The following is a 51,539-nucleotide window of genomic DNA, read 5'->3' on the forward strand; positions in this document are numbered from 1 at the left end:
ACGACTATCGATAGATATCGATACGAGATACTTTCGATATCGATATTTTCTGTTTCACTAAAATTGAATCAATATTTTTGTCTCTTTTTTTTAACCGATTTAATTTGATTGACTAATTGTTATTAATTGTCAATATTAACGAAGCTTTTTCTCTACAATCTATTGTTTAATTAACTTGTAGCTTTTTTTGTTTAGTTTTTCTTGTTCCTGTTGTAAATTAAATAGCAAATTATGGATGATTCAGATGGAGATTCTCATGGGAAGAAAATGTTTACTTCCAAAAGTGGTCCTGGTGGTGGCGGTGGTCATGTTAATAAGATTCAAAAAGTGATGGTACAACCAATTAATCTGATTTTCCGTTACCTACAGAATCGTGCTCGTATTCAAGTTTGGTTAAATGAGAATGTTAATCTACGAATTGAAGGACATATCATTGGTTTCGATGAATATATGAACCTTGTCTTGGATGATGCCGAAGAAGTTTATACAAAGACACAGACAAAGAAATCGATTGGTCGAATATTGTTAAAGGGTGAAAATATTACCCTAATCATGAAAACTCAAGAATGATTATAATTTAAACCAAAAGAAAGAGAGACAACAAACAACCAAATCGCCAGATTAAAACGAAATTTTCATTTTTTATATCATGAGAATTTTTTTTAAAAAAAACAAAGTTAAGATCCAATTGTGTGTGTGTGTATGTGAATGTGTATTGAAAAAAGGGATAAGAGTGAGGCTCGAATTTGCTTCAATAAATAATCGTTTGCATTGAACAATTTAAATTCTTGAAAGAATTTCTTTTCTTGTAAGCAAATTGATTCTTTTCTTTTTTTTAAAAAAAGGTGAATTTTTTAAGAAAGTGAGAGAGAAACAGAAATTAAAGGTGGTGATTAAGGTGAGATGATGATTGTGGTAGTGAAAGTAGTAGAAGTAGTAATTGGGGGGTGATTATGTTCTTGATTGTTGGTTGATGATTAGACTCGTTTCTTGAACAAAGATGTTGATGTTATCTTCCATCGAGATGATTTTGATTTCCATCTAATCCATGAAGTTAACCCGGTCTTTAGATTAATGTAAAGTGTTGAGATCTCATTGATTAAATAAAAGGTAAGACCAAAGGAAAAGGTAATTAAAGATGAAGCCAGACTCTTGGAATCAGGAACAAGTTCACCATGAATCATTTTATCCCAAAGTAAATTGAAACCATTGATAATGTAAGTTAATATTACACAAGATGAGATGAATGAGAAAACAATTAGAGCTCCGGTTATGCTGACAAGGTCCGAGTGACTTGGAACAGTCATGATTAATCTGGTTCCAGAATGTGATAGAATTGGATCACTTGGAGGTATTGATGATGGAGTAGAAATCAAGTAATTGTGACTCTCATCGACAACACTGAGACCAAAATCAAACAACATAATGATGATTGTTGTTGATTAGAAAATTGTCTTTGTTTTGTTTTGTGTTGAGAAACAAAATTCCAATTGAATTTGGGCGATTTTTAACTGATTCAGCGATGATTTAAAAAAAAGGGATAGTCAAACAATCAATGGATAAGTTGTGAGTTGATGATTGAGGTTAAAAGAATTGGTTAAGATTAGGATTAAATTAATTAGATCCAATTAAGCTCACATACACAGCGAGTAAAATTTTGGTTCTCTTTTCATGTAATATAGATTCTCTCTGGTTGTTTACACTCATCTAATCACTTATAGAGTGAAAGATAATTCAAAATATTTGATGTTGATGAATGAGATGATTGTGAGAATGATGGAAACGTTGATGATCCAGTTTAAAGATTGGAAATCACTTTCACCAAAATTGTAAAGACCATGAAGAAAACAATTAAACGTAAGTAATTAAATGAGCAATTGCGATTATGTGAAATTGCAAATGTTTTTCATTTCCTTTGTTTTGATACAATTTTCATAAACAAAATTAGTGTAGGAGTAAAAGTTGAATCTCTTGTTGACTGTTAATTGTTGCCAATGTCAATGGTCTGGTTGACAGTGATTCCGATTGATTGTAATCAAGAGTAACAAGAAAACTCAATCAATCAATGGATGAAACCAAGAGACAACAATTAACCAGAGAGAAAGAAAAACAAAACAAGTCGGTAGACAAAAGGATGAAACTTGTTATGTGATGAAACCAAAATGATTTAAACGTTTTCACAATTTAAGAGACAATTTAACAAAACTGATGATCACAAACACCCAACAGGTAAACCAATAGACACTCAAGGGATAAGACAAAAGGTTAATCTCTATGTACACTAATCCATGACTATTGAAGACTAATGAAGTTAATTGTTGTTTTCTCAACAACAACCACAACAAGAGTTAACAATGAATAGTTAACAGGATCAACCAGAAATTAGAAATGACTTTTTTTCTTACTTTCTCTTTTCTTTCTTTCTTTTTGTTTCTCTCTCTCTCAACGAACCAAACCTCGAATCGTTGTTCAGAATCAGGAGAAGATGATGAAGATGATGATGATGAAAAGAAAGAGAAAAGAAAGAGCTAATGATGATAAGAAAGAGAGAAAAGAAAGACTCAATGTCATCACTTTCTCTTTCATCCCAATCCGGTTTCTGTTGTGAGTTAATTGTAAATCCATGGTCACTTTTGATTCACATTTCCAGATTATATTCAATACTTTACATTCACTATTAACTAATCCAGTTGTGTAAATTATTCCAATTTCATCAAATTAACTCTAATCTCTTAATTATTTTTATATAATTTCAGGATAGTAAATAAAATTATCAATGAATCTTTGAGATTGTCAATCCTTTTGCTTTTGATTCTTGATCATCATCGATAGTTAATCAACAACAATTAACCTTGGTAGCCCTTCACTTGACTTTTTGTTTCTTTTTTTTCAATTGTGATTAACTTAATTTAGATCCTGCTGTGTGTATTCAACAATTTAAGGTCAAATATTTAAGTGTTAATCATATCTTGTTATGTTTTTTACTTCTTGATTGTTGTTGTCTCTCATTTAGATTATTATATATTTAAGTTAATAGTGATATATTCAGTTGATTGTGACCATCAAACAATTTGATTAAAGGTCATTTTAATGATAAAGTAGAAACAAATTATGATCAACAATCAATTGTTATGATTGTAATACTGTTTAATATTGAGTTGATTTAGTTGTTGATCAACTTTTGCAAGAATAGAAAGTGAAATTAATTGTTTCCGAACATTTCAATTTCTTTCTGATTGTTAAAACTTTTTTTTCTTCCAACAATCAAATCAATTGATTCTCATTCAACAATTATTTTAATTGTATAAATTTTAAGGTAAGGCTATTAGGCGATGTCCACTTATTAATCAATCCTCCCAATGGTCAACAATTAACACAATTGTTACAACCTAAGAAACGGAAAATCAATGAGTTAATTGTTGTTAAAGTGTATCAGTGACAATCAAGTTAATTGAAATGAAAAAGAAACAATTTCTATTATTTAAAATTGAATTAGTGGTTAACCCTCAATCATCAATGAGAATTAATTAACTAATCAAGTACATTACGAAGTTTATTGTGATTAAAAAAAGCATCAACAATTTAATTTCCTTAATTTAATCTCTTCCTACAATAATAAACATACAGGTAACAATTAAGAAAATTAAGAGTATCATTAACGTTAATCATTAACAATTTGTCTCTCATTCCTTAAGGTCACAATTTATTTTCGAAAAGGTCAAATCATGATCATGATTTAATCACAATCAGTTTGTCCAAACAGTTGATTAGCTAGGAAGAGATTAAGATTTAATTGTTGATTTCTCATAATAGTGTTGACCTTGGTCAGTGTAAAATAGTGGATGAGAGGAGGAAACAATTTAGTTAATTGGGCGTTGATTTAGTTGAATGTTTAGTTAATCAAAAATTGGGAGAATTAAAATTAACCTTGATGATTAAGAAACTGTCGTTCATTTGGATCATTGAAATGCCCTCAAGGCATAAAACTAAACCAGAAGAAGATGTTAAATATTCAAGGTTAGAATTTAATTAAATTAAATTGTTATGATTAAATTTAATTTCCTTAATCTGATAAATAAATTGTCGTTCGATTGAAATTTGTCAGAAAAAAACAAACAAATATAGAGTAACAATCAATTTAATTATGTTATAATTTTGTTTAAATTAAGGTCAAAGATGATCAGTAAAGTAACAATTTATTTATTTCTCTTTAATTGTCATTTAATTGTCGTTCATTATTTTATTGATTGTCTCAAATTGGTAAACTGATTTGATGAGATGTTTAATCATGTTGATTATGTTCAAATCACGAAATAAAAAAGTTTATTTAACTAATTGTTTAAACTTTTACATTGATTTTATTATTTCCTTGTTAACCTTAATTCACCTCTAATCTTTTAGACAACAATTAAAATTAATTGTTAATCGTTTGACTTTAACATTTTTCATTACTCTTCAATATCTTCCTCTTAATTTGGTTGTAAGATTTAATTTACTTGATTGTTGTGGACACAATTTAAATCAAAGGTCACATTGAATCTAATTATAATTGATCAGGTCAACTCGTTTTTAGATTTTAACAATTATCACAAATCAACAATTAACAAAGAAACACAATTTCATTATCATAATTAGAAATGATTAACCATCTATCAGATTTACAATTAATTTGATTGTAACAATCAAGCTAAGAAACCTACACAATTAAATGAATACAAATGGATAAACCCATAGATAGTAATTTAAATAATTCATGATGATTGTAACAATTAAAAACCTACAACAAAAATGTTAACATGAGTAATATAATGCTAATTACTAATATACAGATTATAACCAGACAATTAGTTAATTGTGAGCTGTCTATTAAATTTATCTGTAATTAGCCAAACACCTACTTTCTTAATTGTTAGTTAATTTGATTTCATGATGATTACTGGAAAAGGATTAGAAAGCCAAACCTTTTTTTTCAATTGGTTTGTTAATTGTTGTGAAATTGAACAACTTAATTTGATTTACTTGTGATAACATTGAACAATCAAGTCAACAATTAAAGTCTAAAAGTTAAATTGCTCTTGATAATTTGAAGATTTAAATTTCTCAAGGTAAATATCATTCAAAAACTAACCACTGATTATGTTGACTACTATTTAAAGCAAACAATTAGTTGATTAGTTAACTAAATCAGTGAAACATGAAAATAAAAATCTCGTTTAATTTTATTTTTTCAAAGTCAATTGACCTTAACTAACCTTGGATTTAATTGTTGAAATTTGTTGGTGAAGTTTCATCAAAGTTTTTACAAGATTAACCTTGAATTGGAATGGCAATCAAGTTAATTGTAAACGGAATTTTGATCACAATTAACATGGTAATAGATTAATCCAAGTGTATTTATAATATAAAAAAAATAACAAGCCAAATGATCAACAGGTTTATGATTGTGATTAGGGAAACGAGTTAACAACAATTAAGTTGATTGTAAACGATTTGTTCAAAGGAAAAACATTCAAGTTTATATTTCTAAGTGAAAGTTAATTAACTTAATTGTTAACTCACAGTCAATGATCATTATGTTCATATTATTTACAATGATTTGTATTGTTATCACGATTAATTGTTAACTTACCTGAGGATAGTAACAATTAATGAGTCATACTGATTGTGTTTTTCTCAAACAACAATTAGCAGATTTTCATTGAATTTCAGTTGTAAAGTATTTTCCTAAACCATTTCTTTGATTATCACAATTAACATTAAACAATTAACTCATCAATCTACAATTAATTGTTAAATCATTCTACTTGATTGAATATTGATTGTTAACTGATTAAATCATCAATTGACATAATGATGATTTAAAGCTCAATAATTTACAATTTGACGACGACGATAATTATTGTAAATTGTTAACAATTAATCACATGGATTTACAATACTAATTAATGTTGAATATCCTTCGTCTACAATGATTAACATGATCTTGATAAAAAAAAATTGATTGTTGGAAGGTTAAAAAAGTAACTAATTCTTAATTGTAGTTAAATTGATTAAGAGAAAAGTAAAAAAATAATAATAATAAATAAATAATTAAATTGAACATAATTTTAATCATAATTATATAAGGATAAGGAAATGTTAATCATAAATCGTTGTTAAATGATTAATATTAATCAATCCTTGGTGCATTGAACGACTTTCAAAGTTAATTGTTCAAGACACTTAATCACTTAGCATTTTGATTGAAATAAATGATTAAGTGAAATCAGATTTTACCTTTAAAATGATTTAATCAACATTTAAACCCCTTAATTACTCAACTTATATATTACATACTCGTTTTACTCAACATTGTAAACAAAATGATTAGTTAATCATCATCAGAACCAGATTTAGGTTTGTGATTAAGTTAATTCAGTAAGATCAAGATCCAAGGTCTATGAAACCAGAATTTGTTCAATCGAGGATGAAAATGAAATCGTTTTTTTTTCTCGACAATTTAATTCTTAAGGCCAATCGTAACCTTGTAGATTTCAATGATCACCATGATCATGAGGATTATTTCATGATAATTTCTCAGGAACAATTGAAAACATGAATTACAAGAGATGAGAAGAAGCAAAAAAAAAAGTTAGATTGTAATTGGACAGAAACGGTTAGACAATCAATCGATTATTTAATTTCTGTTTGCAAGTTAAATTGTTGTTGAGAAACAAAAAACAATTTAATTTGATTGAAAAGCAAATGATCAATTGTGATCTCACCAATGAAAGACAATCAAATTAAGATAAACAAAAGATTACCATTCAAATTGAACTTCCATTAGGTTTGATTGTTGTACGAATAATCAACAATTAAGATGCAAAAAAAAAGGTAAAGATGAGTAAATATAATAGTTGATTAACTTTGATTTGTTTCTTCATTGATTCAGTTGATTACTAATTAACGAGATCCTTAATTGCGGCCAGTGTTTAAATTGTTACCAATTTATTTACACAACTTTTTTATTCATCTATTTGATAGTTTTTTTTGTTAATCAACATGATGATTATCATTATAAACCTTTAATGAATTGATTTGATTATCCATCTTTTGACATGTTAAATTGTAATCAGACAATTGAATCTAATTGTTAAAAGGTTGTTACTCTTGGACAATTTAAAAGTTAATGTTGAAACAAAAACTGTGATTAGTTGATTATGATTAAAATTGAAAAGGTTTGATTGGTTGGAAGGTTAAATTGTTATAATAGAAAGTGAAAGTCAATCAAGAGCAGCAAATTAACTCGTCTATTCAACTATAATCAAATCAACTCACAATTTAAGGTCAATTGAAGATGATTTATCTTCCTTATCATCATCATCTCTTTCTTTTTTTGTCTATTTCTCTCTCTTTTTTACTTTCATTTGAATTTTCATTCTTCATGATGATCTCATAATAATCTACATCCGTTTCCTTTTACATGTGAGTTAATTTTTCTTTCTTCAATTGTAACAATTAATTGACCACAATAAAGTTTCAATCAATTGACAACTTTAAACTCCAGCAATTTGATCCCAATTAACTAATCACCGTTATGGTCAATTGATTGACCTTAACACTTATTACCTGTTAATTGTTGATAATTTTATCATACAAAGTCTGAGATTTAATTTAATCGCAACTGCAAACACAATTAAAATACTAAAAGACACATTAACCATAAATTGTAATTAGCTACCTTTCATAATTATTTAAGTTAATAAGTGATAATTAAAAACAATTAAATGACAGAAACAAATGACATCAATCAAAGTGAATTAAATCAACCACGAATGAGAAAGACAGACAATTAATTAACATTGAAGATTGCATGTTAACCTATTGTATTGTAAATTGTTGGTCAGATTAAGGATAAATTAGAATGACCAAACAATTGTAACAATTAAAATCTCTCTCTCTCTCCAAATCAATTATCAAACTCGACTAATCAGTGGACTTGATCATTACTTGATTGTTGTTTCTCTCGTCGATCAGATCTCCAGGTCAGTTTTTCGTCTCTTTTTTTTCGCATTTCAATTTGATTTCACTTTCTATCACTGATTATCATGATTATCGCTAAATGTTGATTATAAATATAATCTATATTCTTTAATTCAGTTGACCTATCCAAAAGAAGAAAAGAAAAAAAAAGTTCGTTAAAAAAAGTCAAATAGCCGATCTAAAGTGTTCGTTAAAAAAAAGAGTCCAATTAACTGTAAATATTATAATCTGATTGATCAACTGGTAACATGTAACACAATCAACAACCTCTAAAGTCAACACCATCAGACACACATTTACAATCATCTCAAACTGAGTTAATAATCATAATAATAATAAAGTTAATTCAGTTGATTCATTCATGATGATGACCTGCCTTTGACCCAGAATCATGGTTCATGGTTCATGTGAATATGTTTCTCAATCAACTTTGATTGTTTGGTGAGTTGCTTGTATTTAAAATGACCTTTCAAATAAATTCAATAAAGAGAAGAAGAAGAAAAAATTTCCAAACTAAATGAATCAGTGATCGAAAACTTTAAACAATCAACTAATCACAATTCTGAAGCGATTGAACAATAAAAACGATTTACCTTTTCATCAATTCTCCAATGGTGATAAAGTGCAACACTTGAATATTATGTAATATTATGTATTTAGTAAGAAGGTTGAATTTTTGTACAATTGTGAAAGAAACAATTAACAAAAGTTTTCTTTGTTTTAATTGTCACAATTAAAAATTTTCAATTTTCTAAAATTCGTGCGAATTTCAGCTACGCCATCTAGTGTTCGTTTTAGAAACTATTCGAGTGAATAGAAAGAAAGAGAAAAAGAAACAGAAATATTTTCTATTTGAAGAAAAACTTGCGACCTAGTGACATCTATGAACGAATAGATTATTCATTGTTTTACTTTTTTTAAGTTGAAAATTTTAACTTTCACCTTTTAAATTGATTGTTGATTTCTTTAATTGATTGAAAACTTTAATTACAATCAATATTTTCGGATTGATTTACATGATTAACGGTTTATTAACTCGTTCATTAGCTGTAGTTGTTACTGGTCGCTCAATTACCCAAGGTAAGCGCTTGTATTTTTTTATTTTAATTCATATTCTCACTAATGTTATTCCTGTTCTGTTTCAATTAGTAACAATTTACATTAGTAGAATGTGATTAAATTGAGATTAATTGACGTTGAAAAGCAGATTTATCTGATCTCATTTAGCTGACGTCTTGAGAATAAGAGAATTCGAAGACATTTCAAATGAAAAGGATATTATCCATTTGATTAGCTTTATGGTTTATTACTCCATTTGCTCATCTTACTTGGTTTCCATTCTCATTTTTCAATAGACCCGCTCAGAGAATCGATTTTATTATTCTTTTTCTCATATTTCGGCTTATCTGTAGATCGATTTTATTCTAATCGGTATCATACCTTTTAGCAACAAAATTTGTTGACTGTGCAGTTTCATCAATTATCTCGTAACATTTTCTAATTACTCCTTCTTTTTCTATAGTTTACTCATCATTTAGACTAATCACCACATCTTCTCTTGGAAAAAAGTGTTTGTTGGAAAAGCTAAAACCTTCAGTGTCACTCTGTTTTGATCGCCAAATCACCATGTCAACTTTTCTCAAAGCCAAAAAACATTATGAACGATTACCCAGAACTGTAATTCCAACTCTTTACAAACTGGAACTACAACCAGATCTGGAGAAATTCGTCTTTTCCGGTAAAGTGGACATCGATGTATCTGTTAAGGAAAGTACTAATTCGATTACCCTTAATGTTTCTGAAATTGAGATTCAAAAGGCGACCTTTAAATCTGGATCACAAGGTAAGTGTGTAGTTGTAATTAAACAGAACAAATTAATCTGATTATCTAGTATTAATTAATTTCTCTACTATTAGATTCATCAATGGGCCAGGTAACTCTCGATCCGGTGAACGAAAAAGCCTTGATTAAGTTTGGTGACAACCTTAAGACTGGAGATGGTGTTTTATCACTTTTATTTACTGGTATTTTGAACGATAAAATGAAAGGTTTTTACCGAACCAAATACACGGCTCCTAATGGCGAAGAAAGATATGCAGCAACTACTCAATTTGAGGCTCCTGATGCCCGACGTGCCTTCCCTTGTTGGGATGAGCCTTCATTTAAGGCGAAATTTGAAGTTACCATTATTGCTCCGAAAGACCGAACAGTTTTATCCAATACTGATCCAGTTAGTGATATTCCACACCCAGAGAATCCAAATCTACGAATTGTTAAATTCTCTCCATCACCAATTATGTCAACTTATCTTCTTGCTTTTATTGTGGGTGAATATGATTACTTGGAGACAATAACCAAGCGTAATACAAGAATCCGAGTTTACACCCAGTTGGGTAAAAAGGACCAAGGGACATTCGCACTCGAAGTAGCTTCAAAGTCATTGACTCTATTTGAAGATTATTTTGATATTCCTTTCCCGTTGAACAAGCTAGACCATATAGCTATACCTGATTTCGCATCCGGTGCAATGGAAAATTGGGGATTAATAACATATAGAGAAGTAGCCGTTTTAACAGATCCATTGAACTCATCATCTGCTACCAGAGAAAGAATTGCTATAACAGTTGCTCATGAAACTGCTCACCAATGGTTCGGTAATTTAGTGACAATGGAATGGTGGACTGACCTTTGGCTTAACGAGGGTTTTGCAAGTTTTACTGAATATCTTGCAGTTGATAAAATTTTCCCTCATTTTGACATTTGGTCTCAATTTGTTGCCTTTGCATCACTTCCCGCACTTGATTTGGACTCACTCCGAAGTAGTCACCCTATCGAAGTACCAGTTGACCATCCGGATGATATTGACTCAATTTTCGACTTAATTTCATACGAAAAGGGTGCATCAATCATTCGAATGTGTCATGATTGGATTGGAGATGATGTGAGTTTTCATTCGTATTCTTAATCAAAGTTTTACCAAAACTTCATTTAAAAAATAATTTTGATTTTCAGGCTTTTCGTAAAGGATTACATGAGTATCTTAGTAAACATGCTTATGGAAATGCTGTTACTCAAGATTTATGGGACTCATTGGAAGCTGCAAGTAATCAACCTGTTGGAAAGACGATGCCCACATGGACTAAACAACTCGGTTATCCGGTGATTAAAGTAGAATCAAGACAAGATGGAAACAATCGTGTTCTTAAATTAGAACAACAAAAATTCTCTATTGATGGAGTATTAACTGACGAAGAGAAACAAATGATGTGGATGATTCCAATCTCCATAATCACTTCTAAAGATCCAAACAAAGTCGCCTTATCAACTCTTATGACTGAAAGAACAACCGAATTGATTATACCAAATGTGTCTCCGAATGATTGGATTAAACTCAATCCAAAAGTTATTGGCTTTTATAGAGTAAATTATTCGACTGAAATGTTGAACCAATTTAAATCAGCAATTTCATCGAAACAATTAGTAGCTGTTGATCGATTACAGATACTTAATGATTCATGGGCTCTTGCTCTTTCCGGTAACATCTCTACTCGAGTTGTCCTTTCGCTCCTTGAGTCTTATTCTGATGAAGACAATTATTCAACTTGGGTCGCTATCGATAATTGTTTCGGTAAACTGGGCTCGCTCCTTTCTTATACTGATTTAACTGATAAATTCAACGCACTAGGAGTAAAACTTTATTCAAAAATATTCGATAAACTTGGATTCGAATCGAAAGACCCTAACGCTCATACAGAGAATCTCCTAAGAGCTTTGGTTCTTAATCGATTGGCCAAATTTAAATATGATCCAGTAATCAAACAATCACATGTTCTATTTAAAAGTCATTTGGAAAGCAAACCAATCAATCCGGACTTGAGAAATTGTGTGTATCGATCAGTGGCTTCGTCTTGTGATGATCAAACTTTCGACTCTTTCTTTAAGGTATTTACACCATTTTATTGCTGATTTATTCACAATTCTTATCGATTTAAATCTCTTTTTTCAGTTGTACCGACAAGCAGAACTCAACGAGGAAAAAGTCAGGCTATTACAAGCGACCGGTGCCACTTCCGATGTTGAAAGACTTCGAAAGGTCCTCCAATTCTCCCTTTCGGTAAATTACTTTATTACTTTTCATTTGTCTTATAAAATTCTAATTTAACGTTTCGTCAAAATTAAAATCAGAGTGAAGTTAAATACCAAGATGGATGGATCGGTGTTATATCGACCGTGGGCTCAAAAAATGGTCGTGAAGAAGCTTGGAAATTTTTCAAAGAAAATGCTGCTGAATTCAAAGAACGTTATGGATCTCACCATTCGAATGCCCGTTTAATTGCGGTGATTATTATGATTTTAATTCTTTTTTTTTCGTACAATTCTAATTGTTTATTATATTTTTTAGTGCATCATTTCCGATTTCGCCTCCGATGAAAAAGCCAAAGAAGTGGAAGAATTTTTCTCGCAAAACTCATTCTCTGGCCACGAACAAGTTATTCTTCGAGGTTTGGAAAAGATCAAATCAAACTCCGAATGGTTGAAACGAGAACTCAATGATATTAAAGATTATCTTGATTCTAAATCAAATTAATCTCCCATAAGTTTTATACTTTATTATAACCATAAAGAATTCAATGTTTTCTCAACAGATGAAAGTAATTTACTACACTTAATTAATTAAGATTAAACTGGATTTAGAATAAGAAATTTCTTCTAAATTTACTTAATTACCGTCATTTTTTCCCTTCAATTCTAAACAATTAATCCAACGAGGATAATAAATGTACACAAAAATACTTGAGACACAATCCTAATCAATCTAGTTTAATGTTTACAAGTCATCAAAATAAAACAATTAACCAGTTAATTTGATCATTTGAAATTCAAATTATCTAATCACAAGAGTAACAAACTGTCATCATGACACATGAATGAATTGACTGATAACCAAGAAGTTTTTCCTGATCTTTACTCCAGACAATTAGTAAATAATGTGATCCGTTGATTTTATTGTTACAAAAAGAAAACAATTAACAATAAATCAAGGCGAATCACATCTTAATCATTTGATCACCTTTTTGTCGACAATGTGATTAATTTGTTAATAGAAAAACGTCTCACCAATTGGGTTCGGTTCCTTTTTTTTTGTTTCTATTCTTGTGAAGGTAAACCAAGTATTGGATTCTGATACTCTTGGTACTTGATTATTTGAAAGAGAGTTGATTATGTTTTCAACTGTTGTTCGAAGTGAAATTTAATAACCAACATTTCCTTGGAAGAGTCTAAATATAAAGGCTTCACTGTGGACAATTAGCTGAGAATCAAATTACAAAGATCAAAGCAACTATTCAGTCTGTTGTTTTCTAATTTGTGGTAACAATATTTTGTTGTTTCTTGTTTTCCCTTTTCTGTTTCGGATTAACCATATTGGTCAAGTTTTCATTGTTTTTTCAACTTAAATTGATTCAATTGTGATTAGATTTTGTTTCAAAGTGAAAGTGTCTCCGATCTGAAGGAAATGTCACCGCCGATTTCATCAGTTAAACCCAAACATTACAAGAGGTTACCAAAAAATGTGATTCCCTCATTGTACAAATTGGAGGTGACACCGGATTTAGAGAAATTTGTCTTTTCCGGTAAAGTGGACATCGAGGTATTTGTACACGAAAGCACTGATTTGATTGTCGTCAATGTCGCTGAAATTGAGATTCAAAGGGCAACCTTTAAATCTGAATCAGGGGGTAAGTGTATTTCTATTTCCTCAGATCAAAACAAGCGTTCTGGTTTCTACCGGTGTTGACACATGAGGCGATTGTTGTGTTACCATTATTGACAATTTTCTCTTTTTTTATTTTCTCTTTAGTGACTCATCAAGGACAAGTGACCATTGACACGGTTGAGAAAAAGGCCAATATCAAATTTGCCCAGAAACTTAAAACTGGAAATGGTGTCTTATCGTTTATATATTCTGGGATTCTCAATGATCAAATGGTTGGTTTCTATCGTAGCAAATACAAGGGACCAAATGGAGAGGATCGATATGGTGCTCTTACCCAATTTGCGGCCACTGAGACTCGTCGGGCTTTTCCATGTTGGGATGAGCCTTCATTCAAGGCGAGATTCGAGGTGACCATTATTGCTCCGAAAGACCGAACAGTTTTATCCAACACTGATCCAGTTAATGATATTCCACACCCAGAGAATCCAAATCTTAAGATTGTTAAATTCGCTCCATCACCAGTTATGTCATCTTATCTCGTTGCTTTCGTAATTGGTGACTATGAGTATGTGGAAACGACTACTAAACGTAACACACGAATACGAGTATACACACCGTGGGGAAAAAAGATCAAGGGACATTCGCACTGAAAGTGGCCTCTGAATCTCTCACTCTTTATGAAGATTTTTTCGATATCCCGTTTCCCTTGGGTAAATTGGATCATATCGGAGTTGCTGATTTCGCTTATCAGGCCATGGAAAATTGGGGTGCGATTATGTATCGAGAGATGAGAATCATTACTGATCCTTTAAATACTTCATCTTCTACCAAAGAAGGTATCGCATTAACAGTTTCTCATGAAACTGCTCACCAATGGTTCGGTAATTTAGTAACAATGGAATGGTGGACTGACCTTTGGCTCAATGAAGGATTCGCCCGTTTCACTGAATATCTTGCAGTGGATAAAATTTTCCCTCATTTTGACATTTGGTCTCAATTTGTTGCTTGCGTATCACTTCCTACTCTTGAGACCGATTCTCTTCGTAACAGTCATCCCATCGAGGTACCAGTTTATCATCCAGATGATATTGACTCGATTTTCGATCAAATTTCCTATGGAAAGGGAGCATCAGTAATTCGCATGTGTTACAATTGGATTGGAGATAAGGTAAATTTTCACCAGTTTCTTAATTCAAAATTCCACGTAGATCAAGTTACATAAATACTCAAATAACTCATTTTAATTGTTAGGCTTTTCGTAAAGGATTACATGAGTATCTTGATAAACATGCTTATGGAAATGCTGTTACTCAAGATCTATGGGACTCATTGGAAGCTGCAAGTAATCAACCTGTTGGAAAGACGATGCCCACATGGACTAAACAACTCGGTTATCCGGTGATTAAAGTAGAATCAAGACAAGATGGAAACAATCGTGTTCTTAAATTAGAACAACAAAAATTCTCTATTGATGGAGTATTAACTGACGAAGAGAAACAAATGATGTGGATGATTCCAATCTCCATAATCACTTCTAAAGATCCAAACAAAGTCGCCTTATCAACTCTTATGACTGAAAGAACAACCGAATTGATTATACCAAATGTGTCTCCAAATGATTGGATTAAACTCAATCCAAAAGTGATGGATTTCTATCGAGTAAATTATTCAACTGAAATGTTGAACCAATTTAAATCAGCAATTTCAGCGAAACAATTAGTAGCTGTTGATCGATTACAGATACTTAATGATTCATTGGCTCTTGCACTTTCCGGTAATATCTCTACTCGAGTTGTCCTTTCACTCCTTGAGTCTTATTCTGATGAAGACAATTATTCAACTTGGGTCGCTATCGATAATTGTTTCGGTAAACTGGGCTCGCTCCTTTCTTATACTGATTTAACTGATAAATTCAACGCACTAGGAGTAAAACTTTATTCAAAAATATTCGATAAACTTGGATTCGAATCGAAAGACCCTAACGCTCATACAGAGAATCTCCTAAGAGCTTTGGTTTTAATCGTTTGGTCTCTTTCAGATACGAACCAGTAATTAAAGAATCTTGGTCACGATTCAAGAATCATCTCGAAGGAAAACCAATAAATCCCGATATTCGAAGTTGTGTTTATCGAGCAGTCGCTTCTTCTTGTGATGATCAAACTTTCGATTCTTTCTATAAGGTAAAACCTCTTCTTCCAGTTTATCACTACAACACTCCAATCACATATTCTAATTGATTAATTTCTATTTCTTCTAATTAACAAACTCTTCTTCGAGTTAATCATTACATTATTCAATCACATATTCTAATAAGTTAATTTCTATTTCTTCTTATTAACTAAAAAAGTTACATCGTGATTCAGATCTTATCGAAGAGAAACTCAGATTAGTTCAATGTATGGGGAGCACCAATGATCCAGCTCGAATGCGACGACTTCTCAAATTTACACTATCGGTAAACATCAATTGTATTAATTAAATGACCTTTGAAATAGATTTAGATTAACTCTAATTCTACTCTTTCAGGATCAAGTGAGATCTCAAGATGCTTGGTTAGCCATCATTGGTATCGCTTCCTCGAAGCTGGGACGAGATGAATCTTGGAAATTTTTCAAGGAAAATTCAGTTGAATTTAAAAGACGCTACGGATCTCATTATGCTATTGTCCGGTTAATTGAGGTCAGTTGGATTGTCAATTCTCTTTTTCGTCCTCAAATTATATCTTCTTTTTCATTTCTATCAACAGAATATTCTTAAAGGTTTTGCCTCCGAAGCAGAAGCCAAAGACATTGAAGATTTCTTCAACAAGAATCATTTCTCTGGTCAAGAAACAACAGTAGCCAAAGGGTTAGATTGGATAAGGACCAATACAAATTGGATGAAACGAGAAGTCGATGATCTTAAAAAGTTTTTCAAATGATAAACTGACCACAATAATCAAATTAAGCGGAAACAAAACTCAATCAAGTTTTTGGTTTGCATTTTTTCATACATTTAGTACTTTTGGTACTTTTTATTGCTTATTACATATGATACTTTCATTGTAGAGCCTGTCAAGGCAATTTTATAATCTCTCCTTTTTCTAGTTACCAATTGGTCCTTAAAATTTGATATCGATCATTTTTTTAATCAATTGGTATTTACATAATTGAGTAAAAAAGGTAGAGAAAAAAGAGAGAGAAAGAGATCGACAATTATGATTACCTAGAAAGAATCGTTTGTAGACTTTGTCACAAGGAAAGTGAATTGAATAGAAACAATTTAAGCGATTTGGTTTAAGATTGTCAATACCAGTTAAACATTAAATGTGAAATGATATTGAAATTTTGTCACAATTGATATAAATATTGGCACATTTGATTAGATTTGATGATTTTATCATAATGTTTGGTGAAAGGAACAGGAAATGTTGACTTGAAGTAAATATAAATATTGATTGGACTAATTATCGTTTAAAAAATGATTATTAGATTTACGATCAATCATTACGCTTTAATCCACAAGGTCTTCTCAGTTCCTGTCCTCTTTCATGGAACCATTTATTTGATACCCATTTCGATCCAACCAGAACAGGACAAGCGGCATGTCGAGTTAAAAGATCACCATCGCCGCTTGGATGAAGATTATACCAGAAAGCGGCTGATCCTTTTTTAGGCCAAAGAGTCAATTCCAATGTTGGGAAAACGGTTGCACCACCCGCTTCAACATTGGACATGTAATTTAACCAAGTTGCAATGCGATTTCCAGTTCCAAGGCCTGCAAATGGATCAGCCTTATGATAATCCATTTCTTTTTGTGTGGCAAAATCATAATGAGGCTCATAATGACCACCGATACCATAATTGACCACTTGTAGCTCCTCAGCTGTATCAACAGTTAATCCAGAAATATCTTCGATTCTTTGATTAACCCGATCAACAACTTGATCATCAGTTCCCTTTAACCAGGCACTTTTACTAATCCGATAATGAGCAGCTTCCAATTTACCTGTTTTATGATTTTGAACAGTTGCTCGTTTAAGTCGAGGTAAAGCTAATTGTTTGATTGTTTCCATCTCATTATCTGACATGATGTCATGATAAATTAAAATTAATGGCTTCTTATAAGCTTCTTCAACCTTGATTCGAGTGTAACGTAAATAAGGATGTTTGTTGGTTGTATTTAAATAGAAACAATTTAAAGTTTTGGTTATTCGCTGAGGTAAAATGGTTTCTCCTCGACAAAGAGCCTCATATGATTGTCTTTCTTGGGTTACAGGTGAATCAACAGTAGAAATGTTTTCATCAATTGGAACCTCATCATCGTCACCAACATCACCACGTAACTTTGCTTTACCAGAATGACCCAACACCTCCTCATAGTAAACCTTGTTACCAACTGCTCGAGGATGATTCGGAGCCAAACGAAGTAGTTCATTGGTCAATTTAAGGGCATGACGAACGTTCCCTCGGCGGAAAGTTGAAAAGGCCAGATATTCGAGAATTTCGGCTTTGTCAGCTGTTTTTAAACTCTCCTCTTCCCATCGGTCTAAAGCTTCTTGCATCCAAAGGATTGTATGATAATGATCACCATTTACATATGAATATTTACCAAGATCAAAACAATCACCAGCACTGAGTTCAACTCTTTTAGGTGATACCAAGGTAAAAGGTGAATCGTCAGGGTTACTAGAGTCATAGAGAGGATGATGTTGAGGTTGTTGAGCAATCCGAATCTCTCCCCTGGCTAAACTTGAAGTGTCCAGTTTATAAGTATCCTGGAGTCGTAAAAGTGCATCAGCTGCTCCATTAAAATCTTCAGCTGAAGGGAAAGTCTCACCACTAGAATTTTGAACTCGATAGATTAATTGTTGACCAGTTTCATAAGATTTTTCAACCATCAAGGCTTCAGCTATTAGAGAAAAAGAAAACAATTAGATTAATGAGAATGGGAAAACAATTTAATGGACATTAAATGGACTTAGTAAAATGTATCAATTTTTTTTCATCAACAATTATAATTAGACTGTTTCTCCATCTTCTTTGACGGTTAATTGTTCAACTTTCATCTTTATAGTTCATTTCAATAACTCAATTCAAAAGTTTTCATGATGAAAAAATGGTCGAAACGATAAGTTGACTTAAATATAGAAATAAATTAAAATTAACGTCAACGTGACATCCTCATCCTGATGAGTGTAGATCAAGGTTAGATCTTCAGATCATCTTGTCCAGTAAACACTTAAAACATAATTAGTGCTCATTTTGTGCTGACTTGAAACCAAATTACGATAACAATCAACGTAAAGGATGAATTAGAAATGAATTTCCTTCAATCTTATCTTAATAATGAATGAATTTCTATCCATGTTGAATACGAGGATATGTTTTCTGAAAGCTTAGCAATAATTATGATGATCTATGTTGATGATAATCAAAAGGAAATCGATTGATTGTAACAATTTGATTACTTTACCATTTCTCCAATCAGAGGTGAGTGTTTTTACCAAAAGAAAAGCATTAACGGGGTTGGCCAAATAAGATTGAACATCTTGACTAGCGATCGATTCAATTGAAGCAAATTTTTCTCGAATGCTCTTCAATTGTCTTAATCGTCTCTCTTCACCAATTAAATATGAATCCAATGATGAAACAATTGTCCTTTCGATTTCCAAAAGCTTTTCCAGGTCAACAAGAGCAGTAAAAACTTCACCATTCACATTGGAACCACAAATCAAGATGAGTAAACAAAAATTGACCAGTCGGTAAAACCCAAAATCTTTCACAGAAAATATCATCATTGAATCGCCTTATTGCTGTTGGATAAACAAAGAAAGTGGATAATCACAACACCAGTTAAATTAACTACAAATGATATGACACAATATAAAATGCCGGTTAAGATGATAATTAGAATAAAAGATGATCCATAATTAGCTTTGGAAATCAATCAATTCTATAGAAAATAGAAAAAACAATAAATTAGAAAACCAAACAAGGCTAAAAAAGGCATTTAAAAATGAAAGAAGATGAAAAAACTCACCGATATTTGTTTCTCTTGGTGTTCAAATTGATCAAATTAATGAGAATTTCTGATTGTTCATTGATCAGGTATCATCACAATTAGAAAAAGACAAACTAAGATTGATTGTATCAAAAAAGAAAATAAAAACAAACCAGAAATAAAAGGTAAGAGTTGTCAAGATGATTCTAAAAACTGAGATTCACAGATGGATTTCAAGAGAAAACTAGAAATTTTCTCGACGCAGAAGTAAGAAGATGATGATGAAAGAGGAAAAGATGAGGAGAATAAGACAGAGAAGATAAGTGTTTGTAGAAAGAGGAATTAATAGAAACTTGAGTTAATCTGAACTCGCTTAGAGATTCATAAGAGTTGAATAATATTCAAGGATAAATGACCAAGAACATGGAACTGTCTTCAATTTTGATTGAGTCTTTTTTCCTCTTGGAACTTCAATTGTTGAGGGTAACCAGAAATTACACAATCAATGAAAAGTGTCTACATTTTTGATGGAAGAAAATAACGAGAACGTAATTCTAACAATTTAATCTGGTTAACCAACGATGAATATGAAAATAAAGGGTTTCCTTTTTTTCCAGAACAGAGATTATCTGTTCATCCCTTCATTTCAATTTCTTTTCTTTTTCTTTTTCTTTTTTGTTATTGTTTCCTTTTCCTCTTTGGTTGTTTCTGGTCATCATTGTTTATCTTCCATCACCCATTAGAATCTCTTAGGAGTGGCCATGTTTTTTTCCCATTTGGAGTCCAAAAGTTTCCGGAATTAGATGAACATGAATGGAGAGCTAGAGAGGGAGAGAGAAAGAAATGAGAAAAAGATAAAAGAGTCAATTTAGCATGTTAATTAACGTTGAATTTCAATGATAATTAACTAACAGAGTCAACAACCTGTTAGCATTAAGCCAAAGATTAAGTACTTAGTAACGATTCATTGTCCCAGTGACGGTCAACTCAAGTTACTGACCGAGGTCACCTAGAGATTTCTCACCGTCTCACAATTAATTACTTTCACAGAAAAGGAGAAAAAACAATTAAATCATATAGTTAATCAACACCATGGGTCTGGACGCCAGCGAAAACAGTGAAAGTATTGACCACCAAGAGAAAACTTCATCGATGGAAATGAAACCCTTTTCGAAAGAAAATCTAAATTCAAAGTCACTGATTACCATCTTTCTATAATTAGGCAACTAAATTGAAAAAGAATGAAAAAAAATCAATCACAATTAAGGAAACAATCAAGTAAATTAAGGCAACACAATGTAAACATTGGAATAAAAGCTTAACTTGTTTACCAGACAAAAGAAAAATAAAATGTCGGACCAACTCTTATTGTCTTCTTACCTGAATCAATAATCCTTCCTGATCATTTAAATGAATCGAATGAGAATTTACCAGAAAAAAAAGCAATTCACCGAAATTCAAATGAACAATCAATTGAAATTCAAACAATTAATCAATTAGAAGTGAAATCATTGAATAAATTGGTCTATAAAATGATCGTTGCTTATTAAAAATTGTATCAAAATGATCAACATTTAGTGAGAAAACAATTTCCATACAATTAGAAAGAAAGAAAGAAAGAGAGAAAGAGATGATGATGATGATGATGAGGAAGATGAAAAATGGGAGATGAAGAAAAAGAGAGGGAAAGGGAGAGAGAGAAAAAGAAAAAGATAAACAACAAAAAGTGAGTCGAATGAACTATCGCTCTCTCTCTCCTTCTCTCTCTTTGTCCGTTAAGAAATTTTCTTTTATTCTTAAAGATCATTCGATGATTAAACTTCCATGATTTTCATTTAGTTCCAATTCTTAATCATGATTAATATTCCCTGTGAGTGTCATTCACTTCTCGGTGACAATTAACGTTAATCACAATCACTGTTAACAATTAAACTTTTTCTATTAACTGGTTAATAATATTAATCAGTTTTCTCATATTGACAAATGAACTTTGTCATCATCGTTTCTCTACCACTGGAAACCATTTTGGATTTTAGATTCTTTTTTTGTTCTATTCTCTTTTCCATTTGTCAATTATGGTGACCGATTTTCTCTGTGTTATTAATTGTTTCTCATCTCTAATTAGTGATCTTTTTCTCCATAATTTATGATTAATCAGTTTGATGGTGACAATTAACTGTTTCACTTTTCTCCATTGCCGATTGCCTTAAAATCTGTTTGGTTAATTTTATTGTTGTTTCATTTTTTTTTTAATTTCTCTATGTTGGATTAATTAAGTGTTCGGTTAAATGAGTGACTCTAAATTGTGCCTGATTTTTTTAACCCTTTTTAATCAATTATGCTACAAATTTTCTACCCAACAACAATTTGTGTTCAAAATAAATCATCAATTTATTTCCTTCTACTAATCACCTCAATCAGTTGGCCTTTCACCTCAGGAAATATTCAATCAAAGGTAAGAAAGAATCACTTATCCTATTTGTTTATCCTTTCAAATTACTCGTTAATTGTTGTGAAAAGTAAATTGTATTCTTGGTGATCATTAGCATCACAATTGTCATTGACTAACAATCAACAAGTGGTAATCTTAATTTGATTTGTTTCACTTTTGTTTCATTAATCCATAATTAACTTAACCAATTCCCTCTTTCCGATTTAAAACAAATAAATCAACTAATAAACAAACAAACAAAATGCAATCAGGTTAATGTGTTAATAAACAAACAACAACAATCAAATAGTTAACAACCAAATTAGGAGCCCTTAATTGTTTCAATTTGATTCTCGAAAGTATCATTCAAATCGCGAAAGTAATCAAAAGCAAAGTAAATTAGTCTAACTAAATGAGACAGAAAAAAAATTAAATCATCAAAGTGCTAAAGAAAAAAAAAGAGCAACAATTAACTAACCAAAGTAACAATTTGTTGATTTGATTAAATAAGATCCTTGACAATTTTTTTCGATCACGTTTGATCTACAATCAACTAATGATGATGATCAATTCCTGTTGATCTCTTTTCAGCTAAATGAATATGAATTAACTGGATCAGATCATAAAATAATATAAAGAAATCGATTTAAATTAATAGATTCTTACCTTAATCATGACCAGATAACCTTGCGAATTAAGATAATCTTCTTAATCAACTAATCTACTCCTACGAATCGATTTAATCACAATAATAACAATATTGTTCCTACGAGATGATTAACAAGTGATTGATTTTTTGTTCCTTTTTCCAGCTAATTTTTCCTCTTAATTCTTATCCAATTTAATTAATTGTTGATCTCATCCTCAAAATCTGATAATAATAATAATTATCATAATAATGATCAACAATTAAATGATAACAATCCCAACAATCAATTGATTATCATTTTGTAATCATCTGTCTTGTATCAAAACACATACATTCAACTGATTAATTCAATGATTGATTTGATTACCAATTACCTATTGCTATTTTTAATTCAATTGGTAAATTGTTATCTGTTAACAATTTATTATTATTGTTACCATTTACAATCTACAATTTCCTTAACAATTTATTCAAAAATATAAAATGATTAGAAAAAAAAAGTTCTAACATTGTCCAGTTATCAAAATTGTTTATTAATAAACAATTTAGATTCTAAATCAATCAATTGAAGCTTAATATTGAATCGTAATTATTGATTACTGTCCAGCTCTGGTCAATTTCAAGTGATTGGAAGAATCAATCGATTTATTTTTGTTTCGAACAAAATTAAAAGTAAAGTTCGAAAAAAGTTTCGTTCTAAAATCTCAGTTCAAGTTATCGAACTTGTACCTTTGTTATTAATTTCAATCTTTTTATCACTTTAATTCAGTCGATTGAAGTTTCAGTCTCAGAACTTATCAATCTTCTGAATTCAACTTTTTGATTGTTCAACTAATTTATTATTAATTAACCAGCATATTAATCAGTTAATCAGTTAAGTTAAACCATTAGGCCTTGACATTAAACTTTAAATCCACTTAAATTGTATGGTGGTTGATTGTAGTAATCAGTTGATAATTTATTCAATTATGTTTACATCATCATTTTTATTAATCATGATCCTTTTATAAATCGTTACAATCAATGTAACAACAATTAATAAAATTTAATTAACTAATATCAAATTGATCCCACTTATATTATACCAAACATTGTTGATCCTTTTTTTATTGTTTCAAATTAGTTTCTAAACAACAATCAGCATCCAAAATGAAAGACCAATGTATTATCAGCAATCAACTTAGAGTGTGTTACAATTAATTAATTATTAACTACAATTACTTTCAACAGTTTTTGTTTAATTGAAAAAATGTATTCAAAAAAACAGTACAAGGTTAATATTTTAATTGTGATCACTTTACATAATCAAGGGTTGGATTAGTAAATTGTTTACAAAATCGATACAATTAACTGTTAAGTTGATTAATTTGATTAGGTGTGAAGCATTAATTCTGCTATAATTTAAAGTGAAAGGAAAATAATTAACTGTTAATTGTTGCTGATGTTTCACTATTTAATTGTGACTATTAAGCTGATAGTTTTTCACAAGTTGATTAGATTGTTAAAGAAAGAAAAAGTTGATTAGTTTAATTCAGAATTTTATCAACAGTATTAACAATGAAGATACTCGACAAGAGGAATACAAATAATAAATCTTATCCACAATCACAGTTAATTAACCTAATCAGTGATTTCTTGACCAAATCAATGTCAACAATTAAAATGTTAACAGTGACAATCAATATTAATACAATTTGATTGTTTTCAAGGGAAAAATTAAATCATACCTACTTTTTTGTTAATCAATTTGAAACTAAGAATTAAATTGTTAATTGAAAGTTTGGATTAACTTAATTTCGTGATAGATTAACTAATCACTTTCTACTTAAATTTATTGCTGATGATTACTCCCAACAAATTAACAATCAAACGAAACAACAAAATGAGAAACACAATTACAATCAAATTTAATTTTTAATATTAAAATACACATAACGTATTACTATTAACAATTTAACAACCTTTTAACCTTAAATTGTTTATGCTTTTACAATCATTAATTGTTTTTGATTAAAATCAACCACCATTATCACTTTAATATACCTGGATTATGGTAACCTTGATTACCTAATTGTTGATGATTTACATTGATACGAAATTTGTAGCTTTTAGAAGCAATTAAAACTATTATTCTAATGGTTAATTTTTTGATTGTCATTTATGATTTGCTTTCTTTTGTGTATCATTGATTGTGATCAAGTTCATTGTCAATTACCTGTCATATTACCCTTTGTTTGACAGTTAATTATCTGGTCTAAAGATAATGATAAGGGATATGTAATCAAAATGTATATTTTACCTTTTAATTGTTTGATTAATTAAATGGTTAACAAAAAATGAGAAAAACTTTGACAATTAGAAATCTCCATTCCTTGGGAAGATATGACAATATTGATGAATTCAAGAGATACAATGACTTTCTTTTCATTATTCATTTTCTAATTAATTGTTAATTTATTTTTCTTATGTGTTTACCTAAATTCACAATTAATATACAATAATAATACAAACAATTAGAACAACAATTTAGTAAATTAATTTCTTTCTTATCCATTACCAAGGTAACTTTTTCTTCACATTTTGTATTAATCTGTATCTCCACCCAAAAGTGTTATTATATTAGGGTCATGTCGACAACTATTAAACACTTAATTATGTAATTTAATAGTTGATTGTAATCGACAACATTGATTTAATTTAATTTCTTTTGTTAATTTTTTTTTCTCTTACTGTCCAATTGTTTGTAAACTCATTGTATAATTTTTTACCTTTAATCAAATGTCCAGTCAAGTCTCTCAATATTGACCAGTCTCTTTCACTTTCAAATAATCAAATCTAATTTGATTATTAATTATTGATCATTTATTGATAATAATAATGATGATACTTTCTCACCTCTACTTGTTGGGTGATTGACCAGTAAGTTGATGATGAAAGTGTTTTCATTTTAATTGTTTTATTTACTTTTTTCTGATTTCAACCTGATTTTCAACTATCGGCGTTTTCCTCGTGATCAACATCTCATAGTGAAAGTGGTCAGTTCCATGATTATTATACAAGTTATTCAAGTATTGGAACAAGTTTTCTTGGTGGTGATGGTGATTGTATATTCATGAAAGGATTATTACTGTTGGCGGTGAAAAGATTTGGTCATGTTATAGTAGCCATGATGATGATGCTCATTAGAGATTCAATAAGACGTTAGACGTTTAGTGGTTAAACTAATTAGACTTGAACTAACTCAAATCAAATCAATTTTTGAAATTTTCTAGAAATCTAGTCTTCAAAATTAGCTCTGAAGCTAAAGTCTAATGACCATTAGATTTAAGTTTAGACTTGGACTCTGATTTTTTTAATTGTTTTTAAGAGATCACATTACAGTCTTTTGGTATCTTAGCTAACTTTCAATCAGTAAATTTTAGTTGATATCTTCATCTTGTAATGAACATAATTTTCAAGTCAAAATTTGCGATTCAATAGTTTGGTTATTTCATATTAGTTCAACTTTTTTTTCGTGTTCAAATTTTACTGTTGCCTCATTTAGTTTTTTAATTGTACAAATGGAGCTAAACTCACAAGACATTTTATTTGATTGTGATGACAATTGTGATTCTCAACCTAAAAAGCGTAAATCGTGGAAATGGAATAACTTTGATGAGATTGATGGAAATCGGTTGAAGTGCAAAAAGTGTGATAAAACATTTAGTGGTAAATCTGGTTCAGATTCTCTAAAATATCATATAAAAACTCATCAGAAATTGTTGAATAATCAAACATTGGACTCTCATTTTAAAACTACCAAAGTGATTAAAACTTTCGATGATTATTTGATTAAATTTATTATGGAAGGACATTTACCTTTCACTCTTGTTGATGACAACAATTTCCGCCTTTTGTTGCTCTCTCTAAGTCCATCTTTAGTGATCCCACACAAAGATAATTTCAAATCCAAAGTAATAACTCAATTTCTGAGATGCAAAGAAAGATAAAACTTAGACTAGTAGCTCACGAAAAAACTAACTTTGGATTCACAACTGATATCTGGACAGCATTGAATGGTCAACTCATGAGGTCATAATCACTGTTGATGAAAATTGAATCAACTCATTAATCACTTTGTTGATTAATTCCAGGTGAAGAAATTGCCAGAAAATTCGAAGATTGTTTATCTTTTTTCGGTATAAAGGAAAGGTTTACCGGTTTCACTTCTGATAATGCAACTAACAATTTGAAAGCAGTTAAAGAGATCAAAGATCGATTTGGGTTCACTTTCTTTAATGATATTCACCAACGGTGCTATTGTCATATACTTAATCTAGTTGTACAATCAGGACTGAATATGTGTAAAGGTAACTTTAAATCTTTACGTAAACTCATGTCCACACTTCATGATTCGCCAAAAAAGTTACAAAAACTGAAAGAAACATGCGAAAAGTTATCAATTCAATACACCCAAACTGGATATTGTTACTCGTTGGAACTCAACTTTATACATGATTGAAAGCGCTTTGTATCTCAAGCCTGTGTTGAATTGGTTAACAATTAATGATTCTGACTTCATATCTCTCACTTTATCAGATAATGATTGGGTTGTTGCTGATAATATAATTAAGCTCTTGCGACCATTCGAGGAAACAACAACTGAAATGAGCTCATCAAGTTATCCAACTCTTAACTTGATTTGGCCAAATCATCTTACCCTCATCAAATTTCTTGATGAATATGAAAAAACAACAATATTGGATGAATGCATCGCAGCTATGAAAACAAAACTAAATGACTACGAAGAGAAAATGAAAACCAATCTTTCAGTTTTAGCAACCATATTAGATCCAAGGGTCAATTGTTTTAAAAACAGCCCAATGGAGAGTAAAGCAAAAAGTGTGATTGAAAGGTATTATTAAGAAAATTCTGGTTCATCTTCAGGGGCTCATCAATCTCAAGTTACTGATCAATCTTTTTCCGCTACAAAATTTAAACAATTCGCTGAATATTCTAATCGGAACGAGCTAGACGATTATATATACTCTGTTGTTGGAAATCACTCAATCAAACCTCTTCAGTGGTGGAAAGTGAACGCAGATCGATTTCCTGTCTTGACCAAATGCCGTGAATCTACTTTGTTTGCCATCTTCGAGTGTCAAATCAGTGAAACATTTTCCTCTGCTGTTAATATTCTGACCAGAAAGAGAATGAGCTTGAAAAGTGAAACAGTTAAACCATTGGTTCTCTTTAAATCTTACGCAAAATTTTTAGACAATTAAATTACTCTAATCTCTCTCTCTCTGTCTCTCTCTGTCTCTCTCTCTCTTCTCTCATTTACCTTCACTCTCTCTCTCTCTACCATTTCACCTCACTCTCTGTCATTTACCTTCTCTCTTCTCTCATTTACCACTCTATTCTCATTTAATTTCTTTCCTTCTTTCTCTCTCTCATTTACCTTCAACTCTTCCTTACTCATTTCACTCCCTCTCTCACGATCTCTCCCAAAGAAGAGAGAAAGACATCTCTCCTCCAATTAATCAAATGAGATTGAGAAGTGAGATCAAGAAAGATTGATAATAATAATGAGATAGATCTCAGATACAGTGAAGGTAATTGAGAGAGAGAGATGATGAAAGAGAGAGAATTGAGAAATAGTTATTCTCTAGCTTTGAAGTGACGTTTTAAAGAAAATGTTCTCAAAAACATCACATCAATTAGACTTTTAGGCCCAAGTCTAAAAATCTAAAGTCTAAAAATTTTCTCAAATGTATAAGTCCAAGCTAAAGTCTAAATAAAACGCTCGAATCCAAGTCTAAAGGCTAATTTAAATAGAAAACTAGACTTTAGAAGCTTGATGATGCTCATCCATGATGGTGATTATGGTAAGATGAATCAACGTGTTAATTGTAATCGTGAGAGGCGTCAAAGTGGTTAAATACTTGAATACCTTGAGACTTGAAACTAACTGTCATTAATCAAGATCATTTTGGCCAATTGATTTGATTATACGATTCTGGTCCATGATGATGATGATTGTGATTAAGAAAAAGTAAAATGAACCATTGAGTTAATTCGTGAGGTTTACTTTTTTACCTTTCACTTATTGGGAATGATGATAAAATTATCTTCATTAACATCTTGATCTTTTGATTATTTTTCCTCTAATTAACTCTTATTGTTATAATTACATAAGCCACACACACACACGATAATCACTACATGTAATCATCATCACAATTAAGGATCACCTCTTATTGTATAAATTGACAAAAGGATTTTAAGATTGAAACTACTATGTGTATTAGTTACTTGATAACTAATCCAGTTTTTGAAAGATTATCTCACTAATCATATTGATCTTCTTCCGGTCATCAATTTCATCAAACTCCATTAACTTGTATATTATCATCAATTCACAAACAATTTGTATAACAATTAACAGAATTGATCTTCTCTCGCAATCCAGTTTACAACAATTATTTCCTTTCAACAATTCACCCTAATTGCAACAATTAAGCAGAATAACAAACAAGTCCCAAGATGATTTGTTTTTAATGAGAAAAGATGACAATCAGATTCATCAACAATCGCCATCAACTGTTAATAAGTTATAATTACCACAATAGTTTTGTTTAATTTGATTGAGGTAAAATTATGATTCGTGATGATGATGATTAGTTAATTATCTAAATTGTGATAACATATTCAAATCATCAATATGCAAAAAAAATCTACTTACCTTTTTTACATTTGACTTTCTCTTCCATTCATTTAAATCACTAATCAACTTACTCACTTAAATGATTCAAATCCATTGATTTAACTTTCTATTTACAATCAACCTGATTTTTTTTACTCTACCTGTAAAATGATCAATGAAAGTTGATCAAACATTAATTGCAAATCATTTTCTCACAAGGTGTAATTGTAATTAAGGGTAAAGTGGGAGGATATAAGGTAGAAAGTGATTGGAATGATGATTAACCAAGGAAGGTACAATTAAGGAATTGAAATTGTGAATGAATTAACGTTTTTACTGTTAATCTATCACTCAAAAAATGAAATTGATTCTAAAATCATAAAGTTGATTAACAATTTATATAAATTTAAACAACTTCCGAGTTTAAACTGAATCAATAATTATAACGATAAAAATATTTAATCAAAGATGAATAACAATCAATTGTTGTCATTAAGTTTTTTGTTAATTTTTTGATTGTTTAATTAACTTTCAAGGTTGTGACAATTTATCAATTGTTTCTGTACTGGGTTAACCTTGATTTTCAGTGATTCCTTTTAACAAATTGTTGTTGATTGCTGATCGTCTCTCAAGACAATCAATTTGATTACTGTTGAGATTTATCCTCAATTTTAATTGCGAAAATATTTTTTTCTCATTGAAATTGTAACTCATTGATTTCTTTTCATATACCAAACCTAAAGATACTGGAATTGGTTTAATTTTATGAATCAAAAATATTGATCATTTAAACTTCAATGTGACACAATTAACAAACTCACTTTGACAAGAACAAAAAAGTTGTAAACAATTAAAAAGACACAACAATTTAATCAACAATAATTTACAGATTGTTGACACCCTTTTATTATGGTGTAAATAAGGAAGATTATAGCAATTCTCACCCTCTAATCCATCACCTGAAACACAATTTAAATTAATCAATGTTTTTAATTGTTGTTGTGTTGATACACAATCTCAATCATCTTCTTCATGGTTTTACTGTTATTCACAATTCACAGGAAACTCAATTTAAACTCAATTTATTAATCACTATCATCACCACTCACCAACATTGACATTTAATTGGGTGTGTGTATCTGTATTTGATTATCTTTTTGGTTAACCAACATTAACAATTTACTTCAATTGTGAACAATTAACATCTTATCCCATTCCTGGTTCATATTAAGGTGCTTCCGTTAAATTGTTGTAGGTTGATTCGATCAAATCAAAAATGATAATTTAAATTATCTTGGTTAACTATCATTTCCTATTAATATTATCTCATCAAATGATGATAGCAACTATACTATTATTATTACAATTAACCCTAACAATTAAACTCTGTTTCTTTTTTATCAATCATGTTAATGATTAGTTAGTTGATTGTTAATCAATTTACATCCCGCTAATCTGCTATTGATACTTTTAATTTAATTTGCTACAACAATTTAATGATAAATTACCTGTAATATGATATGATTATTGATTGATAATTGATAAACAAAAAATATAAGAAAAATTGAATCACAATTAACTAATCATAATCATTTCATGAACTACAATCAACTGTTGTTGATATTGTCAATCTCACCTAGATGATTATAATTACAATTTAAACTTTACCTCCAATTAAATGAGAAAAAAATTGATCAATTGTAAAATTATTATTCTTAATTGTTAACAGTTAAAAGATGGAATCAACTGGGTTCATCAAGCTATGTCAGAATCGGAAAGATTACTCTTTCTTAATGGAAACAATCAAGGTACGTTTTTAAATTAACTAATCATCATGTTAATTTGTAAACAACAATCAACCCAACCCACTAACATAGGAATTGATTTTTAAAAAAGATCAATCAATTAAATTAAGTTTCCTAAAACAATCAACGATCAACTATATTAATCAAAAGTTGATGATTGGACAATAACACTTCCGACTTGCAATTTAAATTGTCAACAATTTAAATTTCCATTCCGTTAATATTAACCTATTGTAACACCTTATTAAATTTTTAATAACAATCAACTAATCAACTACCTACCTTGTTTTTTTTAATCATCTACTTGATTTAGATAATGATTTTCAAATTGTTGAATCTTCAAAGATATTTACTGGATCTGAACCATTATTATTACCATCAAATAGGAAATTGGTTAAACGTGATACTTCAAGATTATCATCTAAATATAATCAATTTAAATCATCTTCATCTTCATCATCAATACCAAAGTCATTTAATGAAACAATTAATTCCTATTCAAAGTTGCCCGATAAACTTGATATACAGTTTAACGTTTTCAATGAAACATTTAATCTACTATTGGAACGTAATAATCACCTAATTTCACCTCATTTCACAATTAAGGAACAATTTGTTGATTCCAATAATAATTATATTAATTTTAATCAATTCAATGATCTCACCATACAAGAAGCTGATTGTTTCTATCAAGGAGTTTGCCTCAACCATTTAAATAGTAGTGTTGCCTTATCATTATGTGATGGATTGGTAAGTAAATTGTTACAATTAAAAGTTAATCACTTTTTCATTTTTTTTTGTTTCTTCAATTGCTAATTAGTTTTTTCCTTAAATTGTAATAAGTTAATCAACCATCAAAAACAATTACAACAGTTTCTGATTGTTGTTTGATTGTAGATTTACAAATGATCAATTGATTATCAAGGTTGATTATCATTTTAATTTTCCTTTTTACTATTTTTTCATTTTCTTTCCTTATTCTGATTATTTCTTGCTAATTACTGGATTATCTCAATTTGCTAATTGATTTACAGAGAGGATTAATTGAGACAAATTCTGGTATTTATGTGATAAATCCGATTCCACCGGGATTAGCTTCTCATCCACGATTTAATAATTTATTTGATTCTCAAGCTCATATAGTCGTTAAAAAAGGAGCACTGGATGATTATCATTGTCCACATTCAGGTAATTAACTAATCTACCTTATCCATTTAATTATTAATACTACCTGAGAATGACAATAAATTAACTGCAAATCAGCATCATGAGGAACAATTAAATTTCAAGTTTACTGACCAGATTTAAAAATATAAAACTTTCAACCAGTTGGACAAAACAAACGTTACGTTGATTAACATTATTATAATCACTTATATTCAACGTAATTGACCAAGCAATTAAATTTAACTAACATGCACTTGAACTTATAATACTCTTATGGTCAGTTTCATTTTTAATCATTTCAAAGCCTGTTAAACATGAGAGTTGAATAGTACAACAACAACAACATCAACAACAATCACAATCACGCAACAAACAGTAGTCATTATTAAAAAAACGGAACAATCAGAAAACAATAACAAAGATAGACATTCAATTTAATGAATTAACAATCAATTTATCAACAAGAAACTTTCATATGTTGGTCAGTTCAAAAGTAACTGGACATTGAAACATAGTGTTGACAAAATTGAAAAAATGCTATACATTTTTTCAGGTTAAATTGTGTTCGTTTTCCTAAAACAATTCAACGAATGATAATCAATTTTTTTTCTCTTTCTCTATTAATCAGGAAAACGAGTTCCAATTACTTTAAATTCATTTACAAATTACAGCCCACCTTTAACCCCACCCTTACCATCTCAATTGCCACCATTATCATCAGCTGATAATCATAATCGTACTCGTCGATCAACAAAAGACAAAATCACCGGAATCACAGTGGAAACTGCAGTTTTCATTGATGAAACTTTATACTCGATGATGCAAAAAACTTTTCCCGGTGACACTGAACATCAAGTGGTCACTTATGTCTTGACCATCATGAATGCAGTTCAATTATTATTTAGACAACCATCACTTGGAATCTCTGTTAATATTTCAATCGTCCTTCTCGATATCCTAAAAACTCAGCCCAAGGTAATTAATACAATTCGTTGATTTAACTGTAACCATTTTATCGGCAACTTTTTTCTTCTTTGTCTCTTTGGTCATTGATCCTTTTTTTCCTGATTCTTTTCAATTTCATTCATTTTTTTTTATTTCTCTGAATTATCATGTTGATGATCACCATAATCAACTGATTCTCTTTCATATTCTCCTTTCATTTTGATTGTTAACAACAAAGTTTTTCATCAATTGACTGACTCTTTTTTTATCCTCTGATGTTTTTTTATTTCTTGATTGTTTGATAAAACCATTCATGAATTAACCAATGGTTTATTCACCTTCCCTTTATGGTGATCAATTAGGTTGATACTAATCCTCACAATCAACAACAATTAATTGACAATTACCGGTTTTTTTCAGCTTGATGAATTGCTATCACCTTGAAATCGTTGCGTAGTGATTGCAACTGTACATTTAATTCAAAATGTTTTTGTATCTAAAAGCAAATAATTTTAATTGTTATTAACTTAATTTTTCACAGGATTTAATTTCATCGGATAATATTGACACTTATTTAACTAATTTCTGTGTGTGGCAACACAATAAGCGGACAATCAACAACCAAAATGGTGAATCAAAGTCTCGTTGGGATCATGCGTTACTATTATCTGGGTAATTAGTTAATTATTATTTTGATAGATTGATATCTAATCAAATGTTCACTTTAATCAACAGAATCAACATGTACGTTATTGACAATCAGGGAAGGAAAAAGCGTCATGTTGTTGGACTTGCACCGGTCAGTGGGATGTGTAATTCACTTAATAGCTGCACAATTAGTGAAGGGACCAGTTTCCAAACTGTTCTGGTCGCTGGACATGAAATGGGACACAGGTAACTAATCATTATCAGGCCACCAAGAAAGTTAACAATTAACTAAATGTGAGAGTGATGAGCAAAACTTTAATCAACTCATAATAATTTTCAATTAAACCAAAAAAAATTAGAACAAAAGTTTTGCTCAAGTTAATCACCTAATTAATTTACTTTTACTTTGTAATTAACTCTTAACTTTGGTCACTATTTATTCATCAATCTTTCATTTAGCCTAATTAATTGTGTAATTAGAGAGTGAAAAGATTTCAGATTTTCTTTAACAATTAAATGTTTTCTTTAATTTCCATTCACATCAATAACTAGTATTTACATTTTTTTTTTATTTTCATTAACCTTCTCAATGTATATTTAGCTTAGGAATGGAGCATGATGGAAATCAGGATGGTAATTTATGTGATCATGATAATTTCATCATGTCACCTACTTTGGGTGCTGGTAAAACGTCGTGGTCATCATGCAGTCGAGAATATCTAGAAAAGTTTATCGAACAGCCTCAAGCCTCGTGTGTTCTAACACCGACTTCGAGTGTTAACATTTTAAGTTCCTTTTCCTCGCAACCCGAATCAACCAAATTACCTGGACAATTGTTCGATGCTAATCAACAATGTGTCCTACGTTTTGGTTCTGATAGTCGTCGATCTCTTGTTCAACCCGAATCAGATGTTTGTCGATCACTTCGATGTGACACCGGAACCGCTCGAAATGTTGTCGCCCTTTATGCTCACCCAGCACTGGAAGGTACAAATTGTGGTGAAGATAAGGTTTGTATTATTTTACTACAGAATCAAAGTTAATTATACTGAATTAAATATCATTTTCTCATTGATTTATTTCACCAGTGGTGCCGTGAGGGTAAATGTATCACTCGAGTAAATTCAATCGAAACAGCTGAAAGTAAAATAATCTACAGCAATTCAAATATGATCACCACCATTCCCGCCCCAGAAACTTTTCTCAAAGATGAACCTAAAGTCCAACTTTGGTCCGACTGGTCAAGTTATACTCAATGTTCATCCGATTGTGTTGTAAAAGGTCACTTAAAACCGTTCGGTGTTATGGTCTCCATCAGAACTTGTAATGTTCCTTCATCAGAACCACCTCCGCCATTACCAACACCAACATCATCAATTACAGAATCATCATTAAATTTGACAACAATTGAATCAAAATCACCGTCAATTGAATCAACATCATCTCAGAAAATCAATGAAACAATTTCATGTACAGGAATTGATAGAAGACTCAAAATTTGTGATGCATCTCATGTACGGTCAATTTATCATCAACTATTTAGCTTCTCATTGTTTATAATCAGATTAATTGCTAATTGTTTCACTTTTTTATCTCTTTAATCAACAGCAATGTCGTTCACAACCTCATAAAATAATGGAAATTGAAAATTACGTTCAACAAATTTGCACATCAGCTTCACAACGAGACCCGATGATTAAACCGCTTGGGACTCAATTCCCAGGATATGGGTGTAAGTTAATTTAGTTAACAGTTGATCAACAATTAACTAATACATGAATTGAAGGTTAAGAAACGTAAAATCAAAACAATTTGTTTACTTCAAAGGGAAACAATTAGTTTATAATATCCGTATCATATTATCCGTATTAAGTTTATTAGTAAATAAACAAATATATTATTACATAAACGTTAAGAATTAAAATATTGATACAATCAATTACAATTGATTTTGTTAAATTAACAACAATCTGATTGTTTGAGTGTGATAACTTATTGCTAAGTCAAGTTATCACATAATTAAATATCATTTATCACATTTAATAATGATAATTTAGTGAGAGTTGATATATTTTTTGTTTCTGTTGTCGTTAACAATTAGGTTAAATGGTTGGTGAATTAATTTAACCATTTTAAATTGTTTGATATTTAAATTGCCATTAAAACTTGGCCTGGTCACTACTCAATGATCATCATATGTTTTCAACACAAACAAATTGTTAATATTACAATAATAGGATGACAATTTAACAAAAATTGCGTTCAATTGTTCAACACGATCATTACTAATCTTAATCGTTAACAATTAATTGCTCATTTGCATAGGTATTAATTGATTTCTATTTTTCATTGTTATTACTACGATTTAAAAAAAACTTAATCTTCAAGGTGTTTCCTTTGATTTAATTCAAATCCAATATGATAATCACCCTTAAGGCTAATTGTTGTTAACCATGTCAAGGTTAATTTACTCACGATCACTAATCTAAGCTAGATTATCAATTGATTTATTATAAATTAGTTATATGATTGAATGGATAAGGAACAATTAACTTTTTTTCTAATAGATAAACAAATCAAAAATGAATTGCAAATTAACTGTAATCAATTGACTTAATTGTGATATAAATAAGATTAAATCATTGATCGTTTCCCTTAACTATTACAACTACTACTGGTCATGATTAGTTTTTATTGCTGATTAGTTAATCTAAGAATTATAATTAATTTTCTCGATTTTGTTTTTAAACAACAATTAACTTAATCACAGATACTCATTCCTGCTATGTTTGGTGTCACAAACGAGGTGGAGGATTAATCACTCACGGATGGAAAGTACCTGATGGGTCACCTTGTGGATCAAGTGAATCACAATTAACTAATCAATTTTGTTTCAATGGTGAATGTAAATCTTTTGATTGCTCAGGTAAATCATTAGATTCATCTGACATTGAACCTTGTTCAAAAATATCAGGTAAATATGAAAATAATAAATTACAAAGAGTTGATTTCAAACAGATTAATACATGTATTGATTATTAAACTTTAATTGTCGATTTATTGTAAAAGTTGATAAGACAAATCAAGAGGAATCAACCGATTTCTGGAACATATATTCAGGCCCATGGATTGGTACCAGTAGTTGTCGTTATCCTTGTTTATCGGGAAGTCGAGGATTAAGATTAGTAACCAAAGAGTGTAACCCATTGTAAGTTAATTGCAAAGAGTTAAGAAAAATGAAAATTAATTAATAACAATTTATCTCTTTCAGTGGATTTTGCCATAGGAAAAAAGATTCATTCCAATTATGTTCTAGTTCTGATGTCGCTTGTCCAAAGAGATCAATTAAACCGGTGGACAAATATGCCGATGATTTATGTACCAAGTATAAGATCAAATATCCAACACTATTGAGCGGTAATGGAAGACAATTACCTCCAAGACCTGGTGAGTTAGATTTCCGATGGTCAATTTTAGTTATGGTAAAAAGTAAGATTCTGAAGGTCAGTTTTCCGCTTTGAATTTCAGATAATCCACATTCGAGTTGTGTGATCGCCTGTCAGGACAGAGTTTGGAAAGATATGCATTACCAAATGGACGCTTTCGATGATGGCAAATTCCCTCTGGGCACAAAGTGCTCATTGGGATTTAATTTGGGAAAAAAGGCTTATTGTGTTAATGGTCAGTGTGTCCTGTTTGATGAAAATGATTTACCTTTAATTGAAGGTAAGAGTAAATCTGGGAAAGTTTTTCTACTCGTTGGATTAGTGAAAATAAATGTTAATCTTTGTCTTTTCTTTCCTTCAGGCGAATCTAATAAAGTGGAAAATATTAAAATCCTCTTTGGACGAAAGCACCAATTTCTTAATCGCCATCGACGATCATCAAACAGTTTACAGATCACTAATTCCACTTTTCCAGTTAATTTAAATTCTTCTGGTCAACCAGGCAATAGTAAAATCTTTGATGACAATAATCAAATTGAGAATAATAAATTGTCCAACCAAAGTGGATTCGTTAACAGAGAAATGAAAATGTATTCATGGGGCATTTCAGTTTCCTCGTGCTCTCATCCCTGTGGTGGGGGTAACCGGACATTCAGTGTCCATTGTAATAATGGACATACAATAGTAGCCGATCATTTCTGTGATTTGATTAAAAAACCGCCAAGACTAATTAATACAGTTGAATCGTGTAACAATCAACCTTGTGATGGAGAGTAAGTGATCATTATACAAGTTTCATCTTAATTGTGGTACTAATTATTTTGCTTCTCTGTGTGTTAATTTAGATGGAGATTTGAAGATTGGAGTCAATGTTCAGCTTCATGTGGTCATGGATACCAAACTCGGACTGTTGTTTGTTTACGTAAATTAGTTGAAGGTGTGGACACAATTTACTCAATTATTTCACCTAATTATTGTTCACCATTGACAAGACCTAAATCATTGCGACTTTGTAATTTACCTTCATGTTAATTTTAACCGATGATCATTGTTTTACTTGATAACAATTCAATTATTCATCATCATAACTATCAAGTTGTTTAAACTCACACATTGATTGAATTTATGATAATTGTTATAACAATTAATTTTTTTTTTCTAACTGGACTCATATGAATATACGTTGTAATTGAAATCAATGGTTGTGTCAAAATATTTTATATATTTAGCAATAATTAATTGTAACCCTTTTTTCAATGTTTCTTAATTAAATCGATTTCTTTCAAAATGCGAAGAAACAAATTGTTTACAATTAATCAAGTTAACAACTCGATGGAAAATATTTCAACTGAATATTAGTTTAGAAAGAGAGAGAGAGAGAGAGAGAGAGAGAGATAGAAAGAATGAGAGAGAGAGAGCGAGAGAGCGAGGAATTGAATCGAGATACCATTTGATTTGGTTTACAATTTGAACTTAAATGTGTAATCAAATAATTGTTGATTGTTGGTAAACTACATGAGGATGATGATTATGATGATGATTAAATGTAATTTAATGTAATCAAAGTTTATGTTTTAAGTTAAACATTTTTTTTATAATACGTTGATTAGTGGGAATTGTAATCAAATTAATTCTCAAGTGGATTCAATTATTTGTCTCATTTTTGTTAATTGGTTATTATTTTTGTTGATGGTGTTGTTGTTGTTGTTGCTGTTGTTGTTGTTGTTGGTGTTGGTGTTGATGTTGGTGTTGATTGATTTTTCAGTTAGGATAAGGCTGCATAGGGTAATGAGTACCGATCATAGCAGCTGTCTGTTGTTGGATACCTTGACCTAGGGGATTTTGATGATGCGATGCGGCAGCAATGTGATGCGGTTGTCCACCGGCGGCAGAAGCAGCTGATCCAGCACCTCCAGGCATTCCTGCTGCAGCTCCTTGCCAAGCCATTTGCATTCCAACAGCGGCAGCCGCTGCAGCAGCAGCATTAAAACCTGCCGCTGAGGTACCAGTTGGAGCATTATAGTATTGACCACAGGGGTATGTTTGAATGGGCTGTAGATTTGAGGCTGCAGCAGCGGCACCGGCTGGATTGAAAGATCCTTGCATTTGTGGATAGCCTTGAGCGTACCAGTAGCCCATCTGATGAAAAGGATAAGTATATTGTGCTGCAACTGCATTAGCTGTTGGTACCTGATTTGATGGATCTCCTGTCTCTTTGCCCCAAGAACATTTAACTGCTTGTCCAGCTATTTCGGTATTATGGGTTGCCACGATTGCAGAAGCGGCTGCCTCTTTAGTAGCAAATTTAATAAAAGCATAACCTTTCTCCTTGAAGGTGCGAATCTCTTGAATCATTCCAAAATGTGAGAAAGTCTTTTGAATTAGCTCATCACTGAGACCTTGTAAAATACCACCACAGTACACGGTACAATTTGATGGACTTGATTGTTGGTAAACTTCGTCGAATGATAAATGTTTACTGCTGGAAGTTGGCTGTATATCGGTACTACCTCTGGTAGGTGGTTTCCTAGTTGCCCAATTGGTTCGAATGGCTCGTGATCCTAACCATTGTCCATTCATGGTGGCAATGGCTGTCTCGGCATCGGTTTTTTTAACAAATGAAACAAATCCATATCCCTTACTTTTAAGAGATTGAGGATCTCGGACGACTCGACAATCTGAAATCTCACCAAAAGGAGCAAAAGCCTCCCTCAATTGTTGTGTCTCTATTTCCGGACTTAAGTCACCAACAAAAATGTGATAATGTTTACTGGTATCTTGTTTAGGTCCTGAGGCTCCTGGAGAAGTTGCCCAATTGACTTTCAATTCTTTACCAAGACACAATCTTTTGTTCATTGTTAATAGGGCATTGGATGCAGCTGAATGTTCCGCAAATTCAACAAAACAATATGGATCATTGCCCGGCTCATGGATTATCTTAACATTGGTCACTTTACCCAGCGAACCAAATAAAGCTGCTATCAATTCATCACTAACCTGTGGATCCAGGTTACCAACATAAAGTGTTCGAGGCAAATCATTTAGATGATGATTATTACCAAGGGTTATTAAAGATGCTGTCGACATCTCATTTAAGTTTGTGTGGTTGTTGGTGTTTGAGCCCTCCATTTTGCTTGAGAACTTAAAACCCACGTATAGTGGGGTTAGACACTTTGTTGATGTTTAAATGTTTCAATCTAAACAATTCTTTATATTGGCAGAATAACGTGCACAGTAAACAAATATCATGTGAAAGACTGGGTAGGAGATGAGAATGGAACAAAAAATTAAATAAATAATGACTGATAAAAAATAAATCACAAACAATTTTGTCAATTAAACCAATTGTTAATTTTTTCTTAACCTTCTCCAGCAAGAAAACCAAGCCAAAAGCGCAGGCATTGAGACAATTGAAAAGAGAGAATCGAAAAAGTTGTTCCTTCGACTACGAGATGGCAGCACTTTTTTTCTATCGATTTTTTCATTTTTTTTGTGTTTCAAATTCAAAGTGGTTTTTGTTGATTAATTGTTTAATTAATTATGACGGTTAATTGCTCTCGCTATTTTATACATTTGTGTTTACATTGATTGACATTTCGATTCTCACTTACATTCTATTCTTATCTTTTTGTCTCACCGGCACTTTGACGTTTGTTCTTTTTCTCTGTCTTTGCCACTTGTTTGATGAGAATTTTTCATCAATCTCTTTCTTTTGCTGGTCAATTATTTTTTTGAATTTTTTTTTCTTTTCTCTCTTTCTCTCTGTTGATATCTCTTTCTTGGTGGAAATTTAACTTTTCCATGATTAGTGGACCTGTTTTACCTCCAATGGATATTGGTGGAAATTTTGTCTCTACTTCCAAAACCAGTAACATTAAATCCCTTCTCTTGGAAGCTTGGAGACAACGATGGAGCCCAATTGATTGGGCTGTCAACATTAAACGAGTTCTGCCTCGTGGGGTTAGCGGTGATGTTTATGACCTTTCCAATTGTATCCTGATTCAAGCACTCATTGGACCAGCTCCTAATCCATTGTTTATCTCATATCTCAATCATTGTATCAGTTCACATGTTGTTTCTTATGGAGCTGTTCTTTCATCTATTTCCAAGTATCAAGAATTCAGTAAATCACAATGCATCATATGTTTATTAGGTGAGATTTATCCTTCTATTTAACATGCTTACTATTTATCATCCACTCGAAAACATATCTCTCCCTCTCTGATAGTGGTTGTCAAGCGATTCCAATCTCGAGATTTGTATCCTTTTGGAGGAAAAGATAGTTAATCATATGTTTGCTGTTCAATTTTACCGGCATTTTAATCTAATATTAATTGTTTGTTATTTTTTATCTTCTCTTTTTTATTTAAACAACAGATTTATGCAATGATTTAAAGAAAAGGATAAATTGCTATGGGAATGAAGAGGAATGCATATCACTTTGTAAAGCTATTGTAGCCTTGGCCCATTGGCTGTTTTCGGGTCTACATCATGCACTAATTAAAATAACCGAGCTCAAATCAAGTGCCTCTAATCAAAACACTAATCAATTTGGTAACCTTGGTCATCATGGTTCATATGTCGCTTTAAGTGGTTCCCTAGGTGCATCTGGAGCTGCTTCAATTGCAGGAACAAACTCACAACTCAACGAATTCATTTCTATCGTGGAAAAATCCTGTGATGTCTTATCATTCATCTCAACTTCATCATTTATTAAATCCCTTTTTCACGTTGGAAAGATGGAAGATCAATCAATTTATTCTCAGCTCGTCACCAAAGCAAATAAGGTTGAATTACTTTTAAATCAATCTTCCGGTCCATCATCATGTCTCCCATCAACTTTAACCAATGCTAAAGAGTTATCAGATATTATGGTTAAATTTTTAAATACTGCTGAATGGAATAATCTTGATCCAGCCATTGTTGCGACTGAAATTCTCGCTGCCCGTGAATTGGCCAAAGGTCCAATGATCCATTGTTCATCACCTTCAAGTCTTTTCGCTCAAAGTTGCAATGCAATCATCGCTATAAACGCTATTCTATATCCGACAAATGAAATTAAAGCTTTCGCCAGACAGATCTCACTTGTTGCTAAATTCAATGATATTCCATACGCTGAAGTCTGTCTTGAGATCGTTCGTTCATGTTTCATTGGTTTAGTTGATTCAGCATCTTCCGACCTTAAATTAGATGAAGATCTCAAGTGGGGAGCTTTCACATTTCTCAAAGTTCCTCTCATATTTGTGGAACTTGATTCACCCAAAATGGACAAAAAGACTCTCAGTATTGAACTTGAAAAGGGCTTGGATAAACTTCTTATGTTCACACCTTTACTTGACTTGACAGATTCTAAATCTAATTGTGATTGTCTTGATTTATTTACTAAAGAACTTTGTGCAGCCGAAGACACAATCGAAACATCATCATCACAGAAGCACAGAATTTTAACTGCTGAGCAGAAAAATCGTATCATGACCCGGCGACATAAAGATTCTCATAAATTAAAAGACAAAATGATTGGTCAAAATTCAAATTCTGTTGGTCAAGGTGCCAGTCTCATCTTAAAAGCCGAACCGACGGTAAAATCGATATTTAAAACATTAGATCATGATTATTCAAAGAATCAGGATGGACTTTTGGGTGTTCTCAATCACATGGTCGGTAAAAGTAAAATGCTTCAACTTATTCTTAATGCTGCTGCTGCTAATGGAAATTTAAAAAGTTTCACCATTAAATTGATTGAATTCAACGAAGCAAACAAACAGATCAATGGGGAAGGTGGTAAACAATCGCAGACTCGAGCACTTCTATTCGATATCACCTTTCTGATGCTTTGTCATATTGTCCAAAATTATGGAAGTGATTTTATTACTCAAAATTCTGAAACAAATGATTCTTTCTTTGCAACTTGGTGCGCTCAATTCTTACCAGAAGGAGGTAAATATCGCTCTCCGGATGTCCTTCTTTCTAATTGTGATCCAATCAAGGTAGACAATCTACTCTCACAATTTGCTTCACCCGATTTCGAATTGAAAACTAGTCTCGTTAAATGGCATGAAGTTTGCATCAATGCTCCCGCCGCGATCAAAGAAGTACTTTTAGCCTGGGAACATGGGATCATCACAACAGAAAATGTGAAAACGATATTAGACAATGTAAAAAGTAAAATGTGTTGTCTTCCTGTGGTCATTTCTGCCTGGTTATCATCCTACATAAATACCCTACCTCATGATGAAAGGATAAAACCAATGACTATGATACAACAATTTATGAGTCCGTCATCTTTTCGAGAAACAACTGGATCAGGATCATCGAGTAACAATCTATCTAATAGCGGGAATACTGTTAACAACAATAATAATAATAACAATAACAATGCAACAGGAGGAGGAGCAAGTGGTAGCGGAAGTGGAAACAGTTCAACCGGTTCGGTTGAAGGCAATGCTTCATCTAATGAACCCACCAACACTTACTATACAGAAAGGTCAATGTTAATGTCTAACATAATCAAGAAAATGTTCTGGAATTTGCATCTAACTAATCAAACAAAAGGTAAAGGCGCTTTATCGGCGATTCCTCATGGATTAACATCGGATAAAGCTCTTTGGGAATTATTGGAAGATATTTTTCTCTCGGCTCACAGTCGATCCTGGCTTGACCAGCGAGATGTTTATAATGTTGACACTGTTTTTTGTGTTGGTGGACCAAACTGGTTTGTCGAGTCGTTGCTCCGTTTATTGCTCAAGTTTGACCATTCCACCGAATTGAATAAAGCCGTTGGATTAATTTATGGCCTTTTCCATCTGGACATTGAACAATGTGCACTCGCTTTACTCGCCAATGGTTTAGTTGGTTATATTTTAAATGAAAACAAACAAGAAGCTCTAACCGAACCCAAAGCATCAGCTTTGGCAAAGTTAACTGTCATGACGATTCTTGCTGCTCTCTCAGAATCTGAAGAAAGACGTTCCACCGATTCAATAATCAGTCTTAAGAGACATGGTTATCAGCGAGATGTTTTCATGGAGTTTGTCCCCATGGAAATTGATCCCAATAAGATGAACAACATTAATCACAATAATGAGCGACCCAATAAGATGAGACGTTTTGAAACCTCAGGATCTTTAAATATCCAAATTGAAGACACACCATTTTTGTATGCCATGAATCAACAATCTGTTGATCCTCGAATTTTAAACGAACCTTTGACTAAAGCAATAGCAGATCTACTTCGATTATTCAGTACCATCATTTCCGATTCCATCGTCTCTCAGCGAACATTATTCCCTCTCATTTTTTTGGAACAACTAATTCTTTGTGGTAAACAGGATTCACACAAAATACTACAATTTTTGCCTTTTCAAGCAATCATGAGACTAATTAAAATGATGCCTGGATCATTATCATATGAATTTTTACTCTCTATCAGTAATCTACAAACACCTAAGGCTCGAAAAATTGTCGCTCGAGCTCTATGCCAATTGAAAACGGCGAAAGTAGATATGCCAAGATGTTCCTCTTAAACCAAGCAAAAGTATTTAAATTGTCTCTCTCTCTCTCTCTCTCTCTCTCTCTCTCTCTCTCTCTCTCTCTCTCTCTCTCTCTCTTCATTCATTTTTAAAATAGTTAATACTTATAACCGATGTGAGATAAAACAAATAAAACATTTTCGATTTAAATGACAATTTTTTAATAAAATTCAAGTCCACTTTTTAAATTCACAGCCATTTGGTGGTTTGACACTTGTTTGTCCTCGGCCCACTTCATTCCAATTGGTACTCAGTACGGTTCCACCGCTTTCGGTAAAGCTCTTGACCATCGCTCTTCTCACTTCATCCGTTCCCTGAGAATAAATTTCTTTAAAAAGATCATCTGCTGATTTTTCCTCTTCATCCTCCGCAAGAAGCTCTTTAACTATATTATCCCAATCTTTTTGCGCATTTTTCTTAGCCGTTCCTGAGGCCACTGTCGAAGTTGACTGTTTACTACTGGAAGTGGGTTGTATATCGGTGCTACCGCTGGCAGGTTGTTTGCTATTGTTTAAGTTTGTGTGATTGTCGGTGTTTGAGCCCTCCATTTTGCTTGAGAACTTAAAACCCACGTATAGTGGGGTTAGACACTTTGTTGATGTTTAAATGTTTCAATCTAAACAATTCTTTATATTGGCAGAATAACGTGCACAGTAAACAAATATCATGTGAAAGACTGGGTAGGAGATGAGAATGGAACAAAAAATTAAATAAATAATGACTGATAAAAAATAAATCACAAACAATTTTGTCAATTAAACCAATTGTTGATTTTTTGAGAGAGAAATCTTAACCTTATCCAAAAGCGCAGGCATTGAGACAATTGAAAAGAGAGAATCGAAAAAGTTGTTCCTTCGACTACGAGATGGCAGCACTTTTTTCTCTCGATTTTCTGTTTCAAATTCAAATTCAAAGTGATTTTTCTTAATTAATTGTTCCCATTTAATTAATTATGACGGTTAATTTCTCACGCTATTTTATAAATTTGTGTTTGCATTGATTCCCGTTTCTATTCTCACTCACATTCTATTCTTATCTTTTTGTCACCGGCACTTTGACGTTTGTTCTTTTTCTCTGTCTTTGCCACTTGTTTGATGAGAATTTTCATCAATCTCTTTCTTTTGCTGGTCAATTCTTTTGATATTCAATTTACATGGATAACTCTCCTTCATCATCTATTCAAGCAAATGTAACTGTCAAAATAGCAAATTCTACTTCTTCTTCACCATCATCTCTTCAAGCCAGTGCATCTTTGAATCTCGCCTCATCACCTCCATCACCTTCGCAAGATGCAGTTGACGATCGCTTGACATGTTATCATTGCCGAGATCATCCATTCGCCATTGGTTATTCGGAAATAGTGAAAAAATATCTTAAAAATCCAGAATTGATCACCGCCACAAATAAAAAAGAAAGAGATGAAATAATTGATAAATTAATTGAAAAGTACGGGCTTCCTGTTTGTTGTTGTTGTGCTCAATACGATGTTTAAAATGAGCGCGCTCAATAAAAAAGCTATTCTGCTATCAAAATAATTCCGTTTTTTAAATTCAAAAATTCCAATCAAAATGAGTGATTTATTTATTTTATCTTTTAATCTTTATAAAAAACGTCTTTTTTACTCTTCACTTGAATATGTTTACCAAAACTTTCACCAAAGTAACCTTTGTATCAACTTTTTTCAGGAATTGTCTCCAAGTGATTGTTCTGCAATAAATCAAACATTTGGACAACAGGACAATATGCAAGAGGATATAATTAATTACAGGACCTTTGTAACATCCCATTCTTCCCCTTCACTTTACTCATCGCTAATTGTATTTCCAAAGAATTAAAAACGGGCCCTGTTCAAACTTTTAATTGTGGTCGTGGTGATATCCTGGTTAATATCCACACAACTATACGAGGAGCACAGTTTCACAGGATTGGAGTAATTAACCTCCACAAAACCGAAAAATTTGAAGGCGGCCAGTTTTGGTTTCTGGCTACACTTTGGGCAACAATTGAAAGATTGAAATCTGGTGGAATTGATTCTGTGGGAACTTTTTTCGGCGCGGTGGATAGTGTAATCATCGGTGGAGATTTTAATGTATATTATAAACCGGAGGCGGAAGAGCGGTCAGCCTTGTTATATTATTTAATGGTACAAAGTCAAATGGTGTCACTAATGACTGATCCAACTTATGGGTCCAAATTTTATGACCAAATTTGGTTCAGCAACAATTTAAGACCAAAATCAAGTAACGTTTTCCGTCCTCCCCCCGATCAATCTGACCATGAGCCAGTCAGTTGTAATTAATAACTCTAGCGAACAATTTTAATTTATCTCTTACTGAATAATCAATCAAGAATAATAAACATGATGATGGCGTAGAAGAAAAACACTAGATACTTGATTAAAATGTCTTTATAATTACAAGAATCCCGATGATCATTGGAAAGTAAATTTTGTCACGAATATGAAAACATTAACCATTGATGATTACGAACATCAAATAAAAAGTTAATCATGATAATAAAAAAGAGGATAAAAATAAATAATTGTAAACATGTAACAATCAACGGACTTTATTACATTTGGTTGTTTATTTGGAATACAATTTGTTGGTAAACATTAGATTAGAACATAATTAAACTAAATTAAAGTTGATTAGTTGTTGTTGTTTTCTTTTCCCTCTTTCGATCAGTCCAATTAAATTGATTATTTTTTACTTTTACCTTCATGATTATGATGATCGTCGTCACAATTATCATCATGTTTATCATCAATATCTTCATGTTCACCCGATTCCTCTGAACTTGATGATGGATTCACATCATCAGTCTCATTTTCAAATGCTGGACTCCCACCAGTTAATTGTAATTCACTTTCAATTGTTGACCATGGGGATAAACTGTAACAATTTGATTCTCTCACTTGATTAACAATTAAGATCATCACAATCAAACTAATCGACAATAACTTTGATTTCACCATAATAATAATTTTCCTTTACAATTAACTAATTATTTAGACTTTGAATATTCACTTACAATTAACTAATGATTGTGATGATCAATTTGCTTTTTTTTTATATATTAAGTTAAATTTCATTTGTAAATATTTAATTTAATTTGATTTTTTTTCTCCTTTCATTGTGAATTATCAAATTCTCATTTCTAATTACTTATTAATGGAACAACGAAAAATTTAATCCCAACCAATTGTTTATTCAGCTTTATTGTTAATAAAAACATTGACAATCAATTACTGTTAATTTGATAATTTGTTTTCTAAATTCAATTAAACAAAAAAAGTTAATTAAAGAAAAAAGTGATTAGTTTTTATAGTTAGCAATTAAATAATTTTCACTTTCAACTCAACAATTACAATCAAGAAAAAAAATCCAGAGAGGAAGAGAAAGAGACAATTAATCAACTAATTAATTGATTTACATCACAAACTAAATCAAAAAACTTCAATCAAACACAATAGATGGCGCTGTTCATGTAAATTAATTCAATCAAATGTTTGAAAATTTAAATTGTTCATTAATTAAAATTAAACCTTTCAAAGTAATCATTTGATTGATAATTTTCAATCATTTCAACAATGAAATTTAGGTAAATCATACAATCGAGCAACAATTCATCAGTGTGTACATAAAGCTGATTAGTATAATTTTTAAATCTAAAATGTGATGAAAACATAAAAAACGGATAGAAAGCTAATTAATTTATATGACAATTATAAAGATATTATCATGATAATGTTGATCGTTAGTTAACTAATCACATTCACTAATAATAGTAATGGAGGTTATAAGTTAATGTTTTCTTACCTGAGTCACATTTTGTTTATTTATATTTGTTGTATTTGGTTGCGAGTTGTTAGTAAGTAATAAGCATAATTTACCTCTATATTTATCATCATTATCATCATAAGCATCATCTTATTAATACCATAGATTATTACCTTGTGAAAGAGCATGATAATGCTCAGATTCATTGTGTAAGGTGTTCGAGAGTTGGAAAAAAACATTAGAACTTTTTTTTTTGCTGTTCGAGATCCACAGAGAAAAAAATCAAAGTGAGAATATGTTTTTCATGTTTGACTGGATGATAAGACATTATCATCATTAATAATATCAATATGATCAGTTAATCATTATTCAATCATGTCGATTATTAATCGGATTTGATTAACATGAAAACATTAATTATTGTGTTTACGGAACAAGTTGCAAACTATTTGATAAGATTGTTGTTGTGATACTTATGATGATGACGATGATTAACTTGACTGATATTTTCATGTTGGAATTAATTTTTTAATTTTTAAATTGATTTTCCGATGATTGTAAGGGAAAAAGACGCGAAATTTATGTTACAATTGGTGGGAGAAATTAGTGATTAAGAAACGTGATTATGATGATTTGAATTCTGACAAAATATCAATCAGAATTGTTTTATTTTTCACTTGACAATTAGTGTTGACAGTTGTACTTTTGTTGATTTTCTAATTGATTTTATCCAAAAAGAAATGAAACAAAAAGTTATGAGTTTGAAATTTGACATTGAGTTGACATTTCAAAGAGTAAAGGTTTGTTGTTGATGGACAATCGATTGACCATCAGATGAAAAGGTTTGATGATCAAGAAAAAGAGAGAGAGAGAAAAAGGTGACAAGATGATGAAGATGATGAATGATGGAAATGTCGATATTAGCAATATCCATGTTTCTACACATAATTAATTAGAATGAGTTAGGAAAAAAAATACACATTCAGAGAGAGAGAGAGAGAGATGAAAAGAAAGAAGCAATTAAATGACAATTAGATGAACAATTATCATTAAATGAAGATAATAAATTAACAAATGATTATATATTCAAATGAATCATGATCATGATGATATTCAACAAATAAAACAAAAAGGATCAAAGATGATAAACAGAGAGAGAGAGAGAGAGAGAGAGAGAAGAGATAAAAGATTCATGATGATATAAAGATGATAATAATGACGATGAAGGGGATAATTGCCATGATTAGTTAAATGATGAAGATGAATATGGATCATGATTTGTTAGTCTTGTAGTTTTTTACATTATCATCACCGAGAATCATCAAGATTAAGATGAAAAGAAAGGTAAGATTGCATTGATTTATTTGTCTTCTTCACATTTATATGACTAATAACCAAACTCAATAATCATAATGATAATAGTAAATAGTAATAATATAATAGCAATAATCATTCATATTCATTTACGTTTGCTTAGCCCTTAATTTTACTATCTCTTTGTATCATCATCATTAATAATCTGTTATTATTATTGTTATGATTAACATTTTCTGTATTGTCTCAATCAAGACAGTTTCATTTTCAAGATTATTACAATTCTAATGTTAATCATAATCACAATAATAATCATGATAATGATCATGTTAATGATGAAAGGTGAGAGAGACAATCTGATTTCTGTACAATTTATATTCGGGGACAAGAAAAAAGGATGAACAAATTGTATTTATATTATATATTGAGTGTCTTTGTTAATTGTGGTTAAATTTTAGCATTTAATTGCTTCTCGATTCATATGATATTAATTAAATATATATTAATGTACATATCAAGATTTGATTGCTTCATTATTTTTCATGGTTTAAAACTCAATTAGTATTATATAAGTTGCAGTTTTCTCAATCAATTTTTATCATCATTATTGTGTAATTATTAGTATTTGGTATTCAATTAACTTTATTATTGTTGCCAGTAGATTGCAGCAATTTATGTTAATATTATTTACTATATATTATATACTATTAATATTATCATCATTCTTTATGCTTGTTTTTTTATAGTTTATCCTTTTATACCAAATATCATATCTGGTATATAAATGATGAGCTTGATTTTGATCTAGTTTTTCATTCAATTGAATAAAAAATTAGGAGGAGGAGGAAAAGGATGAAGGAGATGAGGATGGGGATGAGGATGAAGGAGTTAACAACTCTTTGGTTGTTAGGTTTGAATTTTATACAGAAAAAGGGAGGGATCAGGCAGGGGTGGAGTGAATTTCAAGTTTACAATTTAAATTGTGAATGGGGAGTGATGATGATGTTTGATGATGATAATAGGAAAAGATAGGAAACTATGAATGAGTGTGTGTGGTTAAGTGTATTATCATTTAACATTAACAGTGAGATAGGAAAAAAAAAGTCAACTGAAATTACAACAACTAATTAATTAGGGTAATTAAGTTGATGATAATTTTTACCACCAAAAGGGAAATCGTATGGGAAAACTGTTGATTAGTTAGTCTAATTATCTAATTGATTAATTTTTTGTACGTTCATGGTTAGTTTGTCATTTGGATAATCAGGGTTTAATTGAGGTAAAAGTAATTAGATAATTAGATCAGAACTAGAAATTATCATATGAAAAACTGTTTATGTGACTTATTGAAGATTTGGTTGTGTGTGTGATTTGCTTAAGGGAATAAGTTGAGGAAAAGGTCATTGGAAGAGTGGAT

General features: G+C 31.0%; 8 protein-coding genes across 10 annotated transcripts; 5 read left to right on the plus strand and 3 right to left on the minus strand.

Annotated features, from left to right (window-relative positions):
• Window positions 1-64: 64 nt before the first annotated feature.
• On the plus strand, window positions 65-785 carry LOC128386736 (small nuclear ribonucleoprotein E-like). Its single transcript, XM_053345809.1, has one exon. It carries the CDS (start codon window positions 232-234, stop codon window positions 568-570), a length of 339 nt encoding a protein of 112 aa, XP_053201784.1. The 5' UTR covers window positions 65-231; the 3' UTR covers window positions 571-785.
• An 8,132-nt stretch (window positions 786-8,917) lies between these two features.
• On the plus strand, window positions 8,918-12,747 carry LOC128386740 (puromycin-sensitive aminopeptidase-like). Its single transcript, XM_053345813.1, has 7 exons — window positions 8,918-9,102; window positions 9,545-9,865; window positions 9,940-10,964; window positions 11,036-11,965; window positions 12,030-12,137; window positions 12,209-12,361; window positions 12,426-12,747. Exons 1-7 carry the CDS (start codon window positions 9,039-9,041, stop codon window positions 12,609-12,611), a joined length of 2,787 nt encoding a protein of 928 aa, XP_053201788.1. The 5' UTR covers window positions 8,918-9,038; the 3' UTR covers window positions 12,612-12,747.
• A 216-nt stretch (window positions 12,748-12,963) lies between these two features.
• LOC128386741 (puromycin-sensitive aminopeptidase-like) lies at window positions 12,964-17,063 on the plus strand. The gene is given in 7 exon segments (XM_053345814.1): window positions 12,964-13,761; window positions 13,884-14,354; window positions 14,357-14,907; window positions 14,991-15,919; window positions 16,087-16,194; window positions 16,266-16,418; window positions 16,486-17,063. Coding segments are annotated over 4 exon segments (2,046 nt in total). The 5' UTR covers window positions 12,964-13,538; the 3' UTR covers window positions 15,792-15,919; window positions 16,087-16,194; window positions 16,266-16,418; window positions 16,486-17,063.
• On the minus strand, window positions 16,708-21,243 carry LOC128386742 (prolyl 4-hydroxylase subunit alpha-1-like). Of its 2 annotated transcripts, none has more exons than XM_053345816.1 (5): window positions 21,102-21,243; window positions 20,746-20,947; window positions 19,761-20,542; window positions 19,194-19,673; window positions 16,708-18,629 (listed from the first exon to the last, which is right to left on the minus strand). In XM_053345816.1, the coding sequence occupies exons 4-5, from the start codon at window positions 19,516-19,518 to the stop codon at window positions 17,218-17,220; spliced, it is 1,737 nt and encodes a 578-aa protein (XP_053201791.1). In that variant the 5' UTR covers window positions 19,519-19,673; window positions 19,761-20,542; window positions 20,746-20,947; window positions 21,102-21,243; the 3' UTR covers window positions 16,708-17,217. The 2 variants fall into 2 exon arrangements, with proteins under 2 accessions (XP_053201791.1, XP_053201790.1); XM_053345815.1 differs by having other exon boundaries at window positions 20,675-20,947.
• A 137-nt stretch (window positions 21,244-21,380) lies between these two features.
• Window positions 21,381-38,748, plus strand: LOC128386737 (A disintegrin and metalloproteinase with thrombospondin motifs 17-like). Of its 2 annotated transcripts, none has more exons than XM_053345810.1 (16): window positions 21,381-22,176; window positions 31,216-31,294; window positions 31,605-32,041; window positions 32,326-32,479; window positions 33,087-33,433; window positions 33,945-34,075; window positions 34,139-34,297; window positions 34,653-35,061; window positions 35,140-35,565; window positions 35,660-35,783; window positions 36,822-37,025; window positions 37,121-37,259; window positions 37,323-37,498; window positions 37,580-37,777; window positions 37,859-38,270; window positions 38,343-38,748. In XM_053345810.1, exons 1-16 carry the CDS (start codon window positions 22,060-22,062, stop codon window positions 38,527-38,529), a joined length of 3,699 nt encoding a protein of 1,232 aa, XP_053201785.1. In that variant the 5' UTR covers window positions 21,381-22,059; the 3' UTR covers window positions 38,530-38,748. The 2 variants fall into 2 exon arrangements, with proteins under 2 accessions (XP_053201785.1, XP_053201786.1); XM_053345811.1 differs by lacking the exon at window positions 21,381-22,176 and adding an exon at window positions 28,647-28,668.
• A 277-nt stretch (window positions 38,749-39,025) lies between these two features.
• Window positions 39,026-40,877, minus strand: LOC128386743 (cytotoxic granule associated RNA binding protein TIA1-like). Its single transcript, XM_053345817.1, has one exon. The coding sequence runs from the start codon at window positions 40,624-40,626 to the stop codon at window positions 39,259-39,261; it is 1,368 nt and encodes a 455-aa protein (XP_053201792.1). The 5' UTR covers window positions 40,627-40,877; the 3' UTR covers window positions 39,026-39,258.
• A 131-nt stretch (window positions 40,878-41,008) lies between these two features.
• Window positions 41,009-45,098, plus strand: LOC128386739 (mediator of RNA polymerase II transcription subunit 24-like). The gene is made up of 2 exons (XM_053345812.1): window positions 41,009-41,650; window positions 41,875-45,098. Exons 1-2 carry the CDS (start codon window positions 41,299-41,301, stop codon window positions 45,018-45,020), a joined length of 3,498 nt encoding a protein of 1,165 aa, XP_053201787.1. The 5' UTR covers window positions 41,009-41,298; the 3' UTR covers window positions 45,021-45,098.
• Window positions 45,099-45,163: 65 nt separating this feature from the next.
• LOC128386745 (uncharacterized) lies at window positions 45,164-45,847 on the minus strand. Its single transcript, XM_053345818.1, has one exon. The coding sequence runs from the start codon at window positions 45,572-45,574 to the stop codon at window positions 45,197-45,199; it is 378 nt and encodes a 125-aa protein (XP_053201793.1). The 5' UTR covers window positions 45,575-45,847; the 3' UTR covers window positions 45,164-45,196.
• Between the last annotated feature and the right edge of the window lie 5,692 nt (window positions 45,848-51,539).

The sequence above is a fragment of the Panonychus citri genome, unplaced genomic scaffold, assembly GCF_014898815.1.
Source record: "Panonychus citri isolate SS breed McGregor unplaced genomic scaffold, ASM1489881v1 Contig00076, whole genome shotgun sequence".
NCBI lineage: Eukaryota > Metazoa > Arthropoda > Arachnida > Trombidiformes > Tetranychidae > Panonychus > Panonychus citri.

Coding starts and splice junctions, on each gene's coding strand:
- LOC128386736 (XM_053345809.1), top strand. CDS start 232: ATGGATGATTCAGATGGAGATTCTCATGGGAAGAAAATGTTTACTTCC.
- LOC128386740 (XM_053345813.1), top strand. CDS start 9,039: ATGATTAACGGTTTATTAACTCGTTCATTAGCTGTAGTTGTTACTGGT. Junction 10,965..11,035: donor ATGATTGGATTGGAGATGAT/GTGAGTTTTCAT, acceptor TTTGATTTTCAG/GCTTTTCGTAAAGGATTACA. Junction 11,966..12,029: donor CTTTCGACTCTTTCTTTAAG/GTATTTACACCA, acceptor CTCTTTTTTCAG/TTGTACCGACAAGCAGAACT.
- LOC128386742 (XM_053345816.1), bottom strand. CDS start 19,518: ATGATGATATTTTCTGTGAAAGATTTTGGGTTTTACCGACTGGTCAAT. Junction 18,630..19,193: donor CACCTCTGATTGGAGAAATG/GTAAAGTAATCA, acceptor TTTCTCTAATAG/CTGAAGCCTTGATGGTTGAA.
- LOC128386737 (XM_053345810.1), top strand. CDS start 22,060: ATGCTACAAATTTTCTACCCAACAACAATTTGTGTTCAAAATAAATCA. Junction 32,042..32,325: donor TATCATTATGTGATGGATTG/GTAAGTAAATTG, acceptor ATTGATTTACAG/AGAGGATTAATTGAGACAAA. Junction 35,062..35,139: donor CAAATTGTGGTGAAGATAAG/GTTTGTATTATT, acceptor TTATTTCACCAG/TGGTGCCGTGAGGGTAAATG.
- LOC128386743 (XM_053345817.1), bottom strand. CDS start 40,626: ATGGAGGGCTCAAACACCAACAACCACACAAACTTAAATGAGATGTCG.
- LOC128386739 (XM_053345812.1), top strand. CDS start 41,299: ATGATTAGTGGACCTGTTTTACCTCCAATGGATATTGGTGGAAATTTT. Junction 41,651..41,874: donor ATGCATCATATGTTTATTAG/GTGAGATTTATC, acceptor TTTAAACAACAG/ATTTATGCAATGATTTAAAG.
- LOC128386745 (XM_053345818.1), bottom strand. CDS start 45,574: ATGGAGGGCTCAAACACCGACAATCACACAAACTTAAACAATAGCAAA.